This window comes from Aulonocara stuartgranti, assembly GCF_965226115.1.
Source record: "Aulonocara stuartgranti genome assembly, chromosome: 7".
Lineage (NCBI taxonomy): Eukaryota > Metazoa > Chordata > Actinopteri > Cichliformes > Cichlidae > Aulonocara > Aulonocara stuartgranti.
Genome location: NC_138945.1, coordinates 4,126,382 through 4,198,470, shown reverse-complemented (window position 1 = coordinate 4,198,470; position 72,089 = coordinate 4,126,382). Strand labels below are relative to the sequence as shown.

At 41.1% G+C, this 72,089-nt stretch overlaps 2 protein-coding genes and 3 long non-coding RNA genes across 7 annotated transcripts in view; 3 read left to right on the top strand and 2 right to left on the bottom strand.

The window, feature by feature from the left end:
• Window positions 1-15,197: 15,197 nt before the first annotated feature.
• Window positions 15,198-31,649, top strand: LOC309711575. Of its 2 annotated transcripts, XR_014278011.1 has the most exons (6): window positions 15,198-15,212; window positions 17,740-17,851; window positions 18,437-18,562; window positions 18,871-18,893; window positions 29,093-31,241; window positions 31,348-31,649. It is a non-coding gene; the product is annotated as an uncharacterized lncRNA (long non-coding RNA). The 2 variants fall into 2 exon arrangements; XR_014278012.1 differs by lacking the exons at window positions 15,198-15,212; window positions 17,740-17,851; window positions 18,437-18,562; window positions 18,871-18,893 and adding exons at window positions 25,255-25,347; window positions 26,775-26,923; window positions 27,982-28,049.
• On the top strand, window positions 21,641-23,000 carry LOC309711574. The gene is made up of 2 exons (XR_014278010.1): window positions 21,641-22,592; window positions 22,699-23,000. It is a non-coding gene; the product is annotated as an uncharacterized lncRNA (long non-coding RNA).
• Window positions 31,650-47,886: 16,237 nt separating the features above from the next.
• On the bottom strand, window positions 47,887-60,074 carry LOC309711553 (mixed lineage kinase domain-like protein). The gene is made up of 12 exons (XM_082541950.1): window positions 59,976-60,074; window positions 58,726-58,906; window positions 57,515-57,953; window positions 55,600-55,698; window positions 54,327-54,504; window positions 53,912-54,012; window positions 52,706-52,841; window positions 52,444-52,528; window positions 52,210-52,361; window positions 49,688-49,737; window positions 49,032-49,172; window positions 47,887-48,930 (listed from the first exon to the last, which is right to left on the bottom strand). The coding sequence occupies exons 3-12, from the start codon at window positions 57,945-57,947 to the stop codon at window positions 48,881-48,883; spliced, it is 1,425 nt and encodes a 474-aa protein (XP_082398076.1). The 5' UTR covers window positions 57,948-57,953; window positions 58,726-58,906; window positions 59,976-60,074; the 3' UTR covers window positions 47,887-48,880.
• A 5,726-nt stretch (window positions 60,075-65,800) lies between these two features.
• On the top strand, window positions 65,801-67,528 carry LOC309709745. The gene is made up of 2 exons (XR_014277590.1): window positions 65,801-65,988; window positions 66,624-67,528. It is a non-coding gene; the product is annotated as an uncharacterized lncRNA (long non-coding RNA).
• Window positions 67,529-70,143: 2,615 nt separating this feature from the next.
• The window catches only part of LOC309710159 (uncharacterized protein), a 6,361-nt gene continuing 4,415 nt past the window's right edge, over window positions 70,144-72,089 (bottom strand). For both annotated transcript variants that reach the window (XM_082539407.1, XM_082539408.1), the window contains exon 3: window positions 70,144-72,089. This exon is cut by the window's right edge and continues 793 nt beyond it. In XM_082539407.1, coding sequence (XP_082395533.1) covers window positions 71,716-72,089 — 374 coding nt within the window. In that variant the 3' untranslated portion in view covers window positions 70,144-71,715.

The following is a 72,089-nucleotide window of genomic DNA, read 5'->3' as shown; positions in this document are numbered from 1 at the left end:
CTGATTATCAAACAGCAGAACAAAAAATCCTTCGTCAGGCACAACTGGACAGTTTCGGTGAAGACTTAGCCCGTTTACAGTCAGACAAACCCCTCTCATCCGACAGCCGTCTATTGTGTTTGTCACCAGTGTTGTGCAGGAATTCTGGACTTATCCATGTAGGAGGCCGATTACGGCAAAGCCCAGACTTGGAATTGAATGTCATTCACCCAATAGTACTTGATCCTGCTCATCCAGTGACCAAACTGATCATACAAAATTATGATGACAAACTGCATCATGCTGGTTCAGAAAGACTTTTTGCTGAACTACGTCGGAAATTCTGGATTCTCAGAGGAAGGGAAGCCGTACGCAGGCATCGGTATAGCTGCGTCGCATGTCAGAAATGGAGAGCACAGCCCATCATTCCAAAAATGTCAGACTTGCCTGCTGCTCGTCTTAGGTTATTCAAACCACCTTTCTACTCCACAGGAATAGACTGCTTTGGACCATACAAGGTCAAGACAGGCCGCAGATCGGAGAAAAGGTGGGGAATAATATTCAAATGTCTCACCACTCGGTGTATACATCTTGACCTCCTAAACAGTATGGATACAGACTCCTTCCTCATGGCCCTCCAACGATTCATTTCTCGACGAGGAACACCCCTGGAAATTATATGTGATCAAGGAACTAACTTCAAAGGAGGAGATAAGGAACTACGGGCAGCTTTTAACAACCTTGCTCCGACTCTGCAGCCGGTCCTAATGACTAAAAGAATCCATTTCAAATTCAATCCCCCACATGCACCCCATTTCGGCGGAGCCTGGGAGAGGGAGATACGTTCTGTGAAGAATGCTCTGAAGAGAACCATTGGTGCCCAACTGGTCACTGAAGAGGTCTTAAGAACAGTCCTAATTGAGGTTGAAGGCATTCTTAACTCAAAACCCCTAGGCTATGTATCCTCAGACATTGCGGACATTGACCCCGTAACCCCAAACCTTCTCCTTATGGGCCGACATGATTCATCACTCCCCCTGGTATCCTATTCTGATTCTGACCTCCTAGGCCGACGACGATGGCGACATGCACAAATATTGGCAGATCACTTCTGGCGACACTTCATAAGAGACTATCTACCATCCCTCCAAAGAAGACCCAAATGGCAGAAGGAAAAACCAGATCTCACATTGAACTCTGTCGTCATGATTATGGATTCACACCTTCCACGAGCCCTTTGGCCTGTAGGAAGAGTGACGCGCTTGCTGAAAAGCCCAGATGACCACATCAGAACTGTGGAGGTCTTAGTACAGGATAAAACCTATATCCGCCCTGTCTCCTGTCTGATCCCCCTGCCCTCGCTTCCTGACGAAGACTGATCCTGATCATATCAACATATTTCTCACTAGAAATATGGGGGCGGCTGTTGTAGAGACCCACCTTTTAGCACATCCCAGCACACCCACTCACTTCACCAGATGCACCTTGTTTAGTTCTCTCACCTTTGATTGGGTGTGGTGCTTGTCCTTGATTGCACTCACCTGTCACACATTATATGTCACACAGTATATAAGGACTGCATTCACTTTTGGCTCACTCTTTCCGCACTTCCACACGGGGCGGCAGCTGAGGTGAGGTTCTGTTTGGGTTTTTATTTTATGTATTGTTTAAGGTACTGAGTAACTTAAATCTCTGTTTTCTTTCAGCATTGGCAGTCCATGTGTGTCTTTGTTTCCTTCCTTTTTTGCCTTATTTATTTGAGAATAAAAGGAGTACCCTGAAAATAATTCTGCATTAGATGGCTGCTTTTCTTATTCTAACCGGATGAGCCCATGAAGCTGATTGCTTCATCCCTGAACCTTCCTTCCTCCAAAACATTCCAAGTCCAATTCTTGCAAGTTTTCCCATCTTCCAAGTTGACATCAAAGCGAGTCAAAATGATTTTTTTGACTTAAATGTCGCGGCCTTTTACTTTCCAAACAAAAAAATCCGAGGAAAGGCCGTGGGTGGCAACGGGAGGTTTGTTTTGCTACGCACTTCTGACTCCATTGTTTAAAAATCATATGCCGTTTATTTCGGAAAAAAAATACAAACAGAAATCAGCCAAATAACTTCTTAAAACTTAAACTTAAACGAAAGTTAACTTAATTTGTTTTAACAATTTCAAAAGTGTTCAAAAAAATCATTTTTTAACCCTCCCGTCTTCCCATCTGACATTTGGCAAACAAAACAAAAAACCTCTTTACCACACCCCTCCCGGGTGCTCTTAATCTCTTAATTAATGGGAGGGTCCATAAACTAATAAACCAATCACTTTTCGAATGCTTATCCAATAAAATTAATTACAAATTAAGGTCAGTATATTCTTACACCTTCAAGGAAAAAAACAAAAAATGAATACAAATTGCATTCTATAAACATTCAACAAAAATGGCCACAACACCGACCAAAGACCACATGGCGTCGAACATTCATGGACGATCTGAGAACTGTCGACATTGCCCGGGACGAAGCTGAAGCAGTCGCTGCTGACCGACATCGACGGAGATCACTAGCTGCCCGATGCGCCGCCCGGCGTAGGAGGAACTAAGTCTAAGTCATCTTTTGCCCACGGCAGAGGCAGTCGGTCACACTTAGAATCTTTTTTTTTTTTTTTTTTTTCGCGTTCAATAATTTTTTTTTATTTTATGAACTTTATTTAGAACAATAACAATGGCAATCTCAAAGAGACAAGTGACATATTATATCAATCAGAACAGAATCACATCTCCTATACACCACAATGAAATCGACAATAACTGAAAGTAAACATACATACACACACATATATACATATATATGCATATACACATGCATACATACACATCCATATTCACACATCTACATAATAATAATATAAAAAGATGAATAACCAATACAAAAATAAATAAGAATAAAAAAAGAATGAAAAACAAGGAACAGAAATAAAGAAGACAAGGGGGATCATAAAATCTCTAAAAGTGAGGTTCCATAAACAAGACACGTAACTTAAATAAGGGGCTAAGAAAAATCAAACTCTTCTAAAAATCTATGCAATTTGATTGCTTGGGGCTTATTTATTAGCTTAAGAGATTTACGGAACAGGGAGAGGTCGTTTTTAAGAGCAGGCCATGAAGGGGGGGATTTAGCATATCGGCATTTATGTATGTAATACTTTGTTATAATAATGAGATTGTTAACTAAAAACTCACTATTTTTGTCCTTAAGGATTACTCCAATTTGAATATTTTGAAAAGACCAAAAATCAATATATCCATACTGGGACAATATTAGGACATGGAGAGATTTCCATAAATTCTGGATTGTCACACATCCATAGAACATGTGCTCTGTTGTTTCCGAAGTTGTTTTACAAATATAACAGTTGTCTAACACAAATTTAAATCTGTCTCTCATAAATTCATTGGAGGGGTAAATATTTTTTGTAGTTCTAAAATGGACTTCTTTAAATTTGGGGGGAATTGGAAATGTTAAATATTTGGTTCTGATCAACGAGATCTCAGATTTGTTATAATCTTTAAAGACGAGTGAATGTTTTGTCCTACCTGGATATAAGGTGTTAACCAAATACCTCCTCAAAAACTGATTATTGCATTTTCCATTAACCAAGTCAAGACCATCTAGTTTAACTTTATGCAAATTTGGAGTCTGTATATTTGAAAAATTGATCTTTACCGTATTTACAAGGACTGTTGGGATATTCTGTGAAACCTTTTTATAGAGCTCGAACGAGCAACTCATGTCATATTTCTCATTAAGCCTGTTTAATTCAAGTATATCTCCATTTTCATCCATTATATGTGTCACAGACCAAATTTGTTTAGTCATCCATTCTTCCACAAACATAGATTTCCCCCGATTCAATATCACCCTATTATTCCACAGTGGAACATTGTGGGGACTGAAGTTATGTTTAAACATTAATTTCCAATTTAACAAAACTTGTTGATGAAATTTGGAAAGTTTTATGGGTACGGTAGTTTAGAAATTTCAAAATCACATACTAAAAGGAATTGGATCCCCCCAACTTTGTTGAAAATAAGAGATGGTATCAAGAACCAGATCTCATTATCATTTTTCAAGAAAGATCGTAGCCAATTAATCTTTAAAATGCCATTCATTATTTCAAAATCGATTGCTTTTAAACCCCCCTCTTCATAATCTTTTATCAAGTCCCTGTTACTAACATAATGATGTTTATTTTTCCATATGAAATTAAAATTCACCTTATTGATGTCTTTTATAATTCTTGGTGGGATGGCTAGGGAATAAGCTGGATAGATTAATCTGGACAAAGATTCAACCTTGGTCACCATTATCCTGCCGAACAACGTTAAATCTCTCTGTAGCCAATGGTTTAGAGTTTTTTTGCATTTGTCAATTGTATTCTGAATATTCTTTTCTTCACTATCAGCCATGCATTTAGTTATCCAGATTCCAAGATATATTTGATTTCATTTTTGACAGGTATATCATACAAAGAGAGTGAGAACAATTGTGGATACTCATGAGTTCACATTTGTCCAGGTTCAGGCGTAGTCCAGAAGCATCAGAAAAGATCTTTATTGTATCTAAGGCCAGTGGAATTTGTTCTTTATTTTTTAGAAAGACTGTTGTATCATCGGCAAGCTGACTTATTATTAATTTGTGATTATTTATGTCTAATCCTTTGATGTTTGAGTTTATGACAGTAATACAGTGGGGCAAAAAAGTACTTAGTCAGCCACCGATTGTGCAAGTTCCCCCACTTAAAATGATGACAGAGGTCAGTAATTTGCACCAGAGGTACACTTCAACTATGAGAGACAGAATGTGAAAAAAAAATCCATGAATTCACATGGTAGGATTTGTAAAGAATTTATTCGTAAATCAGGGTGGAAAATAAGTATTTGGTCACCTCAAACATGGAAAATCTCTGGCTCTCACAGACCTGTAACGTCTTCTGTAAGACGCTTTTCTGTCCCCCACTCGTTACCTGTATGAATGGCACCTGTTTGAACTCATCATCTGTATAAAAGACACCTGTCCACAGCCTCAAACAGTCAGACTCCAAACTCCGCCATGGCCAAGACCAAAGAGCTCTCGAAGGACACCAGGAAAAGTATTGTAGACCTGCACCAGACTGGGAAGAGTGAATCTACAATAGGCAAGCAGCTTGGTGTGAAAAAATCAACTGTGGGAGCAATCATCAGAAAATGGAAGACATACAAGACCACTGATAATCTCCCACGATCTGGGGCTCCACGCAAGATCTCATCCCGTGGGGTCAAAATGATCATGAGAACGGTGAGCAAAGATCCCAGAACCACACGGGGGGACCTGGTGAATGACCTGCAGAGAGCTGGGACCAAAGTAACAAAGGTCACCATCAGTAACACACTACAACGGCAGGGAATCAAATCCCGCAGTGCCAGACATGTTCCGCTGCTGAAGCCAGTGCATGTCCAGGCCCGTCTGAAGTTTGCCAGAGAGCACATGGATGATACAGCAGAGGATTGGGAGAATGTCATGTGGTCAGATGAAACCAAACTAGAACTTTTTGGTATAAACTCAACTCGTCGTGTTTGGAGGAAGAAGAATACTGAGTTGCATCCCAAGAACACCATACCTACTGTGAAGCATGGGGGTGGAAACATCATGCTATGGGGCTGTTTTTCTGCCAAGGGGACAGGACGACTGATCCGTGTTAAGGACAGAATGAATGGGGCCATGTATCGTGAGATTTTGAGCCAAAACCTCCTTCCATCAGTGAGAACTTTGAAGATGAAACGAGGCTGGGTCTTCCAACATGACAATGATCCAAAACACACCGCCCGGGCAACAAAGGAGTGGCTCCGTAAGAAGCATTTGAAAGTCCTGGAGTGGCCTAGCCAGTCTCCAGACCTCAACCCCATAGGAAATCTGTGGCGGGAGTTGAAAGTCCGTGTTGCTCGGCGACAGCCCCAAAACATCACTGCTCTCGAGAAGATCTGCATGGAGGAATGGGCCAAAATACCAGCTACTGTGTGTGCAAACCTGGTAAAGACCTATAGTAAACGTTTGACCTCTGTTATTGCCAACAAAGGTTATGTTACAAAGTATTGAGTTGTATTTTTGTTATTGACCAAATATTTATTTTCCACCCTGATTTACGAATAAATTCTTTACAAATCCTACCATGTGGATTCATGGATTTTTTTTCACATTCTGTCTCTCACAGTTGAAGTGTACCTCTGGTGCAAATTACGGACCTCTGTCATCATTTTAGGTTGGGGAACTTGCACAATCGGTGGCTGACTAAATACTTTTTTGCCCCACTGTAGCAAGTAATTCAGTGGCTACAATGAATAAAAGAGGTGAGATGCTGCAGCCCTGCCTGATACCTCTCTCCACCCTGAACCTGGGACATGTGCCTTCTAAAAGAGAAACACAACTATTAATATCAGTATACAACATAGTGACCATATCCAGAAATGCATCACCAAACCCAAAATGTTTAAATGTCTTAATAATAAAAGTGTGTTCAATAGAATCAAATGCTTTATGGAAGTCCAAGAACAACATAAAACCATTATCCTTAATTAGGTAATTGTAATCAATGAGGTCCAAAACCAAGCGGATATTATTTTGGATCAACCGTCCTTTGAGAAATCCTGATTGTGTTGGGCTAATTATTTCAGAAATACCTGTTTTTAGTCTTGTTGCTAAAACTTTTGTAAAAACTTTGTAGTCTGTATTTAAAAGTGTTATAGGTCTTAGATTACTTAGTTTTTTCTTATCTTTCCCCGGTTTTGGAATTCATTTTATAACTCCCTGTTTCATTGTTGTCATAAGCTCCTTTTGATTTATACATTCATTTATCGCACTGAATAATAGTAATTTTCGGTCTTCCAAACGTGCTTATAGAAATTAGTTGTTATACCATCTGGTCTCGGTGAACGGTCAGATGCCATGCTCTTAATAGCAAAATCAAATTCTTCTATAGTCAGGTCTTCATCACAAATTTCTCTAAAATTATCATCAATTACTGGAATCCAATTACTGATTTACTGATTACTGTACCTGCTGCGGAGACTCAGGTCGTTTGGGGTGGAGGGCCCACTCCTGAAGACCTTCTATGACTCTGTTGTGGCTTCTGCTATCTTTTATGGTGTGGTCTGCTGGGGCGGCAGCATCTCTGCTGGGGACAGGAAGAGACTGAACAGGGTGATCCGAAGGGCCAGCTCTGTTCTAGGATGCCCTCTGGACCCAGTGGAGGTGGTGAGTGACAGGAGAATGGCGGCTAAGCTGTCATCCCTGTTGGACAACGTCTCCCACCCCATGCAGCAGACTGTGACAGCACTGAGCAGCTCCTTCAGTGGGAGACTGCGGCACCCACGGTGTGGGACGGAGAGATTTCGCAGGTCTTTCCTCCCCACTGCTGTCAGACTCCACAACAAAGACTTTAACTGAACAAACACACACATCCACACATGTGCAATAACACTAAGTGCAATAATCCTTTCTGGCATCGTTGTATTTTTACTCAGTTGTATATAGCATTCGTATTCTATTTTTATCTTATTGTATATTTTTATTCTATTTTATTCTACTGTATATAGTATATTATTTTATTCTATTCTGTACAGCTGTGTACTGTATTTATTCTTATTGTATTCTAATTTTTGCGTCATAACTTTTGCACTGTCCACTTCCTGCTGTGACAAAACAAATTTCCCACGTGTGGGACTAATAAAGGTTATCTTATCTTATCTTATTTTGTCAAAGAAGGAGGTGACATTTTGTTCTGAGTATGAAGACTTATAAAGGTTACTGTAAAAAGTAAATACTTCATTTGAAATGCGTTTAGGGTCTGTACATTCCTCTCCGTCGATTATTAGGTTACATATTGAGTTATATTCTTGTCTATGTTTTTCTAGATTGCAAAAATAGGCAGTGTTCTTTTCACCCTCTTCTATCCACTTTGCTTTGGATTGCAAATAAGCAGCCTTGGCTCTATAAAGGTACATTTCGTCCAATTTAGATTGTAAATTATTAATTTTTCCTTTTTCTTCCTCAGTCCAATTCAATTTGCCATACAGATTCACAAGTTCTTTTACTACATTTGATTCCTCTTCTTTTCTTTGTCTGTTTAACTTTTTACCGAATGCAATTGAGGTTTTTCTGATTCTAAATTTAAGATATTCCCATTTGAGTATCGGTGTATTGATGGCTTCATCATTCTGGATATCTAAAATTAATTTTTTAATAGAATTACAATACTCCCCATTTCTCAGCATCTGACAATTAAATTTCCAATAATCCTTAAATGTGTTGTTTTGGTCTTTGCTTTGTAGTCTCAGAATAATGGCGCAATGGTCACTTAAGGGACTGTTAGAGATGACTGTTTCCTTAACATATTGTAAAATTGAGTTGGATACCAACCAATAATCAATACGTGACCTGCTTTGAACATTAGGTTTGTGCCAGGTGAATTGTTTTACATCTTCGTTTAACACTCTCCATACATCTATTAATTTTTCAAATATTGGGTTTTTATGTTCTCTTGAAAACTTTGAAGGCCATCTATCCAACCATTCATCAGGAGTCACATTGAAATCACCTCCAACTACTATATAATCAGTAGGGAATTTGGTATAAAGTTCCTTTATAACTGTAGAAATTTGATGCAGCAGGTTCTTATTCTCTTGATCATTGTTGTATCCATAAACATTAACCAAAAATAATCAGAGTATTATCAGTATTTAACACACAGGCAACCCAATGTCCATTTTTGTCTGCCATGTTGCACAAAAACCTTCCAGGACATCTGTTGAAACAAATAGCAACCCCAGCCGACCTGTTTGTACCATGACTAAAAAATTTTTTATCTCCCCATTGTTGTGACCAAAATTTCACATCAGATTCCTCAGAATGAGTTTCCTGGAGAAAAAAACAATTTGCCTGTTGCCCCTTGCAGAACAGAAAAACAGCTTTGCGCTTAATTGAGTCTTTAAGTCCCCTTGTGTTAAAGGAAAAAAAAAGAAATATTAGTTTTTAGTTGGAACACGGAACACATGAACAGCTTTAAAGAGGAAGTTTAGGAGATGGAGTAGGAAAATCTTGAGGTAAAAGTCCCATCATCCGAAATGTTCCACTGTACATTCCTTTCGTAGTCAGATGTCAGCCCGTACCTGGAGTCTCTACCCTGATACGTTTGCCTTCTATGAAACCAAAAGGGCCCCTGAAGCCTGCAGCCTTGCCTTCCTACCGAGCCTGGTCGATTTTTGGCCACAACGCTTGTCTGGATCTCCCGTCCTCTGGGGTCAGGTCTTCAGCAAAGCGGATGCCTTCTTCTTTGCACACGGGAGAAGTCTTTGTTCGCCTCCAGATGTCATCACTCACGGCACGTCTCACAAACAGAATAATGATTTGTCGATGCTTATTCTCCACCGCTCTTCCCACTCTGTGGACAACATCAACTGCTTCTTCCATCTTCATCTTTAGGTCCGGAGCAATCCTTCCTAGAAGTTCCACCACTTCTTCTCTGATATTTTCATTTGTTTTCTCCTTTTTCCCTTTGATACGAAGACACCATCTTCTTTTGTATCTTTCCTGGCTCAATACACGATCCTTAATATCGTCATTATCTTTTTTGATTGATTCCATCTCTTTTTCCAGGTGTTTTATTTTCTTTTTGCATTCTTGCAGCTCCTCTGAATTAAACTGCACCGATTTAGCGATGGAAGCCAGCATGGCGCTATGTTGTTGAATTTGTTTGCCAACTTCGTCCATGCGGTCATCAACACGTTTTCCAAGACTCTCAATAGCTTTCAGTATAGTGTCAGTGGATGTGTTGGAGTCATTATCACTAGCCGTACTTTTTGCTTTTTTCTCCATATGTGGTTTCTCAGGAGTATTATCAGGGGTTGTTAACAGTCTGTCCCTCTTGTTGCTGCTGGAATTAGCCGTTTCCATCGGAGCTGGGTAGTCATGCTCGGTGTTTCTCTGGGTTGTAAAAGGGAGGTTTTTCACTGCCGGAGGTTTCGTGTTGTTGGTTTTCTTCATGTTCGAGCTGAAACGTCGTCAATATAGCTCAAAGGAGTGGATTTTATAACTTCAAGATTAAAACATCGGGACTTTAGTGAGGAGTTCAGACGGATGTGACTGCTCAGTCCGCCATCTTGCCCGCCCCCGGTCCACACTTAGAATCTGGATGTGTGACATTAGCATTTTAATGGTTTTTACATTTACATTTTACATTTGTTGCCATCCACCAAAGGGCAGCCAGTCATGTGATTGTAATTAACTCCTTCACCACAAGAAGTCACTGCTAGGCTTCCAACAATCGTCTGGGAATTTGATGCTTTAGGATCTGAACGACTTGCTGCAGTTAATGGAAACACAGATTCTACTTTGTACCAGAAAATCCTAACAGAAAGAGGGTCACCTCAATGTCAACCATATATTTTAATTTGTGTAATATACTGGGATATTTATAATTGAACCATTTGTATAGATTGTAATATTTAATTTAGTCACTGTTTGTACTTTCTTGGATCAAATGTGACAGAAATTCTACAGGGATTAATAAAATATTTTGAGTCTGATTCTGAAAAATGTCTGGTTATCAGTTCATGCCATATATAAGTTCAAGCACATTCAAGTTATGCAGCAGGGCAATGATTCAAGTTTACCTCCGAATTACCTCAAAACAGAAATAAATACATTAATTGAAAAAGCAGACAAACAAAGGCTTTGGAGTGGCCTAGTCAAAGTATATACTAAAATCAGATTGGTGTTGAAATGAGGATCTATTGGGAAGAATTTAAAGTAAGAGTTTAGCAAAGACAAAGTGGGTGTACAGTCTGTTGTTGGTGTAACAACAGAGGAATAAATCAGCTGAGCCTGTTGATCATCAGCACCAGCACCACTACACATCTGTTTGGCTCTCTGTTAAAAAATGTCTGATCCTATGAGCAGTACCCAGCAGGCAATGCAGAGTTCAGATGGAGCCGATGTGGGTGAAGGGAATAGCCCAGCTCTGATTAACTTGGTGTTCAGAGAGAGTGTTCGCCCAGGGCGCCAAACAGGACTGCCACTGGTCTGGATCATGTACACACACAAAATTCAGACATCAGAAAAAACATTTTCACTATTCAAACTACATTTCTCATTTATATAAATTGATGGAACTAATTTAAATTGATCTCTGATAGAAAATAAAAAAGGTAAATGACCTGTATTTGTATAGCACTTTGCTTAGTCCCTAAGGACCCCAAAGTGCTTTACACTACATTCAGTCATCCACACATTTACACACTGGTGATGGCAGTTACATTGTAGCCACAGCCACCCTGGGGCGCACTGACCACCACCAGTAGGCAACGGGTGAAGTGTCTTGCCCAAGAACACAACGACCGACACTGTCCAAGCCGGGGCTTGAACCAGCAAACTTCCGATTACAAGATGAACTGTCAACTCTTGAGCCACGATCGCCCCAAAAAGGATGATTTTAGATCAGATTTAAATTTAAGTTTTCAGTTTTATTTGTCATATGCAAGTTAGCACAGGGTCAACATCACCATGAAATGTATTTGACGAGCAGAAGACAGTCACTCAGCAGAATGGTACAGTAGAAGAAAAAAAATGGACTCTAAGAACAGAAACTAAACACATATAATTTATTTTTTTTGGCTCAAACAGTCACCTTAGGCATTTTATTTTCTAAAGATAAAGAACGTCCAAAATCCTTTGTTTTGTGCATCAGATTCATAACAGCAGGAAGAAAATGTGAGAACTGTCGTAAGATTAGGGTGGACAACCAGTTTCACCTGCATGCATACCAGAGCAAATGACGTAAAAACAGTGGTGTGGCAGTGATCTGTAGCTGGAGAGCTTTCAGTGTGTGTCATTGAACTTGTGATAATACTTGCAACATATTTTCTGTTCAGCTTGAAAAACCAGCTCAACATGTTGTGAGAATTCACTGCACACACATCCTCGAAGAGTTTGAAACATTCCACTTTGAATATTACTGTGACTGTCTCTAAATAATTCTGTTTTCAAGTATAGTATATGTAGTTAGGTCCATAAATATTTGGACAATGATAGTTTGTACTATGACTACTGCAGTTTTGCCTCTGTACACCACCACGGTGAATTTTATGGTTTAAACCTAAATATAGTCATGTTGAGTAAACCTGATTCTAGTCTAATCAGTATTCTGTGTAATTAGCAATCAGCAAATGCAATTATTCAATTAATTCAATTATTAATTATGATTCAACCAATCAACCAACCAATCAATAATTCAACCATTAATGCCCCCTTTCTTCAAGATCACGTACAATAATGGATTGGTAACAGAATTTTTATCTTCTTGCATGCAGTCAAACCATGAGCACCAAGGTCAAAGCTGGATCATGTACACACACAAAATCAGAACATTGATATTCACTACTCAAACTACATTTCTCTTTTATATATTGATCAAATTAATATTTTTGATTTATCTTTGATTAAAAATAAAGAGGATTTACTACAAGCAGACTCTGTTTTAGCACTCTGATCATTTTTTTTTATCACATAAGGCTAGGAAGGCAAGGGAAAGCCAGGGGGCTTCAGTCTCTCTCTGCCCCACCTCTCTCCATAAGCCGAGATAAGGGAAAGGGTAATGATCAGTGAGCAGTGGTAGGGTTTCATGCAGAGAAAAGACGTGACGCTTGTTTTGAGTGTTGATGAAGAGGTATAGTGAATGTCAGAAGGAGCTCTGCTGACTTTGTGGATCTAAAAAACATATAATGGGCGTGCCAAGAGTGGAACTGTGGTACTCTATGAGAAAGTCAGGAGTGGCAGAGAAGTGTATGAAACTCCAACAGCTGGGTGGCAACCCAGGTTCATCTGGTTGAGCTAGTTTGGCTGCTAAATCACATCAACAAAAGATATAAAAGTCTTTTCTAAAAGGAGGAATGTTGAAGGCCTAAGGCACAGGTAAGGCAGGAGGAGGCACTGAACAAGATATCTTTACACTTCTCAGATAATTAACCCTCATGTGTTTATTTCTTGTTAAACAGTTTTGTGTTCCCACCCAAAAATGACCTCCCCCTCAAGACTCATCACAACAACTGTAGTAACAGATATAGTATCACTGCTTGCTGTGTTAGATCTTTTTATCAACTTCAATTCTTTTGAACATTACAGGTTTTTTTTTTTTACTTCCGTTTATTATATATAGAAAGTCTCATTAATCTGAGTTTATATAGCTTGAATTCAAATTCCAAAAAAACATAATTTCTGTGTTATTTTGAAAATAAGAAATAATCATCAAACATACATAGTATACTGTTAATCACAGACTACTTTGGGTCAAAGTTTCCATTAACATTGCTTTGAAACCATTTAAAATTTATATACATCAAATAAAGCAGAGGTGTCAAGCTCCAGGCCTCGAGGGCCAGTGTCCTGCATGTTTTAGATCTCACCCTGGGTCAACACACCTGAGTCAAATCATTAGTTCATTACCAGGCCGTTCCAGGCCATGATTTAGCCGTTGAAATCAGCTGTGTTGGCTCAAGGATACATCTAAAACCTGCAGGACACCGACCCCCGAGGCCTGGAGTTTGACACCTGTGAAATAAAGTAACATCTGTTGTGCTCCTGGTCAAAAGTGATTGCAGAAAATTATCTGAAAGTTACACTTGATTCTGGCACGGCTCCAGACCAGGAGGACAATTAATGAAAAACAATTATGTCTTATGTCTCTTGAGACCTCCAATCAATCTCCAGAACCACAAACTTCAATTGGTTCTTTACAGGAGAACCGTCTACACGTTTCATGTTCCACACATAATTTGTCCTGGCATCACACGTTGCCAACATCTTCATGGTATATTTAACTGCTTTCTTGGCATTTTCGTTTGAAAGGTCAGCGTCACCTAAAGCGACCAGATGCTCATCCACTGTGATGTTTGGATTGGGGACATAGATGATTGTCTTGTTGGCTTGTTTTTTGTCACGGTTGTCAAAGTGAATCACCGGTAAAAACATGTAACATTTCTGGAGTGACATGGTGGTCGAAAAAATCATCTGGGCAGACTCTGTATCACATAAACTGCAGGTAAAATCATTAACAGAACAAAAACCTTTATTTGTCACATACACAATTACACAGAGTACAACATGTAGCGAAATTCCTGTGTCCGAGCTGCAGATATTGCTGCACCATTCCAGGGCTTGGTTTTAGTATGGCAGGTCTAGCCAGGACGCTTACTGGATACCGGGTGGAAATCGAACTTGTGACTCTCGCTCCGAAGGTGTGTAGTCTTATCACTAGACTACACATTACTAGATGTATGCACACCACTCAAAATCAAGACGCATGTATACTTTAATGTCTTTCTGGGTTACCTCCTTCCAACTGTCTTTGTTGTACCTGAAGTTATTTACACTCATTGTTACACAAAATGGAAGTGTAATGGAAGAAAAGAGAGAAGGCCACTAACCACAGATCATCACACACTGAGTGTACGGGTCACATACAAACACATTCATTTATACAATTAATCATTTCATTTCCAAAGGACCATCTTCTTCACATTTTTTATAAACAACCCTTTTTTAAGTTTATAAACTATTGCAGTAGTGATACTGTTACGTCTACACTCTTAACCCTGGACTCTAAACTAGACTTTATAGAGTCTGTGTGGAAACTTTCAATTAAGTAACAACTTGAAGTCGTGACAGCACGCAAACTCGTTTTAAGAGGCTGATGGCAGGAATTTCAGACAAACAAAACTGAAACGTGCAAAGGTGTAATCATGTTGTCAGGATTGTTTTGTTTTTATTTTCACAGAAATGAAACTCCTGGCTGACTGGATACATTTTCAATGATGAGAAGAAGTAACCAGATAACATGTTTTACTATACTTGTCCAATTTGAATGTAATTTGTGTTCACTGTAGTTGGTACTTTACATTTTTATAGATTCCTTTTTGTGGTAAAAGTTGTTAGAGTGTTCGCACAATGATTACAAATTTAAATCACATTTTAAGGCGACAACTTAATAAACTTGCCTTTTTAAAAGCAGAACTTTCAGATTAAACAGAAACCAAACACATATAATGTATTTTTTTGTCTCACACAGTCACCACAGGCATTTTATTTTCTAAGGGTAAAGAACGTTCAGAGACAACCCTTTGTTATGTACATCAGATTCATGACAGCAGGGAGAAAATGTGAGAAATGTCACAAGACACCTGCTACAACCAGTTTCACATGCATACCAGAGAAAATGACGTAAAAACAGTGAGGTGCCACCGTGAGGATCTGGGGCTGGAGAGCTTTCAGTGTGTGTCATTAAATGTGTTTTGCTTATTGGTTGGTAGATCAGGTCACCAACTAACCGGAAGCTTGGGGGTTCAATCCCAGTCTGTTCCAGTCTATATGCCAAGATAGTACCCCCATGTTGCTCTCCGATGCATCCATCAGAGTATGAATGTGTGTGAATGTTAGATAGGAATTAGAAACAGTGTAGAAGAAAGTGCTTGGGTGAATGCACAAGTTGTGTAAAACGTTTTGAGTGCTCAGATAAAGTAGAAAATCGATGTATAAGAACCCGTCCATTTGCCATAATGCATGCGACTTTTTTTTTCTGTTCAGCTTGAAAAACCAACACAGCATGTTGTGAGAATTCACTGCATCCTACCACCTGTGTAAATCATGATATACGCTATAAAAAAAAGCCACATGTCATTTGGATCTTTGGTGTTGCCTGACCACAAAGCCACAGCAAATCCAAAGAGGTCTTCTGTAATCCATAAAAAACAAATATGTCATGTCTCTGTGTTTCGTCTTGGTTTATCCCCAATCCTGTGTCAGGTTTGGGGGTTCGTGTACTTCCTGTTTTACTTTAAAGCCTTATTATTTTTATTTGTAACTTATAGCCTCGCATCCTGTGTTCAGCGGGTTTAGTTTTACTTCCTCCTGTCTCCTCATGCTTAATTCGTACCCCTAGTGTTTCCACTTCCCCCATCACCCTTCTCCATATATATTGTGTGAGTTTCGTTTTTTTCCTTGTTAGGTCATCTGCTTATCACGCATCATGTTCTCTCAGGAAAGCTACGTTGAATTTAGTGAAAGTAGTGTTCAGGAGTAGTTCTCCAGGTTTTTTGAAGTGCATTCAAAGCTCTTCTTTTGATGTTTCTTCCTTTTCTTCTCTTCTATGTCAAGATGATCCCACGCTGCTACAATAATATAAAAATGTTGAGGTCCACAGTCTTCGGAGGCCAGTCCATGGCTGACGTGTGGTTTTCTTTTATCGTTTTGATACATGCTCAATCATCCAAATAAGGAAACCCCCAAAAGTTGATTCTGTCTATCTGGATGTAACATTTTCATTGGGAGAAAACAAAAGAATATTATATCAAGAAGGCCCTGAGTAAAAGTGATCATCCCAGCAGGATATTTGTCCAAGCTGGGAAGGCTGCTAAAGAAACCTCGAGGTGATCCAGGAGAGAAGAAGGACAACTGCTGTCTAACCAAAAACTGTTAGTCATCCCATATGTGTCAGGAGTATCAGAACAGCTAAGACACATTTTTTCTAAACACAGAGTCTCTGTGGCTTTAAACCCCAAAACATGCCGTGCCAAACATTGGTCCACTCCAAGGATCAGGTCCCCTAATGAAGCCATTGCCAGTCAGACAATTTCCAGATAGTTTTGCATGTTGGATCAAAATGTGATGGCAGTTTTCTGAGTTTGTAATTGAGGAGGTGTTTAAGATCTCTTATTGGAGTTGAGAACTGACAGAGGAACTTTCAGAGAGATGATTACAAAATGTTTGTCAGTCCAGGAGAATGCAAACATTTCCTTTAGTGTTTAGTGTGAGTACACAACATTGTCTGTACACATAATGCAGCTGAACCTGGTTTTGGAAATGGACAGATGAAAGCAGTTTCATTTTTCTAACTAAAAGGTTTTTTAACTCTTGTTTCAGACATCAGGGCTCGAGGGGGTTCACCTAAAACATCAGGCTTTTGCAAGAATATGAGTATAAATAGTCTTACATTGTCTATTGTAACGTGAGGGTTCACTAGATGGTTTGGAATCTCTCTGAATAATTAGGAACAGCAAGATGGAGACTGATAACTTTCTTAGCAGCCTCCTTACTCTCAGCACACAGAAACAACAACCAACACTTCCTGTGTACCGCTCTCATGAATACTTCACTGGCCTCTCAGAAGCTAGGAAATCTTATACTCAGATCAATGCACGGAAAACAAGTACCGGTAGGTAGCTATAATACATACTTATTACTGCTTTGAACATGCATGTGTAAACATTCAAATGTGTAAACATGTAAATATCAAAACACGTAACCACCAAATAGCTACGTAACCAGCTCTATAACCCTTGTAAACACCTCTTTGTATATCAATTTATATTTAAATTTACAGTATATATAAGAATTTTCAATTAATCAATAAAGCCCTTAGGCTTTATCTACAGTGATATTACTGTTCTGATCACAGTAATTTCATAGAAGCTAAACTGAAAGTAAACCTGTTCTACATTGTTGTTTCCTGGTTCAGGTGATTGTGCTTACTGAGGGCAAGTCATGCTACAATCTCTGATTTTTAATGGAAATAAACTTGTGTGACTGGATACACTTTTAGTGATTAGAAGATGTGATCACAAAACACACTCTACTATTCTCGTTGAAATTTAAGATAATTTGTGTTCAATATACTTGTGAAATGATCAGGTAGAAAAGGGGAGGAGTTAGTGTGGTCACATGGTCAGAAATTGTTATAAAATCCTGTCAGATCTTCCAAAACGTCCCTTTTGATCAGCGACCCACCTCTGCTGCCTCGTAGGTAAGTTTCTTTGTATCCTGTTTTTATACTTATACTTTGTCACAAGGGTTAAAACGCAAATCAGAGTTTCTGTGGCAGCTTAGGCAGTGAAGTGAACAATGTAACAAACTCTATGGATCAAAAAAGCATGTTTGTTTCAGCTTTACTACTATCAAAACACAAAAAGAAAAGCAATGATTTGGTATCAGCTTATTTGGCTCATAGCTTGATGAAGTAAACCTGTTCAGTACCGTAGAGCAGTTATCTTATCTGTCTACACAGATATAGATCTCTCTGTTCCTTACTTTACAGATAGCTATATGTATACATGCATGTGCACACAGATTAATCACCTCGGGCAATTTTAAAAGAAAGCTTGATAAGACAACACTTTCCTTGCACAAGAAACTGAAACAGCTGGGAGGACAAAAACAAGAAACATCTATAAAAGTAGGTCAGATACCTGCTGCATGTAGTTTCACAGGGACACAAGAGTGAATGATGCAATAAAAATTAGATTTGACTGTGATAATATGCGACTAGAGAGGGTTCAGTGTATGGTATCTAACATGCTGTGGTAATATGTGTAATATATTTTCTATTTAGGTTGAAAAATCGTAACAACTTTTTGTGAGAATCCAGTGACGTAAATCAGCTCAAACCAACTACAACCACAACCACGATTCATCAGTCCGTTACCATGGAAAAGTATCTGTTTTTAAGCCATAGAAAGCAAGTATTTTACATCATCTCAGTTTGGATATTAACTGTAACTGTCTCTAAAATCTTTTCTTCTTTGTTTTTATTCCAAGTGTAGCATATACAATTAGGTCCCTAAGTACTTGGACAGAAACACAGTTTTTGTGAATCTCCCCTTTGTTTGATTAAAGATGTGGTTGAAGTTCAGACCTTTAGCTGTAATTAAAGTGTTTTATTAAAATTTTGCATTCAGTCATTGTTCAAATAATTGCAAACCTGACTGTATATTCTGTTTCCCCATATTAAGTTAAAATGTTAATGATCTCAATTATCTGTTACAGGTACATGGCTATACATACCAACGGTAGGTTAATAACGCTTGTTTTTATGGGCTCAAATTGTGGTCATAAATATTTTGTACTTGTAAATCAGGATTTGTATGTGTAAAAAGAATTTGTGTGTGTAAAAAAGGTTTGTGTGTGGACTTAGCCAAAAAATACGTGTGTCAATCACAAATTTAACTATCCAATCAGAGAACAGGTGGGTTTGGCTATTGGAGGGGTGCTTTATGGAGCTTCAGGTCCTTCACACATACTTTTTGGCTAAGTCCACACACAAATCTTTTCTTTACGCACACAAATTGTTTTTACACATACAAATCCTGATTTACAAGTACAAAATATTTATGACCACAATTTGAGCCCATATGTTTTCCTTTACATTTTCTTGAAACTTGGAAGTTAAAAAAAGAAAGTAGTAGTTACTTTTATCTTATTTTTTGTCTTATTTTTACTTGTCTTTTTTAATTTAAAAAAACACTTTTAAGTTAAAGTTAAGGCACAAATCATACAATGTTTAATTAGACTTTTTTTTCTTCAATTATACCAGCTTATTTTGAATTTGATGCCAGCAAAACATTTTGCCTATAACCTCCTGTGGTTTGTCTTCTGTCCTGGTTAAGGCTATGTAAGAAACATTCCTCTGTTCTAGTCAATTAAAAACAGTTATGATGATGAAATGGAAATCACATTGTCAGGAGATAAAGCTCATCAGCGCATCTGTTTAGACTAAGTCCAAGCTAAGAGCAAAAATGCTGTCAGGAATGCTGTCAGGTTTTTGGTCATACACCAATGAGAATCATGATTTTTTTTTTTTTTTTTTTTTTTTTATGTATTTACTGGTGCTTCATTTTTGGAGAACATTTGTTGCTGGCAACAAATTCAAAGAGAGTAAATTCAGGTTTTCTTCTTTTCTTTTCTTTTTTAAAGGAAGGAAAATGCAAAATATCACTGGTAAAAAAGTTGATGTATCATATTATTAGTTTAATGTTTGTTCAAACAGTTTGCAAATTCATGGATTGTGTTTTGACTCATTTATTTACTTTCTGAGGAAAGTTGCTTATTGTGGTTTTAACTGGGATACCATATAGAAAATCTTTTTGTAATTTGGATCATCCAACCCTTTAAATAATGCAGTTACAGCAGTTGTGAATTCCTTAATCATACATCTTTTTTACTCTTTTTACAGCTAAGAAATCAGCACCCTTGTTCCATAACAAAGAAAATCACATTTTTAAAATAATACCACAAATATCATTCAGTTTTAATTATCTCCATAAAGGTGACTTCAACATTCGACATGTTGTCTTTAAAAATTGGTGTGATAAATCAACTCAGGTTCATACTGTATCTAAAACAAAATCTAATAACCTCCTCAAAAGAAATTACGCAGTTTCAAATGTTTTTACCGTTCCTAAGAAATCAAAAAGAAATCATGAATATATGAAATTCTCTGAAATTCCTTTTCCTTCAAAAATTCTCAGCATACCCGGCAATCAGATTTTTTTTTTATCCGAAGTTAAAAGTTTCAATGCACAAATTTTTTCTGAGATATTGACAGCAGCTGAAGTGAAACATTTAAATGATAAACTCAATACTTGTAGAATAGAAGAGCAGAAAGAACTGAAGCTTAAGGATGAATGTAAACCGATTCATCGACAGAATAACGAGTATGAGAAATTTTATCATTTAATAATTGAAGAAATGCAGAAAAAAATTCCAAGTGTTGATCCAAACAGATTTTTTCCATTTCTGAAAGAATACCTTCAAAGTAATGAACAAAAGCAGTATGCATTTGCTATTGTTGTCATGAAACATAGGAAAAATATCATTGTTTCTCCAGCATTTGAGCCAGATTATGAAAAAAAGGAAATTCCTGGAAAAATAAAGCACAGCGAGCCTCGTTTATGTGAAGCTTTGGAACCTTTTTTGCAACAGTTTGGAATTTTAGTGGAGGATATTCTGATTTATACATTCAATAGTCCTTGTTTAGGATGTTTGTGTCTACTTCTTGGAAAAGCTTATCTCTGGCGCTTTAAATATGGATTTTCCACAACTGTAGCATTCACACAATTTTATAAACAAAATTGTTTCCAAACTCTCACCTACTCATCTACCAACATGTTAGGTCCACGCGGTGTGTTTTATGAAGACAGTCAAAGATGTAAGCGTGATTGCTTCAAACTGAAGTCTTTCACAGTCACACGTAAAATCTTCCAATATATCACAGAACTTAGTGAAAAAGAAGAAAGATGCAGCTTCCATAAGAAAATAAAATCCTATGTGTCTGTGCTGAAAACACTGGCAAAAAATTCCTTTTGTTCACGTGAAACACATATACAACATGGTAAAGACACAATTTCTTCTTTCATATTTCCCCCAAAGATCCAAGATGCATGTAGAGACAGTCTTTTAAGGGACTGGTGTGAACTGGTGAACGAGTCTCCCAAGGAGAAAATTACTGTGCCAAAAATTAGAAATAAAATGGCCATGAATTGCACTAATTTCACACTGGAACTTATTTACCAAAATCCTATCTCCTCTTGTGAGACCAACAGTCCTTTAAATCTTTACCATCTTCAAAATAAACCATAATTACACTCAAATTAATGAAATTAATATTAATTTTGATTAATAATAGATTAATAATAGAAAAACAATTATTAGTAATTAATTAATAATATAATATAATATAATAATAATATAATATAATATAATATAATAATAATATAATAATTATATATTATATATTTATTATATATATTATATATATATAATAATTAACCCTAAAACACTATCACTATAACACCATCACTAACGCCGGGTGATTTTTACCCAATATAATATACCCAACAAGAAGTACTTGGCATCAAAATATATCAAAATATGACAACACATTATCAATTAGAGTGGGCCATCTTTTATTTCCAACTGTGCCATGTCAAACAAAATGGAAAAAGAAGTGCCATGGGGGACCCTAAAAAATGCTCCAACATTACTGAAAAATTTTGAATTTGAGAACAAAAAATTCTTTAACAAAAAAATAATTAATGGAAAATTTTAAACTTCTCTGGTGAAGGCACAGTCTCCTCGACAAGCGAACAGGTGCAGGATAGAGAAACAAAAAATTGTACTTTGTTGTATTGGTGGGTAAAAACTAAGTGAAATTCACCCAAAACCTGCTTTACCCTCTATCACTATTGCCAGGTGAAAATCATACATGGCTGTAAAAAAAAAAAAAAAGAAAAAGAAAAGAAAGGAAAAGAGAAAAAAGCAGGCTGTACCTTCAAAGACGTCAAAGACAATGCTGAAGCTACCCAAGGACCCATGACACTCAGACAAACGCAACATATTCAAAATCATTTAAATATATTTGCTCAGGTGAAAATCACCTGGTGTTGTTCTAGAGTTAATTAATAATTAATAATAAAACCCTTTTTAAAAACATATATTAAATTATATATCATAAGATATATAATTTAATAGATATTTATATACGTCCAGAGTAACAGCCGTAGACCGCAGTTTGCCGCCTGTCAGGTAGTCAGTAATCCAGGGGAGCTGAACTCTGAGAGCAAACAGCCTGGTGACTGTAGCGTGCCGAGGGGCTCACGTGGATCTGTGGATGAATCTGGAGCTGAGACTGGAGGTGTTCAACGAGGACTCCTACGAGGCAGCAGAGCTGATGCGCTGATCATTAATGGCCGAGGCTGCTCACACCAAAGGTGGGTTGATGAGTTATAAACTGTAACAATATCTTGTAGCTTGGAACAGAAAAATCTCATCTTTGTTCTCTGTCTTGCTGCCTCCTCCTGTTGGTTTGTGTGTTAGTGAGTGGCAGGATTCTCCAGTCCAGTGAGCACAGCTCCATCAGCTGGTGGAGTTCAGTCAACACACCTGCTCTCAACAACCAGCAGTGTGCTCAAACATCGGTTTCTCCTCCATCCTGCACGATGTTTTACACTCCAGAAGCAGTAAATCAGGATTATATCACCTCTCTGTAGAAGGAAACTCTCCTAGTGTCCTTATTTTGGATTCTTGTGTCCTTCTCAGTTCCTTCCTGGTGTGTGTGCTGGACTGGATCCTCTGGCTCTGTGCCATCTTTTACTTATAATAAAAATCATTGAAACTTTTGTCGCTTGTCTGAGTCTGCATTTAAATCCATGTGTTCTTGTTCCCCATGTCAAAGATGTGAGCCACAACCACAAACCAAACTAAATTTAGTCCATAAAGGCAAAAATTGCAAAGAGAATGGGTATGAAAAATCTATAGTAAAACAAAAGCCTGAATGTTTGTCAAAAAGATGGAAAATTGTATGAAGTCCTCTTTGGGTGGGTGACTATAACCTACTCAAGGTGGCTCTGGAGGAATAGATCCACCCAGAGGGAGCAGAGAGGCTTTTCCTAGATTGAACTAACTGTAAGAACCTCAAGTTCCTTCACTTGCCAAGAAGCTAAACCCAAGACAAGCCAGGTGGGCTCATCTTTAATATATTTAATTTCACATGTCATGTTGACCATGCTGTAAGAACACAAAACCTGATGGTTCTTCCAGCCTGCTGCTTTGTGGAAGTCGTTACCTGGAAGAATGAGGAGAAGGTCAGGCAGACTCTGAGGTGTCTGTCAGGAAGAATGCAAAACTTTCTTTGATGGGCTTTGATGGACTTACAGCAGACCATTAAAACTGAGGTTAAATATTCAACTTCACTGATATGTTCAAGTACTCGGCTGTGCCTGATTACAAATTTGAGGTTCTTGCACTTTTCTACACTGCAGTTCGCAGTTCAAGTTAAAATATCCTTCTTCTTCCTTTTGGAACACATTTAGCTTTATCTCTTCTAATAACTGGCAAAGCATTAAAGCACACCCACACAGGTTTTTCTCGTGATGATGTCAGGGATTTCAGAGAAACAAAACTGAAAGTGAGAGTGTTGTACATTATTGTCTCCTGGTTCAGGTGATAATTCTCACTGAGGACTAATCAAGATGTAATATCTGGTGAGTTTTTGGTTGCTTAAATGATTCAAAGTTTAATGCTGAGTGGCTTAAACAAATTAATCTGAAAATGGAAAAAGGACTGGATTGAGAATGAGTGAAAAAGCAGCCAATGACCCAAAACTTAAAAACAATTGAAAGACCTTCAGAAAGCCTGATGAACTATTATTCAAGACAACTTAAAAAAATTTACAAGAATGGCTGGTTGGCAAAATTGAAAGGAGCCAGCTGAGGTGGTTCGGGCATCTGACAAGGATGTCTGCCCGGGGCAGACCCAGGACACTCTGGAAAGGTTATATCTCTCGGCTGGCCTGGGAACGCCTTGGTGTTCCCCCGGATAAGCTGGAGGAGGTGGCTGGGGAGAGGGAGGTCTGGGCCTCTTTGCTTAGGCTGCTGCCCCCGCGACCCGGCCTCGGATAAAGCGGATGAAGATGGATGGAAATGAGGAGCAGGTCAAGACTTTTGCACAACACTGTCCTCATATCAACTGGTCGAAGGTTTCCAGCTGGTGCTACAGAACCTTTACAGAACCAGATACTTCACCACACAGAGCATCTTTACTTCCTGTCAGCTGATGAACCGGAGACCATGGAGACCAAGTACAGCAACGTGTCCCTGGCATCATTCATTAATCCTCCTCAGCAGCTGATTCTTCTTTGTAGTATATAAGGATGTCAAGAGATTTATTCTAAAGACACTTCTTCAGCTGAGAGTCAGAGAGTAGAAACACACACGCTGCAGTTTTTACTTGCAAGGGCGGTCACAGAGCTCTCACACCAGAGTGGGGGCCCTTTTGTTTTAAAATATTAATTCATGAGCTGCAGCTCGTTTGCTTAACTGACAGTCGTAGCTCTCAATTCTGCTGGTCGTTCAGTCAAACTACTTACGAGATCTATACAGAACTATAACACTACAAAGAGTGTGTGAGCATCACTGTCATGCTGCATTCTGTTTAAACCTGCTGATGGCAGCTTAAAAGTAACATTTAAACTCTTTTTTTCAGACTCATTGTGGTTCACCCAGAACATTACAATGGTGTTTTGCAGAGTGTACACTAATATTGACTCACCCCAGCTCTAAAGTAGACCTTATGAAGGCAATATAACACTTTTCAGTTTGCCCACAAAGCACTTAAGAACGTCCAGAGTGTTCCTGCAATGACGACAGTGATTTCAGAGAAACAAAACTGAAAGTCGTCGTGTTGTACATTAAGGTTTCCTGGTTTGAGTGCTGAGAGCTTGTAAACATGTAATGTCTGTTTTTTTTTTACTGAAATGAAGTCCTACATAGTAGATACGCCTTCAGTGGTTAGCAGAAGTGATCACATAACACACACAGCGCTGTTTTGAAAGCTGTGAGAGTTGTGAAAAAACCAGGAAGGAGGGGAGGAGTTAGGCTGACCACATGATCAGGAATCCTCATAAATTCTGTCCGACCTCCCAAAACTGCCCTTTTTGAAATGCGCATCAGCTCTGCTACCTCGAAGGTAAGTTTCTTTGTTTATTTGAATCTTTTCTTTGAATTATAATCCAGTCACAAGAAGGAATAATCTGACTTATTCCTTCTTGTGACTATAATTACTAGAGAAATGTCACAAGGGTTAAAGATACAAATAAGAGTTTGTGGGGCAGCTCAGACAGTCGGATGAAAAAAAAAAACCATGGCTGAATCAGCACAAAACACTCAGGGTTAAAGCTATTAGACAAAAAGAAGCCAAACTATTAATGTAAATGTGTTAGTTTTTCATACAGCTATAAATCTCTCTATATGTCTATATGAATACAGAGCTCTGTCCCTCTGTCACGATCTCTTGGTGAGTGCAGATCGTGTGAGGTTTGTACGAGGACCCAAACATAGACCACAGGAGACAAGGTAGTGGTTAACTAAGGGCGAGCTGTTTATTTAGGCAGATTTTCAAAATGTGAACTCAGACAGGAAAAATCCAAAATAACAAAAAACTAAACCGAGAAACACCTAAACTGTGAGAACTAAATAAGTAAACACAAAACTTGGAACACTAGAAAAATCTTGGAGGCAACACAGAAACACGAGGAGGGATTCACTGGAAGAAACACAGACAACTCCCGGGAGGAACACAACACACCGACGAAGACCAAGGCAAAACTGACACAATAAATACACACAAGAGGGTGATCGGGGAAGTGGAAACACATGGGGGGAAAGCTGGGACAAATTAAAGGTGACGAGACAGAGCGACGCAAAGCAGAACACATTGAACATGGGACGCAAGACTGTCAAAATAAAACAGGAAACACACAGGCTTGACACAGCGGCCGGCATGAACAGGGAGGGAAAAGATGAAACACGAGGAGAGGAGCAGGGCAAGACAGGTGAGACTAAACACGGTGACACGACTAAGACACAGAGCGGGCAAAAAGAGATGAAAACATGGAGACACAAGACACACGGAGGGGCGAGAGACAAATGCAAACACACGGGGAGGAGACAAACACACAAGAGAAACCTCAGGGAATAAATCATAATAAAGGAAAAACCAAAAATCTCAATACAAATATGATACAAAGAGCAACATGCAATAAGCTCAGGATGCTCCTGACACCCTCTCTCATATAGATGTACGGACTACTCAGTATTTGGGTAAAACTACATTACATTTTGAATATGAATGGCACAACATGACTGCGTCATTTATATTCCCAACAAGTCATCTCACGGCATTCAGTTTCTTTTGTGTAAGACCGAGGAACAGAAAGTTGAGTCAGGAAACTTCTGTAAAACTGCAGGGCGGTAACCTGCTTGGACATGCAAACAACAGTGAATGATGCAAAACAACGAGGTGTGTCTGACATGATATGAGGCTAGCAGCTTTCAGCGTCATTCAAAGTGCTGTAAGACTGTAATATTGTAACATGTAATATTGTTTTTTCTCAGGTTGAAGTCATCACATCAGCGTCCACTGAATGCACAGTCAAGCAACCGTGTATCTCAGTGTATACCATCTATACCAACACCAAGTTAATGAAACTGATGTTGCTTGACCTCAAAGTCAATTCAGCATGTACCCTTGGGATCCACAAAAGGCAAGAATCTTATAACAGTTTGGATATTAACTATAACTGTTTCTAAATAGTATGCAGTTAGGATCATAGGTATTGCAAAAATTGCAAAGAGAATGGGTATGAAAAATCTATAGTAAAACAAAAGCCTGAATGTTTGTCAAAAAGATGGAAAATTGTATGAAGTCCTCTTTGGGTGGGTGACTATAACCTACTCAAGGTGGCTCTGGAGGAATAGATCCACCCAGAGGGAGCAGAGAGGCTTTTCCTAGATTGAACTAACTGTAAGAACCTCAAGTTCCTTCACTTGCCAAGAAGCTAAACCCAAGACAAGCCAGGTGGGCTCATCTTTAATATATTTAATTTCACATGTCATGTTGACCATGCTGTAAGAACACAAAACCTGATGGTTCTTCCAGCCTGCTGCTTTGTGGAAGTCGTTACCTGGAAGAATGAGGAGAAGGTCAGGCAGACTCTGAGGTGTCTGTCAGGAAGAATGCAAAACTTTCTTTGATGGACTTTGATGGACTTACAGCAGACCATTAAAACTGAGTTTAAATATTCAGCCTCACCGATTTGTTCAAGTACTCGGCTGTGCCTCATTACAAATTTGAGGTTCTCGCACTTTTCTACACTGCAGTTCGCAGTTCAAGTTAAAATATCCTTCTTCTTCCTTTTGGAACACATTTAGCTTTATCTATTCAAATAACTGACAAAGCATTAAAGCACACCCACACAGGTTTTTCTCGTGATGATGTCAGGGATTTCAGAGAAACAAAACAGAAAGTGAGAGTGTTGTACATTATTGTTTCCTGGTTCAGGTGATAAGATCATAGGTATTGGGAGAGTTTTTCCTCTGTATACCACCACAGTGAATTAAAGCAATCAAGATGTGGTTGAAGTTCAGACGTTTAGCATTAATTTAAGGTGTTTAACAGAAGTATTGCATAACCAGAATTGCAGTCATTTTTTACACTTTGTTATAAAATTACATAGTTTTTTCTTACTTTTTGATCTGTTTTCATAGACTGCATTTCCTCAAATCAAGTTGAAAATAATCTCAAATCTTTGTCTTTTTTCAGGCCGAAAAGGCAAATGAGAAAGATGAGAAAGCTGGCACGTTACAGCTGCGAGGCTATTCGCACCAAAGGTGGGTTGGAAGTGAAAAATCTAATGTAGTGTACTATTTTAAAAAACAACCGTAAAGTCAAAGTTTGTCTGGGTGTTTGGGTGTTCTAGTGGAGCGTATTATTACATGATTTACATGTTACATGCAGCCCTAGTTTTATATATAATATATATCACAGGTTCTGGTTAACAAACTGCTTCTGAATGTCACGTAGAAAGAGACAGGCGACTCAGTCGCAGACTCGGTTTGGCAGTTCAGTGCGTTTATTTACAATGAGTGAGCAAATGTGCCAGGGAGTTAGTGGTCCAAGGGGGGTCCAACCTGTCCAATATTTACAGTGCTCTCAACCACACCACTGGTGGGGTCCAAAACCTGTGCACAGAGATACTGGGAGGTCAGGCAAAGCACAACGAGGGACAATGTCACACAAACACAGAGAAACGATAGTCAGGGTTGCAGTTCAACGATCCAGCGAAGACAGGATTCAACCTCAGCTTAATAGTGGTCTTATCAGCCAGGTGGTCAGGAACAGGTGGAGCCTCACAGGTGCGCACAATCAAAGGCGGGATGAGAGACGAGCCCAAGGACCCGGGGCAAAACACCAGACACAGAGAGCAGAGAAACCGAACCCCTGACACTGAAAATGTCTCTGTGGGACCAGAATCATTTTGTTTTTACATTTTGAAGTTGTGAGCAACATTTAATTACATAGAGAGACAAATTATTTTGAAAATTAAGCCAAATCTTATTTTGAATTTGACTCCAGCAAATTATTGTGTCTGCACTCAAGCAGCTTGTTTTTTTCTTGTCCAATGAGAAGCTTTGTTTTGTTTTGTAATAGTACAAACATAGTAAAAATAGATATTTTTTTTTTCAGTTTAATATCATTGGATTGTGTTTTTATTTATTTCCAAAGTGTTTTAACCTTTCGGGAAATGTTGCTTAACGTGGTCGTTGCTGCATTGTGACATCTCTTTTGTCATTTGGACAAATCAACCTTTGAATTCCAGTTTCTAGCAGCTGTGAATGTTCTCATCACGCCTTTTTGTCCTCTCTTTCTTTAGTGAAGAGATCTGCACCCTGGCACCAGAAAATAGAAGATAAGTTCAAATTCACTTTCAAATACAAGTTATATAAATTTAAAAAATCAACCCAGATCAGCACCTTTGCTAGCAAAAAAGCGCAACAATTATATTTTGGAAATCTTTTACAAAAATCATTTGCAAATGGCAAAAAGTTTGAATTCAAAATTAAAGAAGCTGAAAACTCTACCCATAAAAATGGCCATAATAATCTTCTTGTATCCAAAAATAGTCACTTTCTCAAAAGAAAGTTGTCATTTCCGGATGATCTTGCTGTTAAACCAAAAAGAAATCCTGCCTATCCAAACTCTATCAATCCTTTCCGTTCAAAGATTCTCCACATATCTGGTAATCAAATTTTTTTTTTATCCGAAATTTTCAATACACACAATTTTTCCGAGATGTTGACAGCAGCCGAAGCAAAACATCATAATAAAATTCTACCAAATTTACACTACAACAAATGTAATACTTGTAGTACGGAAGAGCAGCAAAAAATGAAGCTGTTTAAGGATGAAAGTGAATCGATTTGTCAACAGAATAAAAATGAAGAGAAATTTTATCATTCAATCAAAGAAATGCAGAAAACAATTCCAGAAAAAATTCCAAGTGTTGATGCAAACAGATTTTTTCCATTCCTCAAAGAGTACCTTCAGATTCATGGACATAAGCAGTATGCATTTGTTATTGTTGTCATGAAACATAGTAAAAATATCATTGTTTCTCCAGCATTTGAGCCAGATTATGAAAAAAAGGAAATTCCTGGAAAAATAAAGCACAGCGAGCCTCGTTTATGTGAAGCTTTTGAACCTTTTTTGCAACAAAATGGAAATTTAGTGGAGACTATTCTGATTTATACATTCAATAGTCCATGTTTAGGTTGTACTTCTCTACTTCACGAAAAAGCTTATCTCTGGCGCTGTAAATATGGATTTTCCACAACTGTAGCATTCACACAATTTTACGGATTAAGTGGACAAAATTGTTTCCAAACTCTCACCTGTTCATCTCCCAACATGTTAGGTCCATGCGGTGTGTTTTATGAAGACAGTCAAAGATGTAAGCGTGATTACTTCAAACTGAAGTCTTTCACAGTCACACGTAAAATCTTCCAAAATATCAGGAAACTTAGTGAAAAAGAAGAAAAAGACAGCTGCCGTAAGAAAATTGAATGTTATGTGTCTGTGCTGAAAACACTGGCAAAAAACTCCTTTTGTTCACGTGAAACACATTTACAACGTGGAGAAAACACAATTTATTCTTTCGTATTTCCCCCAATGATCCAAGATGCATGTAGAGACAGTCTTTTAAGGGACTGGTTAGTACTAGTGAACGACAGTGCCATGTCAAACATGAGACAAAAAATAACCCTGAATTTTAATGTTGGGTTAGTTGAAATTATTAACCAAAATCTTAAGTCCTCTTGTGGGAACAACAGACCTCTAAAGCTTTGCCACATCCCTCTGAATCTGCAATGATTGAGACGACTCTAAATCAATTATAATTAAAAGAATTTTATGTGTCTGTGCTGAAAATAATGCAAAAATTATCCTTTTGTCCACATGAAACACATTTACAACGTGGAGAAAACACAATTTCTCTTTCATATTTCCCCCAATGATCCAAGATGAATGTAGAGACAGTCTTTTAAGGGACTGGTGTGAACTGGTGAACGACAGTGAAACATTAGAGAAAAAACACATGAATTCCAATTTCATAATAGTTGTGGGAACAATAGTCCCTCTAATTTATGAAATTATATATCTATAAATCTAGAATTGGATGTATAATAAATAATGTATATTCATTTATTCTAAATAAATGAAAAAAATTAAAAAACATTTTTTTAAAAAAATATTAAATTATATATCATAAGATATATAATTTAATAGATATTTATATACGTCCAGAGTAACAGCCGTAGACCGCAGTTTGCCGCCTGTCAGGTAGTCAGTAATCCAGGGGAGCTGAACTCTGAGAGCAAACAGCCTGGTGACTGTAGCGTGCCGAGGGGCTCACGTGGATCTGTGGCTGAATCTGGAGCTGAGACTGGAGGTGTTCAACGAGGACTCCTACGAGGTAGCAGAGCTGATGCGCTGATCATTAATGGCCGAGGCTGCTCACACCAAAGGTGGGTTAATGAGTTATAAACTGTAATAATATCTTGTAGCTTGGAACAGAAAAATCTCATCTTTGTTCTCTGTCTTGCTGCCTCCTCCTGTTGGTTTGTGTGTTAGTGAGTGGCAGGATTCTCCAGTCCAGTGAGCACAGCTCCATCAGCTGGTGGAGTTCAGTCAACAGACCTGCTCTCAACAACCAGCAGTGTGCTCAAACATCGGTTTCCCCTCCATCCTGCACGATGTTTTACACTCCAGAAGCAGTAAATCAGGATTACATCACCTCTCTGTAGAAGGAAACTCTCCTAGTGTCCTTAATTTGGATTCTTGTCTCCTTCTCAGTTCCTTCCTGGTGTGTGTGCTGGACTGGATCCTCTGGCTCTGTGCCATCTTTTACTTATAATAAAAATCATTGAAACTTTTGTCGCTTGTCTGAGTCTGCATTTAAATCCATGTGTTCTGGTTCCCTATGTCAAAGATGTGAGCCACAACCACAAACCAAACTAAATTTAGTAAAGGTGAACATTTCAAAGGGAACAGGTTTTAAAACCAAACAAAAATCCAAATTCCAGTAAAACAACAAATCTGCTAGTAACAGATACATTAATGAATTTGTAACTTATAAAAATTAGCTTGTTAATTATGAAAAAAGTCCAGCACTCCTGCAAAGTTCAATTTTTGAGCTCACAATAATAAAAACCTTCCAAATGTTATATAGTTACATTTCACAATAAAGGTATAAGACAAACCCAGCATCAGCGCTGTCAAATCGAATTAGTTCCCAGAACTCAAAAAAATTATGCAAACTCGCTGCCTCAAAAAAACTAAGGCTTACTTAAAATGACTAAGTTAGGGCAACTTATTCATTCTAAACTACCCCATACTAGCAATTTATTACAAAGCAGCTGGTGCCTCCTGTTGGACACGAGACCACATCAATTGTTCTCAAACTTTTTACATCATTCCCCACATGTCAGAAAGAAATATTTTCACTCCCCATCTAAACAAAACAATGACAGAAAAGGCTAGCAGCAACTTTATTTAGATAATAAACTTATTCACAATAATTCCTTCACTAATTTTTGTTTTCAATAAACAACTTTCATTTCAAAAAACTATTTGTAATTTTTGTCACTAGACTACTTCATTAGTCTGCGCCACTTAAAGTTAAACAGAATGTGAACATTGCCAGACGTCTTCATGCATTCTTAATCATACAGCTAAGTAAATCTCCAGAAGATAATTCTGTTCATCTGGACGCAGTGTTTTCAGTGGGAGAAACATTTCGTCACTCATCCAGGTGACTTCTTCAGTCTCAGCTGACTGCAGGTTTCCCAAATCTTATAAACACTACATTTGCATAATGACTGAAACCAGCCCACTGAAGGAACAATGGGCTGGGAGGTCAGTTCCTTCATCTTAATTATGCAAATTCTCGTGACCATTGATCAACAATCACTGATCAATGGCCATGAGTACCATTAACAGAAAGTTCACCCCACTTTGCAGTTATTTATTTGTAAAAAATGTTTGGAATCATGTATGATTTTCATTCCACTTCTCACGTGTGCACCACTTTGTGTTGGTCTTTCACGTGGAATTCCAATAAAATTGATTGATGTTTGTGGCTGTAATGTGACAAAATGTGTTAAAGTTCAAGGGGGCCGAATACTTTTGCAAGCCACTACATATAATATATAAGTTCAAACACACTCAAGGTATGCAGCAGGGCAATGATTCGAGTCCACTTCTGAATTACCTCAACAAAACAAAACATAAATAAATACATTAATAAAAAAAAATACAATTAAAAAACAGACAAACAAAGGATTTGGAGAGGCCTAGCCAAAGTATATTCTAAAATACTGGTGGTAAAATGAAAATATCCATCCATCCATCCATTCGCTTCCGCTTATCCTTTTCAGGGGCGCGGGGGGCGCTGGAGCCTATCCCAGCTGTCATAGGGCGAGAGGCAGGGTACACCCTGGACAGGTTGCCAGTCTGTCGCAGGGCTAACACACAAGGACAGACAACCATTCACACTCACATTGACTCGCACATTCACACCTAGTGGCAATTTGGATTATCCAATTAACCTATCCCCACAAGCTGCATGTCTTTGGACGGTGGGAGGAAGCCGGAGTACCCGGAGAGAACCCACGCAAACACGGGGAGAACATGCAAACTCCACACAGAAAGACCCCGGCCTGATGGTGGAATTGAACTCAGGACCTTCTTGCTGTGCGGCAACAGTGCTAACCACCGTGCCACCGTGCTGCCAAAAAAATGAAAATATATAGGGAAGAATTTAAAGTAAGAGTTTAGCAAAGACAAAGTGGGTGTACAGTCTGTTGTTGGTGTAACAACAGAGGAATAAATCAGCTGAGCCTGTCGATCTTCAGGACCAGCAACCTATACACATCTGTTTGGCTCTCTGAGGTAATGCAGAGCTCAGATGGAGCCAGTGTGGGTGAAGGGAATAGCCCAGCTTTAACAAACTTGGTGTTTAGGTGTGTTCCTTGGATCCACTGATAACATAATCAAAAACCTGTGCATCCTTACAAGTCAAATCTTACCAGTCACACCTGTTAACGATAGCTCTTCCATATATCGGTGCATTTACTAATCAAACGGGTTAATGAGGGGTCTGGACAGTAGGCCTCAAGTGACTCTTATACTTAAAAGGCTGGTGTAATCGGTAAGAGTTATTTATATAAATAAAGATTACTACTCAGATTTCTTGTCCTATTTCACAGAAGTCCACAATGTCCATAATTTAGACTTTAATTACAGGATATTTTATTAGAGCAACTTAGTAAGGGCAAAGAAAACTCAAAATCAAATAATAATAATCAGAAAACAATAATAAAGTCAGCTGAATCGTTTTATCTCATTAACCTACTGTAGGAGCCTACATGCAGTTTAATTTGAAATGTATGCTTTTATTTCGATAGTGCAGAAAAACAGGAAATTGGGCGAGAGGAGAGTGGAGCCACATGGTTTTTTGACCTGGCGATCTCTCTTCATTTTGAATTGAGCTTTATAAGTTTTCATAATTTGGAATTCTGTTGCTGTTTACCTGTTTGGACTTTTGAAGTAAATATTGAGAAACTATCAAGGAGTGGAGCGTCAAGCTAAGGCTCCATTCGCAGGAAACCTACATTAGTCAAAAAACTGTAAGTTTTAAATTGCTTTGCCCTTTTACAATTTGCTGAGGTGCATGTGTATTGATTAGTTTGGAATTTTGCTGCCCATGGACAAACAAAACAGTGGAAAAAGGATTGTAAAAATGACTGAGAAGGCTGTGGAAGACTGCAAGACTAGACATGTCAACGCACGTAGACATAAGCTCTCCCAATTAACAGGCATGATAAAAGAAATTGAGCAATTTGTTTATTTTTTTTGCCTGTCCCGTTTGCTGTCCTGTTTGGCTCTTGTGCCATCAGAATTATTGTCTAAAGGCGAAGAAAGATGCCCAACGGATTTACTTACAAATAGACCATCCCCAGCCTTGCTGTAATGGTCTATTTGATTCACCTTTTATTGTTAGAAATATGTAACGCATATGTTTTTTTTTTATTATGTTGCTCTTTGTTGTTTGCTTTCTCTTCTGTTTTTTTTTCCTCCATACAGGTGATCCAGGTGTTTTTTTGTTTTTTTTTCTTTCTTCCCCCCCTTCTCACCGTCTCTTCTCCCCTTTGGTTTTCTTTCTCTCCCTCTCTTTCTTTCATTCTCTCTCCCTGTCCTATCCCCCAGTCATGTCTGTCCCGTTTGTAGCAACCGAAAATAAAATAAATTCATAATTATAATAAAGGTCAATCAAATGGACCAATATGGCAAGGCCATGATGATCCACTTGGTAAAATAAATCCGCTTGGCATCTTTCTTGGCCTTAAGACAACAATTCTGATGGCTAAAGATCCAAACGGGACACAAAAGAAAAAGAAAAAAAAAAGAAATATGTAACGCACCCAAAAAAAAAAAAACGATTCTAGGTCTTACCAACCGTCTTAGCCGTGGGCAAAAAGATGACAGTCAATAAAATTCTAAAAGATAATTTATTGACAAATAATCAAAAGATAAAAGATAAAACAGTCCAGTGTCCCATTTATGAATCAAGTAAAACGCACAGTCCCAAGGCCAGAGCCAGCTATGCCACACTGCCAGTTGCACTCCACGTGTTGAACCTCAACAGGGTTAGAAGTTGTCTTCTGAGACCCACCACCCTGCAAGTATATAGCCAGTGGTCACTCCAGCCTCTGTGTGGCATATAATAGGCCCTGGCCTGCACAGAGAGACAAAATGACACATTCACTACAGAAAACCTATCCAGCCCAAACATATCAGATTTCATCACATTACATACCTGCACAGAGAGACAAAGCACAGCAGTGTTTGTAGTGTGGGCTATAAGTAGACCAGTGTATCAGTGCAGTCAAGTACACCTGCCTCTAATTAGTCCGACCCCATTACAGCCATTGGCTCACCAAAAATGTGATACACACATACAACCACTCCCAACCCAATTTTGCATTTAAAAGTAGTAATAGGAAAGTTTCGGCTTCTTCACCTGCACACGTGCGTCAGCGTGTGGAATCAGCGATTCAGTGGTTATACTAATGTAGTAAGAAAAGCAAAATGAAAATATAAAACGAAGATCGTTTCTAACTTATTTATAAAAAATAATAAAGTATGGATTTGAACATTCCATGTTCAATGTTCAGAATGCTCAAAGTGGATGACTAAAGGCATTTCTCTCAGTCAGTCTCCTGCTGGTGTTCAGGAAAAAAAGCACCTAATACATAGTTTCACCTCTCATCCCAGAAGCTTCTTCAGTTCTAAGGTCAAATGGTGGAGAGAGACATGGACCCCCTGATGGTCTGTTTACCTAATCACATGAGCCAAGGTGTGAAAATGGGTGTAGGTCACAATCAGCCAAGGTTTTGGGGGAAACCTTCTGTGTGACCTAGATCCACCCGATCATGTGATTTCCTGAGGTCAAAAGGCTCAGAATGTGAGTGGCACCTGGGAAGGCATCTCAAAACTGGATTGTAGATGGCAGACAGTTGGTGTGGTAAACCACCATCTCTGTCCAAAGATTGTGTTCACAGTGGACATAGATGGCTTCTTTCACTCCTCTTTCATACCATCTGTCTTCTTTGTCCAAATAGGAGTCCCCAATCCCAGTCTACAAGGGCCAGTGTCCCTGCAGGTTTTAGATGTGTCCCACCACAGCTGATTTAAATGGATAAATTACCTTCTCAACATGTCTTGCAGTTCTCCAGAGGCCTGGTAATGAGCTAATCATGTGATTCAGGTGTATTGACCCAGGGTGAGAGCTAAAACCTGCAGGGACATCGGCCCTCGTGGACTGGGATTGGGGACCCCTGCTCTACAACGTGGTCTCTGCAGATAACCACACATCTTAAAACATCTTTATCTTATCTTATGTGTGTAATGAAACTGCATTAAAGGACTCCATTCAAAAGCTCTGCTCATCAAGGTCCTTAGTATTCATTGTTTTTGTCTGTTACATCGGTAAGACAAAGAATGTTTTCAACCCCCGTTATGTGAATCAAGCTGAACCTGTTGTTTACTACAAGCCACACCTCAGTGTGGGGGAAACCCTGGTCCCATTTTTCAGCAAGCAGCCCAGGTCTTTTATAAATATATTTATAAAAACATACTATAACTATAAACTTTAACAATACTCTTGAAAGGGTAGGGCAAAATGCAACTCCATAAAATCAGAACATAATGTCTTTGAAACACAGATGACAATAAGATAAACAATCATCTCGCTGTATTACTACAGTATCGGCAGCAGGGGAGTGTGTGAAGGAATATTTTCAAATATCTCGGTGACTCAAAAGCCCCGAGGCAACACAGGGTTTTAATTCTCATTTGTTTTTACATCAACAAGAAAAAGAATGTGAAGTTTTCACCCCTATTCTGTGAATTAGAGGAACCTCCCTGGATCCTTACAGTTTAAACAGATCTTTCAGGATGTAAGTCATGACTCAGAAGTCAAAAAACAAGGAGTGTGTATTTTTCATGTATCTTCCTTAATTTTCATGTCTTTCTGTAAAGGAAATCATGTCACACACCGAAAAACTTTTGGTCTTTGCAAACAATAGCCCATGTTAGAGAGTGTTCAAAGAGCCAGGAAAGTCATTTTTAAGTTGATGGTATGTGAAACAGAGTCAAATTGTCAAAAAACGGATTAAAAGCATACCACTACTCAGATTTTGAATAAATCCGTGACTTGTTTTGTTTTTGTCTTTTTGGTAGTTATGTTTGGTGCCCGGTACAGCTTTAATAAAAGTATCCATAAGAACATTTTATTCTGCATATGCATACAAATCATTTTTACCAGCCATGAGTAAAATTCATATTTATGTACAATTCAAAGAATCCATTATTAAATGAAACTACATATTCCTCATACACTCAAGTGATATAAAACCTGATGATGACTAGATAGATCTACATTTCTGAAAAGAAAAGAAAAACATCAGGTTGAGTGCAAGATTCTCTGGAGGAAAAAAAAAAGAAGTAATGTCTTCTGTACCAATGTCTGAGAGCCAGCGGATCTCGACTGGGTTGCCAAAACTCTGGACAAATAGCACTTAAAAAAGTCTGCGGTCCCTTGAATCTCCAGCCCCAGGAACCAACTTTTCAGCACCACGACGAGACAGACAGCCTGTTGCACACAGCAATTTTGGAGCTTATCAAACTCACCTCCGTTCTAAATGCAATTATCCAATGCACCACCAAGATATTTGCGTAAGGTGTAAAATGAAACATTCATGCCGTTCTCCACTTGAAAAATATTACTTTTTCATAGCTGACAAAAAGACTGGAATGGGTGTTTTTATACCTGCAGCACAGAAGATTCTGCATTTGGAGGGCTTCGCCCCAGAGGAGTGGCAGAAGTCTACCTGTTTGAGTTAAAAGACACTGTCAATGTTGAACAAAGTCTTAGAAATTTGCAAGATAGTGTGACCACTGTGAAAGCGCATAAAGTACATAAAGTTGTAGATGACACATACAGACTGTGGTAGGAAAAGTAGAGTTCTCTAATGCAAGTTCATGCACTAACGGGTACGAGAACGCCTGAGGGGTGACTGGGGTGATACGCTTAAGTATCCTTCTTATTTCAAAGATTGAAACTGGTATCGAGCTAAAAATCTAAAAAGATCTTTATTAAATGCAAAACACTCAGGAGTGAACTAAATAAAAGTTTTAAACACGGCTTAAAATATCATTGCTGCTAAATATTTAGAAAGAGTGAGCATTAATAGACATGCTTACTGTTTGAAGGGACTGCAGGTGTCTTGGGTCAGAAAAACACATTACAAATCTTGTGTGCCTAAAGGCCCGGCTTTGACAAACTGCAGGACTGAGCAGCTCCGAGTACATCAACATCCGCGTGACATGAAAAAAAAACAAATAACTATTGCTTTTTGTCACTAAAAGTAATACTAAGTTACTTTTTTTTAGTAATTCGTCTGCGAGTCCCGTTATATAACTTATCAAAGGTCAAAATATTTTCTGTATTTAAAAAGGTGCATTTTTTTAAAACTGTCTGTAAATGATGATGAGAACTTTCACCACTAGGTGGGAGCATTTTACCAAAACTTTTAGTGTAGAAGTGCAGCTGAATCAGAATCAGAAAGGCTTTATTTCCAGATGTTTAACAGACTTACAACATTACGAAATTGCTGCGGTACCTTGTGTGAAACATACTATAAGACAAACACTTAAATAAAAAAAAATGCTAAGCAGATTGATACGTACATGAATGCAGGTGGTGATCAGTGCAAAAATGGAACAGATGCAGAGAACACAGTATAGGGTCATGTGTTTGTGGTGGGAACAGTCTTATGGTTATTGTTCATCAGTCCAACAGCAGAGGGGAAGAAATTGTTCTTATGACGAGAGGTTCTGGTCCGAATGGACTGGACCCTCCTGCCTGAGGGGAGCAGGTCAGACTGTGTCTACGGTGAGAAGGGTCAGCTGTGAAGCTGCACGCCCCAGTGTCCTAGAGGTATACAGGTCCTGCACAGATGGGAGTCTGGAGCCAATCACCTTCTCAGCAGAGCGCACAACATGCTGCAGTCTCTCCATTGTCGTCTGGGCGTTCAACACCAAGTTGTTGTAGCTGCACCAGGACAACAGACGTTATGTCAAATGACGGCATCTACTGCACTCAGCCCGACTGCCATGGTCCTTAAATCTGGGGATTGGGCGATGCGGTCGAGCAGGCTCACCATCCGCTTCATCTCAGCGTTGTACTCCGAGGTGAAAATGTCTGCGGGGGTCCATGTTCTGGTCGCGATCTTCTGTCAACCAAGGCTGGACTGGGACAAAAAATCGGCCCGGGCATTTTGACTAGAGACCGGCCCACCAGGATAAAGATTGAAAATGTGACGTCATTCAGGGATAAAACCGAAGGATTCTGGGAACTTGTGGCAAGAGGTACTAGCGCACGCAGGCTTTCAATTGAACTCAGTTACACAGCGATAAAAAGAAACCCAAAAAATGGCAAGAAGTTGTTGTATTATTAACTGCAATAGCCGGTCGCATGACAGCCACAGGAAGCCGACGGGTAAAGAGATCGTTTTTTTTTTATCGGATTACGTCGTTGAAGTGAAATTTTTTAAGCCATGTTTCCGAAGTAAGAGCCGATGGATGGTCTGGATATACCAAATATAACGTCCCAGAACACTCCAGCTCACATGTTAGTCTGCTCCAAGCATTCCCACAAAGGTCAGAGTTTTGTAGTAGTTAATACGTCATTTTTCTTAACATAATTGGTGATATAGGTTACAAGCAAGTCTGGCGCTGAACAGAAATTGTCACGCTATGCTCCTTTGTTTATTGTGCATAAATAGTGAATTGTCCTGACACAATATTGCGTTTCACTCCTGTTATTACCATGGTACACTGACAAAAACATATACTTTTATTCACAGGATAAAACAGTTGTTTTGTATCACTTATTGTCCATTGCGATTACAATATACAATATTATTGTCACTGCTACATTTCTGTAATGCTACTGTAACCGGTTTCTGCTTCATCCCGCTGCAACAGTTCGGCCCAAACAGACTCCTCGACTCTGCGTTGTGTAGTGTTTTTAAAAAGACAAGGAGTCTCTGATTGATCGTTGCCACTTTATTTCCTAAATGGAAACAACTGTGTATTATCAGTGCACAGGCTCGCCATACACCACTCCGCACAGCACACTCTCGTATGGCTACGGCAGACTGGCAGCGATTACTGCAGCAATATTACAATTTCTAATATACAATAAAATAACAGCAACAACAAATGATGTACCTGAATGGAAACAACGGTGTATTATCAGTGCACAGGCTCGCCACACACCACTCCGCACAGCACACTATGGCAGAACATCTCATTAGCATTCCGCTTTAGCATACAGTTTCACACATTAATAAACAAATGAAAAGTACATAAAACTGGTGTTGGACATGTGTCCACTAAGCACTTATTACACTCGGTGCTCGTCAGCTAATCAAACATGTTTTATGTGTCTGTACTACTTAGCTATATTGTGTGCGGAACAATACAACTCACCTCTTGTATAGCTACGGCAGACTGGCAGCGATTACTGCAGCCAGCCACACCGAGAGGGGGGGGCGCTGTTTCCCCATTACACTGATATTTGTGGCAAGTGGAATAATACCACATAAACACTGTTACACTACCAGAAATTATTTCCACTACTAATTAATTACCGTTGAGCTCAAAGGTCCTATTAATAAACGGTTAACGAATGTGTATTTATGAAGACGATTTGTGAGACTGGTAACGTTCACAAGAACCAGACGGTTGGGGTCTCAGTTTGTCCGTTTATTCGGCACATAAGCCAGCGGGTTGTTAACTCAAGGGGAGCGCTCTCGAACTACCCCTCTCTTCAGCCTGGCACACACACAGAACTACCAGGTCCCCCCACCCCTTCCTGTACACCACCCTCACTACTTCCTGCAGCCCAACCAAACATGAATCTTAAAGGAACAACAACAGTGTGCAGAGAAAACCAACATGTCACTGTCCAGTAACACTTAACCATCGTTACACTGCCCCCCCAGCAATAAGTTCCTCGTCCCCGAGGGAACGACACAGTCTCTGAGGCGGGGCGGTAGCCTACGTTCCCTCCTTGACCTCCTGAGCCCCTGAGGAGGACGCGGAGCTTCGGGGCTTTGGGGTGAAGAGTCCGAGGGGGGGAACGCAGCCCCGGTCGGGGGCCCCTCTGAGCAGGGTCATGGACGCTCTGTACACGTCCCTCTGGAAAGGAGGGGAGGGACTGTCCTCTGTAGGGGGCCATCCGGTCTCTGTGCAGCGCTACTATCCTCCCCCTAGGAGGCAACTGCACCCTGTAAACAACCTCCCCCACTCGCTCTAGGACGCTGCAAGGCCCCACCCAGCTGCTATCCAGTTTAGGACACCGTCCCTTCTTCCTCTTTGGGCTGTAGACCCACACCAGCTCCCCAGCACGGAAGTGCCTCCCTTTAGTGGTGATGTCGTAATTCCTCTTTTGGCGCAGGCCTGCCTTCGCCAGCTGCTCTCGGGCGTAGGAATGTGCAGAATCCAGCCGGTCCTGCAGCTTCCTTGCGTAGTCCCGGCCCGGTGGTGCCTCTGGCGCGTCCGGGGGTTTCCCAAAAGCCAACTCTGCAGGAGTTCTCAGCTCTCTCCCTAACATGAGCAGGGCAGGCGTACATTGGGTGGAGTCCTGCACTGCCGACCTGTAGGCCATGAGGGTAAGGGGAAGATGGTAATCCCAGTCCCGTTGGTGTTCTGAGGTAAGGATGGCTAGCTGCTGGGCCAGCGTCCTGTTAAACCTTTCCACCAGCCCATCGCTTTGGGGGTGAAGTGGGGTGGTGCGGGTCTTCTTAATCCCAAGGCGTTCACACATGGCAGCAAATACCTTGGACTCAAAGTTACGCCCCTGGTCACTGTGGAGGGTCTCTGCTGTCCCAAAGCGGCTGAACATCCCCTCCACTAATACATCAGCGACAGTCTCAGCCTCCTGATCTGGGATGGCGTATGCTTCCGGCCACTTGGTAAAATAGTCCATGGCCACAAGAACATAGCGGTTTCCTCTGTCTGTGCGAGGAAATGGGCCCATGACGTCCACAGCTACTCGCTCCATTGGGGCTCCTGCTGGTTGCTGCTGAAGCTGAGCCCGGGACTGGTCTTGTGGCCCTTTGTGTGAGGAACATGCATCACAGCTGCGGCAAAAGTCCTCCACATCCCTCCGCTGTTGACCCCAGTAATAGCCCTGGCGGAGGCGGCGAAGAGTCTTGGAGACCCCAAAGTGGCCAGAGCCAGTGCTCCCATGGCAGGCTCCCAGCACAGCTGACCTCAGCGACCTTGGCACCACAACCTGCCACCTCTCCTCCCCCGTGGCAGGATCCTTCCAGGCACGCTCCAACACCCCCTCCTTCAGCCTGAGAGCTGCAAACTTGGCCCACAGCCCCCTGGTACAGATGGAAAACCCAGTGACCTCATCCCAAAGGGGTTGCTCCCCCTTCTCCAGCCACTGCAGGACCGGCAGCAGGTCTGTGTCTTGTTCCTGCCGTGCCCTCCACTCCGCTGCATCCACCACCAGAAGAACCCTGCAGGCGAGCTGTGCTGCTCCGTCTATTGTCGTGAGTTCCCGCTCTATTTCCTCTCGCTTCTCACAGTAACGGCAGCCAGCTGCAGCACATGGGCGGCGAGAGAGGGCATCTGCGTTAGAATGGTGCGTCCCTGCTCTGTGCTCCACAGTGAAATTGAAGGCTTGGAGCTCCTCCAGCCAGCGAGCCACCTGTCCCTCTGGCTCCCTGAAAGACATCAGCCACTGAAGGGCAGCATGATCAGTTCTGACAACAAATGCTGTGCCGCACAGGTAGTATTTAAAGTGTCTCACCCCCGCCACCACAGCCAACAGCTCTCGTCGTGTGACACAGTAGCGCCGCTCGCTCCTGTTCAGGACCCGGCTGAAGTACGCCACCACCTTCTCCCCTTCCAGTCCAACCTGCGACAACACCGCTCCCAGCCCCACATTACTTGCGTCAGTGTCCAGGACAAAAGGCAGGGCAGGGTCAGGGGGGGCAAGGACTGGGGACTCTGTCAGCGATCTGCGGAGGGTGTCGAACGCCTGCTGACAGTCCTGGGTCCAGATGAAGTCACGGTCCTTCTGCAGCAGGTGGAAGAGTGGTGCGGCTATGGAGGAAAAGCCCTTCACAAACCTCCTGTAATAAGACGCCAGTCCTAGGAAGCTTTTGAGCTGTTTCTGGTCTGCTGGTGTGGGCCACTCGGTAATGGTGTGAATTTTTTCCTCCAAAGTGCTGATGCCCTCACGACCCAGCTTGTGGCCCAGAAACTCCACCTCCCTCCTCATGAAGTGGCACTTGTCGGGATGCAGCTTCAGGCCTGCAGCCGCCACCCTCTCCAACACTTGTCTCAGGGCATCCAGGGCAGCATCAAAGGAGCTCCCGTGCACTAGAAGATCATCCAGGTAAACCAGACACCGTTGCCGTGGGACGCCAGCCAGCACACTGTCCATGAGCCTCTCGAAGGTCGCAGGAGCGTTGCAAAGGCCAAAACTCAGGACTTTGAACTGCCATAGTCCCCTGTTAGTGCAGAAGGCTGTCTTCGGTCTGGATTCCGGGGACAGTGGCACCTGCCAGTAGCCACTCCGCAGGTCCAGGGTGGAAAACCAGGAGGACCCGGCTACTAAGTCGAGGGACTCATCAATCCTGGGAAGGGGGTAAGAGTCTTTCTTCGTCACTTTGTTGAGTGGTCTGTAGTCCACACAGAAACGCATCCTAGGACTTTTTTTCTTAGGCACCATCACCACCGCGGAGGCCCACGGGCTATCAGATGGTTCTATGATGCCCGCCTTCATCATTTCACACAGCTCCCTGTCTGCAGCCTCCTGAAGAGCCAGGGGCAGGCGGCGGGGGCGCACTTTAATAGGCTGGGCATCCCCGGTCTCAATGACGTGCTCTACCAAGTGTGTCAAGCCAACATCACTTTCTTTCAGGGCAAAAATGTCACTAAACTCTTTTAGTACCTGCCATAGACTCTCTTGCTGCTGTGGAGTCAGCCCCTCACAGTTCTTTGACCAGATACTCCTCACTGCTGAGAGCCTCTCCTCCTCCTCCTCCTCCGCTCGCTGTTCTGCTGGCGGGTCTGCAGGGGTCTCTGCGGTGGAGGTGGACGCCGCGGCAGATGCTGTGCAGACCGGGGGAGGAATAAGCGGCACCTTCTTCCCATCAGGGAGTACGAGGAGGCCTTTGCCTAAGTCCAGTACACCACCAATGGCTCGTAAAAAATCCAGCCCAAGGATGCAGGCGTCCTGCACGTCAGCCACCCAGGCAGCATAAGACACACCGAGGTCCCCCACCTTGAACTGGAACACTCCCTTCCCTCTCATTGGGGCCAGATCACCGGTCACAGTCTTAAGTTGCACGTTAGTCGGTTGTACAGCAGCTCCGGTTGGGACAATATCGGGTCGGACCAGCGTTGCATTGGATCCCGTGTCCAGCAGGGCCGTACAGGACACCCCCGCAATCGTCACTGGAACATGGCAAAAGCCGCCAACCTGGGTCCAGCCCACAGTGATGGCCGCACCGGGTGGAGGTGGCGGTGGTGTGGGGATGTCGTTCTCCCAGGCCCGTGTACTCCCGCCTACACGGGCCCGTGGGCGTTTCCCTGAACCGCTGCAAGCTTGGGGCACTGCCTGATGAGGTGTCCGACTTGTCCACATCCCCAGCAGCTCTGAGGTCGGCGGTGTGGGCCAGCCCGAGGGGAAGGCGACTGCAGCGAAGCTGTCTGCACCAAACTGCACAGGCCCGCTGGTGTCTCCATCTGTTCCACAGGTGCTGACACAGCCCTCACCACGTGTGCGTCGTCAGCGCCCCCAGAGGATCCTGCAAGCATCTCCCTCTCCAACGCTAGCTCCAGGGCTGCACTGAGTGTGGCCGGCCGAGCAAGCTGAGTTTGCATGCGGAGCTCTTTAGGGCTCAGGGCCTGCAGGAACTGGTCCCGAGCTAACTCCGCCTGCACTGATGGTGGCATGCTGTCATACGCCCTCCGGCAAAGGCACTCGACTTCATGGGCCAAAATGCGGAGGGGCTCACCTGGCAATCTGCGTCTGTTGTGGAACTCCGACCTCAGCAGCACTGGTTGGTTATATTGCCCGAAGCGCCTCTGAAGTGCTCCGACCAGAGCATTATAATCTCCCCTCTGCTCCTCGGTCAGCAGCAGCAGGCATGCAGCTGCATCCTCACACAGGCACAAAGCCAATTGGAGAGCTTTATGTTCCTCAGACCAGCCAGCTGCAACAGCTAACAGCTCGAACTGTGCGATAAACACCTCCCATGGCGTCTTGCCGCTGAACTTAGGCGTTTTTATATTCGCTGCAGCTTGCTGGGCGCCGCCATGTTTGTTTACATCACGTGACGGCGCGCCGAGCGAGGTCGACTTCTTCCCGCCGGAATCGCGGCCGCTGTGCGAACAGTTCCCGAGCCTAGTCAAACCTGGAGAAAATCCAGCCTCGGCAGACAGCCGCAGCGCCGTTTCCCTCACTCCATGGGCGGGCGAGCGCGGACGAACCTCCCTCTCCTCCGTCTCCTTCTTAATCCTGCCCGGCAACATCCTCGTCTCGTAACGGCAAGCGTCGCCGGCAACAGGGTCTCGGGCGTTCTGGGGTTCTTTTTTCTTTCTTCACTTCTGACACCAATGTAACGTTCACAAGAACCAGACGGTTGGGGTCTCAGTTTGTCCGTTTATTCGGCACATAAGCCAGCGGGTTGTTAACTCAGGGGGAGCGCTCTCGAACTACCCCTCTCTTCAGCCTGGCACACACACAGAACTACCAGGTCCCCCCACCCCTTCCTGTACACCACCCTCACTACTTCCTGCAGCCCAACCAAACATGAATCTTAAAGGAACAACAACAGTGTGCAGAGAAAACCAACATGTCACTGTCCAGTAACACTTAACCATCGTTACATTATGTTACGTACAATAGTCTTTCGTTCTACACGGTGCATTTCAAGGTCCTGTACCCATCCGTCGGTAAACTGTACCTGGGCTTGTTGCAGTGACCTGAAGTTACTAAAGTTCATGAGTGTATGCACTCACTCCAAGAAGCGTATAATTATAAATCTGAGCGTGGTGAAAGTTGGGCAGCACGCTGACGTCTTTTGTCCACTCTTTCACTCCTTTGATTTTTTCCTCGTATCTTTTCTTTGTCTTTTCGTCGAGTCTGTCTTTGTACGGACCGGCATTGTTCTCCTTTTGTTTTGTACATTCCTTTTTTGTGTGGCAAAGAAAAAAAAAAGAAGGTATTGGAACCGGAGAATGAATGTTTTGCGGTGCTGCAAATGTTTGCATTTGATGCGGTACTTGGATTGTTTTGCCACGAGTTCCCGGCATGCAATGCGCGAAAATCACGTGATTGCTAAAGAAGGGGGAGGGTGCAGCCAGCCTCCTCGGCTGTAATTGGTCCAGCCCAGAGTCGATCATGACCAATTGGCCAAATGCCCGGTATGCCCGATGGCCAGTCCAGCTATGCTGTCAACTGAAGGCTGTGTGCAGGCAGGAGTGGTGGTAAGGAGGACCCAGTGCACAGACACTCAGAGGCAGAAAGTAAACTCAAACTCAGATTTATTGCTACATGGCAAACAGAGAACTAGCAAAACTGAGAATACAAATACTAAACTGAAAATAACAATAACCTAGTGATGGGTCTAGCAACACTGACACACCGACGCTTGTATCAAGCTCACAGAGCAAACCTGTATCGGTGCGCGCGTCACTTTAAGAAAAAGTCACGTGATCGATACAGCTGCTGTATCGCTCATTGCCAACTCGCCAAAATGTGTTTAAAAGGTACCGCATCCGCATCTGCCAACGGAATGAGTCGCCAACAAAAACCCCCACAAAATTACTCTCACAAGGGTAAAAAACAACAACAACAACAACAACATATCTCTCCATAAAAAAACGGAGCCCGAAAGAAAAAGAAATGTTTCTGCTGTGTGGGGTCATTTTGATCTTTTAACTGCAAATAAGGTAACTGTTTGTCTGTCTTTGTTTCAGTGTAATCTATCAGAACAGGAAAAACAGCAATGTGACCTGCAGTGTAAAATATTTACTTCATTTTATGCAGGTTAAATGTCGCATCTGTTCTGCGGAGCTTCTTACACAAACAAAAGCACCTCCTCAGTGTTTAGGCATTACAGAGCCAAACATGAAAATGAGGAGACAAACACACCGAGAATGAACACAGGTTGTCCTATATAGACATTGAGCAGCATTATCATCATATATATATTTTTTTTAAATATGTGTTTTATTATTTTGAAATCAAGCATCTAGGAAGACTGTTTTTGACCAGGCAGTCCTGAATTTTATTATAAAGGACAGCCAACCCCTTAGTATTGTGGAGAATGTTGGAGAGGAACATTCCAAGATCAGAGGATCCTTTAACGTACTGGGGGACTAGGAGGACATCTTATCTGAACCTTTTCCACCTGGCTTTACAGTTTTTGTGTACCCCAGCTTTATCTGTGCCCTGTGAGCGTGTTTTTCCAAAGCTAGGGAGATGGTGTCCAAAAAACGCAATAGACTGAATGCAAAAACATTGGATAAACTTATTTTTCTGAATAGTCAATTTTCTGAAGAGTCAATTACATTTAAATGGGTAACATTACATTCATAATACTTTCGTTTTAATTTTCGCTTAATGTGATTCACAATATATTTAAAGATGTCTACAATATTTGCAATGTAAAAGATATAAAATGATTCCATGGACAGTGTATACAAATATGACTAGGTCATTGAATCAGTGTCTGTTGTGAGTCTCAAGTAAGTTGCCTGCAATGATATTTAAGGTCCAGCAGGTGTCAGTATGGAGCAAAATAGCAACACTGTGTCGACACAGTATCGATACGGTTTGGGGAATGTGCTGAAACACTTCACAAGGCCTCATCTACCCATCACTACGCTAGCTCGAGCGAGCGGACGGACGGACGGACGGAACACACAGCATGAAACGAGGGTAGATCGCAACCTGGACAAAGAGAAACACAGGGCTTAAATACACAGAGGGAGCAATCAGGGAATGGGAAACAGAAAGGAAACACAGCTGGGGCAAATCAGGCCTAACGAGACAAAGGAAGCAAAACCAGACACATTAACATGAGACACAGACTTTCAAAGTAAAACAGGAAACACAGACTGAACTTACAGACACAGACTCACAAGCAGGCACTGCAACAGAGGGAACAGAGACGTGGGATCAGGGCAGACACAGAGCCTGACTGGACACAGAATAGAGGGAATAAGGAAGCCAAAACTTGAGAACCACATAAACACACACCAAGAAGAACTGGGGAAAAAATAGAAATGCAAAACAAAAACCAAAATTTTCACAAAAATAAACTAAGATGAGAACACTAATAAAAAGGTACAAAACTGAAATCACTGTGTCAACGACCCAGGTACCCTAAAGGTAGAATATAAATACAATTTAGTGGCCCACAAGTTAAAGTCCAGTTTTATTCAAAGCTGCATTTCCTCCCCTGAGGATGAGCCTGGCCAGCAGAAAGGCAGATGAAGAGTTTCATTGGTTCTCTAACTGTGCCACCACACTGCGCAGTCTATCCACCAGTACTACAGAAGACAAAATATTGTTAGAAATTTAGTAAACTGAACCCCGACAGTCACAGAAAGATAACTGAACATACTGATGGAGTCATTATTATTATTATCACCTCCAGCTGAAGGCCTCTGGAAGCTATCGAAGTCTCGGCACTCGTTTATTAGCTGGCCCAGTTCTGGAGGACAGTCATCGGGAAGCGGCTCTTTGCACTTCTCTTCTAACACCTTCCTATAAATTTCTTCATCTGAAAAACCTGGAAAACATGTACAGACAACTTGGTACGGATGCCTGACTGCACAAGTTCTCAGTGATTCAGGTTCATGGTAGTGTTAGGCACTCAAAATGAAGTCGATGGGATTTCATTTTGGTTTGCGAAGACATTTCACTTCTGTATGCATGTGAGTCATTAAACTTCACATGAACCAAGGTATGAATCAAGGCCTGGGCCACTGCTGTCACATGTGCCAAGGTGTGACAGCTCTGTGAGACATTACCATGCCGTGCCATTATTTATTCAATTCGATTCAATTAAATTTTATTTATATAGCTCCAAATTACCACAGCAATCACCTTCACCTTGTATATTTTTAAGTAAAGCACTTACAGTAATACAGAGACATTAAGATAGTAGCTCAATCAGCTTTTAGAGCAGAATAAGCGTCTTGGAATACAGTTCAAATGTCTTCCCAAAAGAAAATGAAGTCCACCTGCCTTATTTGAAGTGTTTAATACCAGGATAATACAAGTTGATTTTCAGCAGATACAAACCTTCAAAGGGTTTCTTACGGGTTGCGACTTCCCACAGGACGATTCCAAAGCTGAAAGACAACAATGAAAATAGGAACGTTTTAGAAGGAACGTTTTCTAAAGCATTTGGGCATGATCAGTTCATGCCCTAAAACTCACCCAGGTTATGCAGCAGGATGATGTTGTGGAAACACACCAGCAGGTCCACCTTGTAAATCAGGGATATTATAGTTTTTCTATTTGGTTTCTATTTAGTTCAGTTTAATTTCATTTAGTTTCCAGAGTGAGTTTGCTTGTTTCAGTTTAGTTTCAAATTTTTATGTTTAGTTTCAGTTTAGTTTCTATCATCCATCCATCCCCTTTCGCTTATCTGAGGCTGGGTTGCAGGGGCAGCAGCCTAAGCAGAGAAGCCCAGGCCTCCTTCTCCCCAACCGCTTCCACCAGCTCTTCCAGGGGAACACCAAGCTGTTCCCAGGCCAGCCGAGAGATATAAGCTCTCCAGCTTTTCCTGGGTCTGCCATGGGGCCTCCTCCCCATGAGACATGCCCGGAACACCTCACCGACAAGCAGTGATGGGAATAACGGCGTTACAAGTAACGGCGTTACTTTTTTCAATAACGAGTAATCTAACTAATTACTATTCCTATCGTTACAACGCCGTTACAGTTACTAACAAGAAAATGCGGTCTGTTACTATTTTTCAACAAACAGACGGTTGAAGCTGTGTTCAGCTCACCACATCTTATATCAGTTGCACGGAAGTAGCTGTAAGTAATCTGGGCGCTACAGCTTTAAGCAGCTGCGCGCTCCCGCGGACGGTAATCACGATCACTGTCTAGCACAACAGCTGGACATAAGGGGGCAAAACATTCGCATGAATGCTGCTGTTTGACTGAGGAAGAATAAAGGAGTCGTGGTGAGCCAATCACATGACCACTTAAAGACAAAGCAACAAGGTGATTTATACCAGTTTATAAATTGATCGGCCACGTAAAACCAGAGTCATGATAAACAAGATATACGCGGCGCTTTTTCCTCAATAGTTTCGTCACGTTTACTGTCTAAAGACAGCGCGGCGAGCACTCTCTGCTTATGAGCAAAAATTAAAAAACAAAAAAACGGGAAGTTTTAGGAGTGACGGAGAGAGAGAGAGCAGAAAAAGAGAGAGAGCGAGTTTTGAGATGTGAGAAATCTGTGACGTTTAGCGTGTTTGGGGTGTGTAGTTAATGTGTTGTCTTGTGTAGTTAGTGTGTAGTGTTGTGGATAGTTTTGTGTTGTGTGTCAGAACAATGAGGCGACTGCTGTCTCCAGGTAGAAACAGGAGTGATACACCTGCTGCTGTCAGACCTGCAGGTATCAGGCTGTGATGTTCTCCTTTATAGTGGACACAAATTTTTGGAGTGGCACAAATAATTTGTGGCATCTTATTGAAGAACAGCTGATTGTTCTGTAAATAGTTTGAAATGGTTATTAAAAAAATCAAGGTAAAAGGTAAATGGATGCAAATAACTTTGTTGTTTGCAAAACTTGTGCATAGGATTTTAAAATTGACATTTATATTTGCATTTAAAGTTATGAAATATGATCATTAAACATGTTTGTGGTTGTTACAGTAAAAATATAACTTTTTCTACTCTGAGTTTATGTTTTTTGTCTGATTTTAGATCAATTGTGTTAATACAGTATGTCAAAATGAAAACATAACTGTAAATTCAGACACGTGAGGTTGTGCTGAAAACAATGATACCAAACAAGGTAAAACGTGGAGGGAAAAGTAGTTAAAAATGGCCAATTATACCCTGGACCCCAGAGGGTTAAACGTTTTTTAAAGTAACGCAATAGTTACTTTTCAAGTAATTAATTACTTTTAGAATATTGCAACTCAGTTACTTTTTTTGAAGAAGTAACTTGTAACTATAATTAATTACTTTTTATGAGTAACTTGCCCAACACTGCCGACGAGCCACACGGGAGGCATCTGTGTCAGATGCCTGAACCACCTCAACTGGCTCTATTTAATGTGGAGGAGCAGCAGCTCCACTCTGAGCCCCTCCCAGATGGCTGAACTTCTCACCCAATCTCTCAGGGAGAGGCCAGACACCCTTCAGAGGAAGCCCATTTCTGCTGCTTGTATCCAGTTACTACAGTTCTTTCGGTCACTACCCACAGCTTGTGACCATAGGTGAGGGAAGGGACGTAGATCAACCGGTAAATTGAGAGCTTCGCTTTTATACTCAGCTCTTTCTTCACCACGACAGACCGGTACAGTGTCTGCCTCACTGCAGCCGTAACACCAAACCGTCTGTCGATCTCCCGCTCCCTTCTTCCGTCATTCGTAACCAAGACCGTGACATACTTAAACACCATTTTGGATTTGCTCAACTTATCTTTGTCTAATATAAAATTTTAAACATGCCATTGTGACAAATATTCCAAAAATAATAAATCAGTAAGTGTGCTAAAACTTTTTCACATCATTTCAGCTGAACAAAAACTCATTTAATGCTGGTGTGAGTGGAAGTATATCCCAGGCTGGTGCTCACCTGTACATCTCACACTCTTTGCTGTAAGGATGGTTGATGTTGTTGAGCCTCTCGGGAGAGTAGTAGCACAGGGACCTGATTGCGTCGTCATTGGTAGATTTCTTCACCTTTTTCAGAGACGTCTCTGTTTTTGCCAGCTCAAAACCTCCGAGCTAAAAAGAACAACAACATCATCAGTGCTGCTGCTGTTCAATTTGGACTGCAAGGAATCCCAGCATGCACTGCCCTCAGTACCTTGACGGTGTAGCCTTCAGCCACCAAGAACTTGCTGCTGTTGATGCACCCGTGCACCTTAGATTTTTCTTCTGTATTGTGTAGTCTAAAATATGACAGTTAAAAACATTAGTGCATAAACTACACATTCTCATCTCAGGCTCAGCGACTCACCTGCTGTTTGGTTTGGACTTTTTTAAATGTGCTTTCTAAGATTTAAAAAAAAGCAATTATAATAATTATTTATAATATAATAATTTGTCAATAAAGCAGAAACACTGACCGATAGAGTCCTTGTGCTGCATCGAAACACATACGAGCTTTCCTGATCCAGGACAGCCTGCAGTCAGAGTCCAGAACCTGACGAAGACTTCCTTTCTCGCAGTACTCCATGATGATGAAGAACTGAGGGTTGGGTCCTACAGGTAGCCACAAGGACAAGTTATTACAAGTTCATAGCAAACTTTTCCCCATCTTTTGTTGTAATCTCTAATTTTCACTTCCTTCATAATTTTGAAAAATTGCTTCATTTTACTTCCTGTTTTACTTCCTGTTTTATTTTTACAGAAAGTCTTTATAGGACTGCACAGAGTTCTGTGAAAACTTGTTTTTTAAGGGGACTGTAGCTTCTCATGTGACTTTCTTTGTTTTTACTTCTCTTTTTTGTTCTCCCCCAAAAGGGAGGGGGTATGTAATCAGTCCCATTGGCTTATTTCCTTATTTGTTTGCCTGTCTGTCTATTTGTTTAGATGAAAATCGAGTCAAGGCCACACCAAATGCAAAAATCAGTAAAAACTTTACCTTACCCAGATATCACAACAATATACAGGGACATGAAAACTGACATCAGCATGCTATAATAAAAACATTATAACATAAGATAACTTTAGTATAGCCACTGACCGTCCAATGTCTTAACATGCTACAAGGAACTGTGGCATATTAGGAAATTGGACGGTCCAATTGTTCCTTGTCTCTTGTTGTTGTTTTTTTAAACAGACACAGGACCACAAGAACGATTCAGTCTTTATCATATGCTCTGCCAAACAAGCACAATGTCTTGATTGAGTTTACGAATGCCTTGTTATCCCTGTTCCTGTATATAGTCTGCGTCTTCTCCCTGAGTCCTTGTCAGATAGTTGTCTCTTCACCTCAGGTTCCTGCAAACAGCGACCGACTGTGTAAATAAAGTTAATGCTAAAAAGCACGCAAACATCATCAGGTCTGCTGTGGTTTTGTTACAAAGTGCTTGTGCAAGCTCCATGGCACTGTTCCCTGCAGGAGACTCATCAGCTCTGACAGATAGCAATGACATGGGTACCTACTGGCACCAAATGACCTAGAGGATGCCACCAGAATCCTTCAATAAAAACATTTGTATGAGACCATATATTCCCAAACATCAGCTGGGACAAAGTAAAGACTTAGACTCTAAGTTTTACCACCTCTGTCTGTCTGCAACGTTACTGACAGGCTACATTCAACTCACCATTCTCACCCAGGATACTGATACCAAACATTCGCAGGATGTTGGGCGACTCAAATCTCTTCATGGTGTCGACTTCTTTGTTGAAAATGGACTGCACCTTTCTGCAAATGGTAAAAAAAAACCCTTTATGGTGTCAATGAATACATACCGATGTAAATACACGTAAACAGTATTCTAATGTTTGAGCTCAAATTTAAGTTTAGTTTAAACTCCTTCATATCAAATTATTCTTTAATCCTTGTTTCTAGGAGACAGATTTCTCTTCTAGCCAATGTTTTAATGTATTTCTGAATAAACAGAGTCTGCAAATGAATTTAAGTTCATTGGTGGCTTCTGACTATATAGAACTGCTTATTTTATGTAAAAAAAAAAAATCATTTTTTTTCTCAGTATGCAGCTGAACTGTGGCACAGACCCTAGGTTGGTGTTCACAGGGTCGATATATCTCTTGATGGCAACTGTGAATCCACGATATTCTCCTTTGTAGACCTCTGAGGTTGCTGTTTCCATGAAGGGCTTTTTGGGATGTTTGTACTTTAGCTCCTGTGGTTTAATCATTCGGATGTCCACACTAGTGATGCTGGGCTTATTCACTGTAAAAAGAAGAAAAAAAACTTGTCAGTAAATTATATAAATAATACATTTTTTAAAATTTATGTAGCACCTTTCTAGACAGATTCACAAAGTGCTACACATAACAAATAATAAAAAGGTAAAACAGACAATATAAAACAGGCAAAAAAACCAAAACATAAACCATTCACAGTTCAGCAGTTTGTTTATTTTGTTTGTTTTGTTTGCCCAAATTCATGGTGGTATGAGCCTTTTGGGAGTTTCCTCCAGTGATTAAAAATCCAGATTCCCAGTCGTTGTTTTTGTTTCTCTGCATCACAGACATTAAACTGCTGCAGTTTAGTCAGACACTGATAGAGCCCAATGGCCAAAGTTAGTTATGGAAAAATTGTCCTGAATACAGGACAAGTTGTTAATTTGTGACATGGATGTGAAGTTTTTAATCACTCTTTTTAAAAGAGCTTAAATGGCTTTTTCATCTGAATATTTAATTTACTTATGAAGTAAATTAAATACTTCATAAGTATTCGTATTACTAGGAGTAAGGTGAACGGCAACTGCAAGATATTATATCGCAGATCTACATTCGGTCAGTCAGCTTTTTCTATAAAGGCTCGCCATCTGTGGAGCACACTTCCAACCGATATCAAATTGATTACAGACATTAGATCTTTTACATTGAAGGTTAAAGTGTGGTTAAAGGGAAATCAAAGATGTAGTCATTTTAACTAATGATTTTAATTTCATTTAAAATTATTGTCGAGTAGCTGTAATTGTATTTATGATGTAATTTGGTTTTATGAAAATGTATGTTTTATTGTAAAATGTATCTATTTAGATTGTAAGCCCAACAAGGGACAATTGTTGAAAATTAGCAGTAGCTATAAACCTGTGCGGCACATCAGTTTCATGGCTTGCACTTGAACTATGTTAAACTGCGCTGTCCCTTTTAAATAAATAAATTCACGTTACCCTATGAGGCTGACCCATCCCTATATACTCTAAGGGTCTGTAGATGTGAAATTCATCTGATTTTGACGGGGTCAGGTGGGCCTTTGTTTTTTCAGATTTAGTTGTTTCTATCCGTAATGAAACTCTATATGTGCTGCACTCACACATCTCCACGACTTTTTCCACGTTGACTTTAAGATGCTCAAACTGTTTCAGCATGGTGTTGGTTTTCTCTTGCTGATCCTTCATGTAGTCCAGGAGCACTGAAGAGCAAACAGAGAAAGCCATACTCTGATTCCCCATCCAAACTCTAGGATCTAATTTGACAACATTACTGATATCGTTACTCCTGCTTTACCTCAAATATTGTGAAAATGTTTTTTCTTGAAAGAAAAAAACAACTTCCTGTTCTCAACATTTTATCTGTGTCTTTGTTGAAAAATGTCTTTCAGGCTAGTGGTCCCTGAGTGCTCACTATAATCAGCACCTTACTGCTCTCTGGCCAAATCCCTCCTTATTTTAAGAATGCTGTCATCCACAGATAAAAAAAAACAACCCCAAAACAAACAAGCTTGGTCCTTCACTTCTTGGCAGATAAAGACCAATCTCAAAATTACAGTTTATTGCTAAGATTTTATAAAAAGGCTGTAGCTAAGCAGCTTACAGCCGTTTTGGACAAATGCAGTATAACTGACACATGCCAATTTGAATTATAACCATCTAAAAGGCTCAACTTTGTTCATATAAGTTCTTCTTCACACACTAAGGTTAATTATAGATGACCTCTAATTTGTTGCCTCTGATTCCAGATAAAACTGAGGTTATTTTACTCGGCCCAGAAAGTCTTAGAAATATGGTATCTAAGCAGATTCTTGCTCTGGATGGCATTACCTTGGCCTCCAGTAACGCTGTGAGGAACCTTGAAGTCATTTTTGACCAGGACATGTCCTTCAATGCACATATTAAACAAATATGTAAGACTGCTTTCTTCCATTTGCGCAACATCTCTAAAATGAGAAATATCCTGTCTCAGAGTGACGCTGAAAAACTAGTTCATGCATTTATTACTTCCAGGCTGGACTTTTTAGTCCTGACAGGGACTAGAAAGAGAGAGCAGATTTCCCCTTCATTGGCTCCCTGTTAAATCCAGAATTCAAAATCCTGCTCCTCACTTACAAGGTCTTAAATAATCAGGCCCCATCATATCTTAATGACCTTGTAGTACCATATCACCCTATTAGAGCACTTCGCTCTCACACTGCAGGCCTACTTGTTGTTCCTAGAGTATTTAGAAGTAGAATGGGAGGCAGAGCCTTCAGTTTTCAGGCCCCTCTTCTGTGGAACCAGCTTCCAGTTTGGATTCGGGAGACAGACACTATCTCTACTTTTAAGATTAGGCTTAAAACTTTCCTTTTTGCTAAAGCATATAGTTAGGGCTGGACCAGGTGACCCTGAATCCTCCCTTAGTTATTCTGCAATAGGTGTGGACTGCTGGGAGATTCCCATGATGCATTGAGTGTTTCTTCTTCAGTCACTTTTTTTCACTCACTAAATGTTTATACACCTCTCTGCATTTAATTATTAGTAATTATAAATCCCCAGCTCTCTTTATAAATCTTTGGTTCACTCTTGTTTATATCATGTAAGAAATATTGCAATGTTAAGTCCCATTATATCACTCTAGAATGGGGAAATGTTAGTAATGCACTTATTTCATCACGTTTGGATTATTGTAATTCACTGTTTACTTGTCTAAGCAAAAGCTCCCTGGATTGTCTGCAGGTTGTTCAGATCTCTGCTGAAAGGCTTCTGACCAAATCTGTTGCTGCTCCAGCTGCACTGGCTCCCAATTCACTCAAGAACTCATTTTAAGATTGTGGGTCTGACTTTCAGTCCTCTTCATAGACACACACTTGTTAGCTGTAAACAAAATTGGGAAACTTTCTGGTAAAGATCCTGCTCTCTTGGTCCACTTATCCCTGCATAACAATGGACAAGTATCACATTTGAGACCAAGTAGTTAATTGTTTCTGCTCAAATCTCTCTACAAAAGCAAATCCATAATCAGTTTCCCCTCACATGTCTTCAGTTCTGCGTCGTCCTCCCTCCCATCCAACTGATCTTCTTTCTCTCTGGTCGTCTGTTTAAATACCTCATACAGCATGTTCCCCTGCTCCACCTGCAAAGCTCCAGACAGCACCTGGAAGGCATCGTTGAGCCGTTCGTTCACACTGTTGAACTCGTCTCCATGGTTGCTGGAGTTTAGGATGCGCTCCACCAAATTGGCTGAGGCATATTTTCTGATAAGTTCCTGTGCTGATTGAAGAGTGACGGACAGTTCTCTCAGAGGTTTCTCTACCCCTGGAGGCGTCCGTTTGATGGACTTCACCAGCTTCTCCAAGGCTTTGACTCGGTTACAAACACGTCGGCAGCGCTTTTTATTGGCCTTCACATTCTCAACCAGGTCATAGATCTGTGAGGCGATGGACAGGATGGGATCTACAAAGTCCATGACAAGCTAAAGAGACAGAGAGGATGGACAGTTTATACAGAATAAACTGAAACTGAAAAAAAAATCTGAGTACAATATTATTTATTTTGAATGAGTTGAAGTAACAAGAAAAAATCAAACAAGTCTAACTTCGATCTAGAATCATAGCTCTTTTCCTTAAGCATTAGTATCGTTTTTGTAGAGAAATGTGATGCATCGATTTCCAGAGTCTGGAATGAATTAAAACTAAATTGAAATGAAGAAATCAACCATCATTTTAAAAATGGCTAATGAAAACTATTGAAGAGCTGAAATAATTTAGACTTTTTCAGACTTAACCACAGACGCGCCTGTAAATATAGTCCCTCTGGATTTCTCTAACTTCTCTGTTTTGACCGCTCTTACACAATACCCAATGATTTTTGTTTACCTGAACCGTGATGTTTATTCTTAAACTGATCCAGTCTCAAACAGAAATCTGAAAGTAACAGGTGTCCAACACTTTGATGTACTCCCCCCTCATTCTTCCTCTGTGAAAGAGTTAAAACTGTGCTGCAGCAGACACTCAGAGAAGATTTCCCTCAAATTCTCACTGAGGGTTCAGTTTAAACAAAATCAAAGAACAAGAAAAAACGACCCTGGAGTACGCACACATCCTGACGTACACACAACAGAATCACTACACAGCAGGAAGTGCAGCTTTTCTGTAAATGTTTAAACTTGTTTCTTCACAGAGTCATCAAATGGGAAAAGACCTGCTGTGAGAGCAAGATAAGAAGAAAGCAGAAAGCTAGTTTACCTGTCTTCCTGTCTTTGTGCAGGTGTGTGCCGAGTTTAAATGCTATAAGAAAATGAAACCGCCTCTATCGCCTTGAACTGTGGCACTGCTCCTCGTTGCTTCCTGTTTCTGTCTGACAGATAAACACGCCTTTCCTGGTCCCCTGTGCTCCTCTGACAGGCCTGGATTACTCTGCTTTATCCTGGAAGCAGAAGTAGAAATCACTGTGGGGGATGGAGGCTTCCTGATTAATAACGATTTCAGTCTCTCAGCAAGTGTAGCAAAAGTGGTCAGCTGTGTTTTAGCCACACACTAAAACAATAAAAGGTCTGTGTCTGTACAAGTATTTCCTTTAAGCTAAATACCGAGGCTTCAGACTGCTCTAAGCACTCAATTTAATATTTAATTTCACATAAAATTAATATGGATTCTAACTGTCTCTTTGTCTCATACACACGCAGACACACCAAGAAAAGGATTTCCATTGAAAGTTTGGCAGTTATTTAGAAAGTCCCTATTGTTTCTGGACACCATCTATGATAGCGAGCAGCTGATACATGTTATGTTTGGTCACACAGGAGGAGGAGACCCCAGAAATGTCCTCAGAAGAGCTACTTTTTAATTTTCTGTACTTACATTACAGAACCTGTACTAAAATTAAAGGATCTGTTTAACACAAGTGTCTGCTAGAGTGAAAAATATCTGTACGTAAGTGCTGGATCGTTTTCATTTAATATCTCAGTGAATTTAAATACAGTCTAAGATATTAGGATACTTAAACACAGACGAATGGTGGTATATTTTAAATGTGTAACACTGACATTTATCATGTTGTGAATGTGTGTGTGAATGGGTGAATGACTGAATGTAGTGTAAAGCGCTTTGGGGTCCTATGGACTAGAAAAGCGCTATACAAATGCAGGCCATTTACCATTTACCATGTTCCGTTTCCGCACTGTGTCTTTATTTGATTATCAGTCTGTTTTACTTCACTTTAGCAACGTTTTTCTCCTTTAAACATAAACCCAAATCTTTGCCTCCTCACTAAATAAAGCATAATAAACTGTTTTTGTTTTACTGTATGAAACAAAGCACATCCTTAATAAACAAACTAGCCTGACTCAGATTTGGCCCATGTAGAGATTTCATCTTTTCCTTTTTCTTCTGAACAACACTGTCATGGCTACCGGACGGACTCGACAGAGTTCTTGGCAAACAAAAGAAGACAGTTTATTTACAACGGGGAACATCTCAGTGCTATAGATATGTACAGTTAGTTGGGTGGGGGTCCAGGGCTCCAGGGAGAGGGGGGAATCAACATACACGCTTTCTCTTCAGCACAATGACCGCCGCAGCTCCTCCGCACAAACGCCACAACACACCGGAAACTCAGGAAAGGACCGTAACCTGGTCAGGAAGGGGGGGTTCAGGGTAATTAAATCAATGCTATTTAATCATTAACTGAGAGAACTGAGAGAATCAGCCAGATCCAGCAACAGGTGGTGACAATCACACAGGTGCGTGGGCCAAGAGCAAGAGCCTGTAACGAGCTCCGCCCAGGCAGACAGGAGCGAGGGAGAGAGAGAGAGAAAAACCTGTCGCCAGCTTGAGCCAGCCAGAGAGACACGGGGACCATGACAAGCATACTTTGGGGAATTTTCAAAGAGCACTGAAGTTTGTTGAAAATATCAGACTACATTGAATTACACTGACACACACACATGAACATAAATTTACTTTGTCACTATTTACTAATCTATTTGTATATTTAACCCCCGCTTAAAAGTGCTTTACTCCAAACATTGTGTTGCTCATGGATTTTTGTATAAGTAGATGGGTTCTTTGGCCAGCTGAATGACCATGAACCTAAAAGTATTTCATGTATTTAATTGTAAACATTGTTTTGTCTTTGTTGCTGTTGTGTCATTTTTCCTTTCACATATTTTCCTATAAAAGCAACGCGGTGGTGATGTCAGGAGGATTGGTTATCCACAGGAACACCACACACTTGACCATCAGTTGATCAAAAGGAAGAAGACGTTCAATGAACGCAAAGGTGTGCCAAAGACTCACAGGATTTATCTGTACAGTGAACTTGAGATGACCACCAACACTGGCATACACATTCACAGTGTGTATCAGTGTTGTTGAAGTGTGAAGATGTGGTTCAAGGGTCAATATTTACCAATAATGTTAGGATGCCTGGGTCGTCGACCCAGGGTTTTTGAGTTAATGTTATTATTTATAAATTCTAGTTTTTGGTTTCTTTGAGTTCTGTCTTATGGTTTATGTCTCTGTCTTCTTTAGTTGCTCTGTCTCCCCTATCACCTGTATCCCCTTGTCTAGTTTGCGTCTCTGTGTATCCTTAGTTCCTATATCCCCGTGTTCAGTCAGTGTTTGTGTCTGCCCTGGTCCCACGTCTCTGTTCCCTCTGTAGTGCCTGCATGTGAGTCTATGTTATGTGTTTCCTGTTTTACTTTGAAGGTCTCTGTCTTAGTGTGTTCAGTTTACGCTTCCTTTTGTCTCGTCAGTTCTGATTTGCCCCAGCTGTATTTCCCTCCTGTTATTCATTCCCTGATTACTCCCTCTGTGTATTTAAGCCCTGTGTTTCTCTGTGTCCGTGTCGCGATCTACCGTTTTCCTAGCTGTGTGTTCTGTCATTCCGCCGGTGTAAGTTTATTTTGATTTTTCCAGTTATGTTATATTTGAGTTTAACATTAAAGTTGTTTTGAGTTCACATCTGTCTCCGGAGTCTGCACCTTGGGTCCTATTCCTGCCTGCACACAGCCACACCTAACAGAAGATCGCGACCATACTATGGACCCAGCAGACTCCGTGTGGTATCAGCGACCCGCAGTTTCTGCCTTCCTCAAGGAGATCGTGAGGGAGGAAGCTGAGCATGCCCAGGAGCTCCAGTCACCCTTCTATGGGTCACGTTTGGCTTTGGGAGGGCCCCGCAGCCTCCAAACTGCCGTGGCTACGGCCGAGCCAGCGTCTATGCCTCGGGCGATCAGGTTGAGCACGTGCTCCTTCTCTCCAGTTGCTACACCTCCGCCTTCACCCCTGGATTACCAGTCCGACAAGAGAGTTAAGCGGCGGAGGAAGAGAGGTTATGTGACACCGGACATTAGACTCACTCCGCTGCAGTCCTTCGCTCTGTTTTTGGGTCTGCCACGTTCTGAGCTTCACAAACTCTCTGCTTCCTCATCGCAGCCCGGTCCTTTGGAGGATTCGCAGCCCAGTTCGCCACCTCCCACTTCCCGGAGGAGGCGACGCTCACACCGTCACCACTCTTTTTCTGCGGAGCAACTCCCGGTGGTGAGTTGTGATTGCTGTCGTTCCTCGGAGCTGGAAAAAAACAATCATATGAACACTGCTAAGACTGAGACTATTAAGACTGTTAGACGTGGTGGTGGTGGTGGTGGTAGGAAGTTAAAAAACGTTTTAGAAGAGTCTGTGTTTGCTGAGCCTGCTCCTTCGCACCATTGTGTTCCTGCTCCCAGGGCAGCTCAGGCCCAGCATTCCCCTGAACCTGTTTCAGTGCTTCAGGTGAGGGAGGCTGAGGTCCGGCTGGTCCCTGCTCAGGTGTCTAGGCTGGCTGAGCCTCTGCCTGTTGCTGCACCCGTACCTTCTCCTCGGGTGGGAGTGGCTGGTGTCCGGCAGGTACTTGCACCTGTTTCTGACCTCGCTGGAGGCTCAGGTGAGCCCGTCCAGCAGTTTTCTGTAGGATCCGTAGGCTCAGACAACCTAGTCCAACCATCTGCTAATCCACCACCTCACCCGCCATTACTGCCTTCGTTACAACAGTCAATACAACTTAAACTTCTCTCCATAGCTCAGACATTAGCTCACCTATCAGCTCAGTCACCTGCTCAGTTTCTGCCTCAGTTGTTTGCTCAGCCTCCTGTCTCCGCTGGAGGGTCCGAGGAATCGCTTCAGCCGTCTCTTCCTGCTGGAGGGTCCGAGGGGCCGCTTCAGCCGTCTGTCTCCGCTGGAGGGTCCGAGGGGCCGCTTCAGCCGTCTGTCTCCGCTGGAGGGTCCGAGGGGGCCGTTCAGCCACCACCGGCTCCACCGCCTGGTCCGGGCTCCGAGTCTGCAGCTCCGCCTGGTCCGGCCTCTGCAGCTCCGCCTGGTCCGAAATCAGCCTCAGCCTCTGTTCCTGCTTCGCCTGGTCCGAAATCAGCCTCGGCCTCAGCCTGTGCTACGCCTGGTCCGGCCTCAGCCTCTGCAGCTCCGCCTGGTCCAGTCTCCGAGTGTTCAGCTTCGTCTGCTCCTGAGGTCTCCATGCTGTCTGTTCCTGCGCGGCCTGCCCGGCCTGCCCGGCCTGCGCGTCCTGTCCGGCCTGCACGTTCTGTCCGGCCGATGACTGGACGTCGTTGCCGTCATGGACAGCCCCCTGGACTACGCCGCCGTCGGTGCCTCCCGCCCGGCCGGCCTCCTGATCTGCTCCGTCGCCACCGGTGCCTTCTGCCCGGCCGGCCTCCTGAACTGTTTTCTGGGCTCTTGGACCATCAGCCTCCGGGCCGCCCCCCTGTCCTACCCGGGTTTGGACTGTTGTGCCGTCAGCCTCCGGGCCGGCCCCCTGAACTTTTTTGAGACTATTTCCTGGGCCTCTGCGCCTTTCGTGAGCTCTTTTGTTTGTTTGCTTTTGGACTTTGACTGGGCCTTGGTGCTGTTGTTTTGGACTTTGTTTCTGTGTTTTGTTCTGTTGCTTTCCGGGCTCCAGTGTTTTGCACTTTTTTTTTTTTTTTTTTTTTTTTTTTGTTTTTTTTTTTTTGTTTTGTTGTTTCTGGCTCCTTGTTTTGTTTCTAGCCCTCCATCCTGTTTCCCCCGCCGCCCACCCTGGTTGGGTTGTTTTTGGTTTTTTTGATTTTGATATTTTGGTTTGGGCTGGCTTCCAGACAGCCCTTAAGGGGGGGGGGGGTACTGTTAGGATGCCTGGGTCATCGACCCAGGGTTTTTGAGTTAATGTTATTATTTATAAATTCTAGTTTTTGGTTTCTTTGAGTTCTGTCTTATGGTTTATGTCTCTGTCTTCTTTAGTTGCTCTGTCTCCCCTATCACCTGTATCCCCTTGTCTAGTTTGCGTCTCTGTGTATCCTTAGTTCCTATATCCCCGTGTTCAGTCAGTGTTTGTGTCTGCCCTGGTCCCACGTCTCTGTTCCCTCTGTAGTGCCTGCATGTGAGTCTGTTATGTGTTTCCTGTTTTACTTTGAAGGTCTCTATCTTGGTGTGTTCAGTTTACGCTTCCTTTTGTCTCGTCAGTTCTGATTTGCCCCAGCTGTATTTCCCTCCTGTTATTCATTCCCTGATTACTCCCTGTGTATTTAAGCCCTGTGTTTCTGTGTCCGTGTCGCGATCTACCGTTTTCCTAGCTGTGTGTTCTGTCATTCCTCCGGTGTAAGTTTATTTTGATTTTTCCAGTTATGTTATATTTGAGTTTAACATTAAAGTTGTTTTGAGTTCACATCTGTCTCCGGAGTCTGCACCTTGGGTCCTATTCCTGCCTGCACACAGCCACACCTAACAAATAACCGTAAACAATGAATTTTAATCAAAGAATCAGATTGTCATAAAACCTTGAGATATTTGTAAGGAGAGAGGATTTCTTCATGTTTTGAGGAAGTGCTGAAGACTGAAGTGACACAACTTCAACTTTATGAATGACACTGATTTTATTATTTTGATATGATGTTGCATTTATTAATGATGGCTGCTGCTCCTGTCTCTTCCATCAGGTGAAGAATGCTGCTCATGCTCGTCCGGCAGGTCCTGCTTCTCCGGTCGCTTCTCCAGCCGCTCCTGCTCCTCCTTTAGTTCCTGTTGCTCCCGCAGGGACAGGAAAAACGCGTGGGAGCAGCGCCCTCTCGCTAATGTGCGAAAGGGCGCTGCTCCCACATAAAATCCAGGTGCACAAGATTACCCAATCTGAGCCTCTCCTGCGCGTGCGAGAGGGTTCCACACCCAGCCACCACTCAATCCGGACCACCTCTCGCATGCACACAAGATTACGCCACCCCGAGCCCCTTTACACGCGCGCGAGAAGGCACCACAACCAGCCACCACTCAATCCAGGACACCTCTCGCACGCGCACTCAGGAACGTATGCGCGAAAAGGGCGCTGCTCCCACGCCATGATATACAATTCAAGCTCATCCTCGCAGGCATACGAGATTACCCACTCGGAGCCCCTCCTGCGCGTGCGAGAGGGTGCCACACCCAGCCACCACTCAATCCGGACCACCTCTCGCACGCGCAACAGATTACCCACTCCGAGCCCCTCTTGCACGCGTGCGAGAGGGTGCCACACCCAGCCACCACTCAATCCGGACCACCTCTCGCATGCACACAAGATTACGCCACCCAGAGCCCCTTTACACGCGCGCGAGAAGGCACCACAACCAGTCACCACTCAATCCGGACCACCTCTCGCACGCGCACCAGATTACCCACTCCGAGCCCCTCCACACTGTGTTTAGAAAAGTTTAACATTAACGTGAACACTGCATGTTCCCTTAATAATTCCACCTTAGCAAATGTCACTTGTCGAGCGGTCCTTACCTTAAAAAAATAATCTTTTTTCTTTCCTCTCCTCTCTTTTTCTCCTCTGTAATCCAAAGTACATGTACCAGCTCTGCCAGCATTCTTCAAAATGTGTTTGTTTCCATAAATGCTAACATTCATTTGAACAAAACGCATTCTAAATGCGTCTGACGCATTTGCTAAGCTCCACCCCCGGCTACTGTTGAGCAGCAATAATAATAATAATAATAATAATATCCTGGTTTCTATATTTCTCGATGTAGCACAGTGTCTTGTTAATTTATTAGGTTGAGTCATTTAAAAGAACATGTCACAAACTTGTATTGATTCACAAATACATCACCTAATCATATGTGATAAGTTGGGACTAAATTTAAGTTGCGTAATGGTCAAGCAACTTGATAGCACAGTGTAACTGCGCGAAATTTAGGGCTACAAAATCCCGTTTTGTCATCTAAAGCTATAGCCTACTATTGTCACAAGGGGGCGCTTTAATGCAGTCTTGCGTCTCGTGCGCAGGAAGCAGTGTCTGTCTCTTCCTGTGAGAGTTTCCCTCAAATGACGGTCAAGTGTGTGTGTGAGCACGGGCAGAAAATATCTCGGTATGCGGTGCTGCAAACCAGTTAATGAGACCAAATTATTTTTACATATCAATGCTATTAAACTACTGTTTTATTAGGCCCCGAACTCTGACCAATAAGGGAATAACATCAGTCGAGTTATTTGTGTTGGAAATTCCCGGTGAGTCAAATCCTTCCGTTAGCTTCCTGTTAAGCTTATTTTACTAACCGATTAAGCTCAGAAACCTTTGGAAAACAAACAATCGGGAGCTTTGTGTCGTTTTATTTGTCTCGTTGTTTATACAGTGTGGTGTAAGTGTTGAACGTTTTAAGCTACTGATGTTACTGCCGATGCTAGGTGTGATGCTAGCTGCTATTTGCCCCCCAAGCCATATCACAATCAGGGAGGTATTCAACTATAAGTACTTGCTCTGTCTGTATTAAAATGGTTCAGTTTTAATAGAAACAGCACATTTCAAGTGTTTGTACTGTAAATTAAGTTGCATTTGCTTGTTAAGATGTAAGATTGATAAATGTCACTTTCATTGTAAACAGTGGTTATTACTGTTTAAGCTGCTTATGTTCTTTACTGTGACATAATTGTGATAAAATAATTTGTGACTGTAACTGTGGTTACTTGTTAAAGCTAAAAGAAATACCATTTGTTATTAATACATTTGGAATCCAAGTAGATTCTTAAGTATGTGGATAATATTTGATAATATCCTTTTGGAGGAAAAGAGGTTAATGAGCACAAAATGCAATGGAAATTCATTGGTGTGCACTATTTGTGTTGATTGTATTTTGAACTGCTAGAGAGGATTCTGGAGAACCACTGAGCCCAGTCCAAAAGAGATCCTGGATGATGGTGAAATGGTGTGACCAGCCATGTGATCGGATTATGGGGATTGCCTGAAGAACTGATTCAAGCCCTACCTTGAATTTCAGATAAGCCGATGCACTGTTAGTCCTTCCTGGGCAGTAGGTAATAGGTTCTGCACAGGGACATTTCCCTTACACTACACCTGTTTGGGTTTCAACAAACTTTAAAGGACAATTCAGTCAGTCTTTTTGTTTCAGTGTCTTATTTTATTTTGTTTTGATTTCCATCTATTCACCCTTAAAAAGCACTATTAGTGTGCAATTTGGTTGACTGTGATTGTATGTGTTTATGAGTTGTACTGAGGCAATGAAGGTGCCAGTTGTTCATTTTCAAGCCAGCTCCTTTTGTGAGTCCCAAATCAAAACCTCTTTCTGAACCTAGTTAGATGTCGAGGGTCTCTATTTGAATTGATATTAAACTGGTCCTGAGTAGAGGTGCCACAATAGCAGGTCCCTGAGGAGAGGACTGCCTTCATGATTGGCTAGTTGTAGGTAACAGCAGCAGATTCCCCAGATGCTCTTTAGAGTCTGCTGACAATTCAGTGCAAATCTGTGAGCGAGTATCTCAGGCATGACACTTAACTCTGAACATCTAAAAGTGTTTTACACAGAAAAATGCAGACATATTTTAGAAAACAGTGGAAGGATATGGCTTCCTCAATCAATATGCAGTAAAATAAAAGTTTCTAATTTTGTCAGTCGCATTGTTTAATGTCCAAATCAGACTGCAGGTGAAGTGTTTGTGCCTTCATAGATCGACCTTGATCTGTAAATTGATTGTGATGTAAAAGTCAGTAGATGTAATAAATGTGGAAAACCTTTCCTGTTATTTTCCTTAAGACATCTTGGGCTGCTCATCTTTTTGTGAATGTGTTGCTCATTAAATGTGGTTGGTTTAACAGATAATTAAATATTATGTTAATATTTACAATAAAAAGGCTCATATTTTTACTTCATATTCAGTTCTACTCACTGTCACAATTCTGCTAGGTTGCTAAAGTACTCAAAGTTTTCCCAAGTATTATGCTGATGATATTTATAAAGTATAAAATAATAAAGATAAATATAATAATCATGAAAAACTTTTACTTAATTAGAATTTTAAATGTCAGCTTCTTACTTGTAATGTATTATCTTAATGTCATATTAATAATTTTACTGAAGTAACTATATTCTCCTGTCATCTTATTAAGAATGTGCAGTCATGCAGGAATAAACAACAAGGTTGTTGTGTGCTGGGAAAGTACAGCTGGAGTGGTGACGGAAACTGCCAAGAAGGTGTTTGTTGTATTCTCTGGACAGAGGAGAGAAGGCAAGGAAACTTGGTGGTGGAAGTAAAGTATTTAAAGGAAGAGGCTGAAAAAGAAGGAAGTAGACAGCACTACTGGGAGACTTGGCAATGAGAGTGATGGCAAAGGAAAATCCTTATAGTGAATGTGATGTGCATGTGAGGTTGGACAGTAAGGAAGGACATGCATCAACCGGCTATGCAGAAAGCCTGAGTCTGAATGGATGTGCAACAGATTAGAGTCATTAAATACAGAGATATGCTAACTGTTCACTTAGTATATTTGTTCAGTTAGTATATAGTGTTGGAAAGAGTACTTTGTCTTTTTACAAAAAAACAGCTAAACATGAGAGGTTTTTGGACAAAGTTTGTGTTCTCTATTCTTTAAGCACCGGCACCGTTTCAAAAGTACCGGTTTGGTACTGGTATCGGATAAAACCTAAACGATACCCATCCCTAGTGACACCGTCTTGTTTGTTTGATTTGATTTTATTGATTAGCATTCAAATATCTCAGTGAAGACAGAACAAAGATCTACCGCAAAGCAAGAAAGCATGAGACAAGGCTAATCAAAAGGTATCGGCTGAAGCATTTGCTTATTACGCCAACCCTTTTAACAAAAGATCTTTTTGCATGGAGCTCCTGTACACAGGGCTCGAAGCAAATAATAAATCAAAGCAAAAACAAACAAGAAAAACAAAAAACTTTCCACCTTAGTTAAGTAACTACATCAAAGCAAAAGAATCAAGAGTTGTTGTTTTTTTGGGGGGGTTTTTTTGGTTTTTTTGCTCTTTTCATTCTTGATTTATATATTTTTCTAATACTCTATTTTTAAACATATTTTTAAACAAGGAAAATGAACTACACCTTTTTAAATCGCTGTCATAACTATTCCACAGGTTAACTCCTCTAACAGAAACACATCTCTGCTTTATATTTGTCCTTATCTTGTTTTTTTAAAAGAAATCTGTTCCCCTTAAGTCATATTGACTCTCTCTGACTTTGAACAGCTTCTGAGTACTCGGGCAAAGCAAGTTATTTTGTGCTTTATACATTATCTGTGCCATTTTATATTCAACTAAATCATAAAATTTCAGGGTATTCAGATTAATAAACAAAATGTTAGTTGGTTCTATATAGTTTGATTGGTTTATAATTCTTATAGCTCTTTTTTGTAACTTGAAAATAGGAAGAGTGTTCGTTTTATATGCATTAGCCCATTACCTTCTGTGTTATACATTTCATTATGTTCTTTGTGCTAACTGTTCTGACCTGTTTCCCCATTGTGATGTTTGTGTATTATATGTATAAAGAGATCTAATTTTGCTGGCAGGCAACTGCAATAAATTCTTCAATCCATCAATCAATTAAAGAAAAAGAAAACTATATTTTATTACTTAATTTGCTTAAGTGATATCAGCAAAATCTGCTTTTCTGATATGGAAAGTGAAACTAGTTTTCTTCACCTGCGTTTGTGATGGACACTAAGAGCTCCCTTGAAGACATGATCTGCAGGCCTCGCAGGCCCATTTCATGCAGGGACATGAAGAGTTATTTGTTGGTCATAGGGCAGTTTTTGGGAGATACCCTCTTGGTGTCTGATGTGAGACTGTCTGTGTCTGATTGTTAGAGCTATATGTGCATTAGGAGAGGGTAATCAGGAGGGGCTGTTTAAATATAGATTACATCGATAAACTTGGAACATTTAAATGTTGAACTAGTATAAAACTAAGCAGGATACGTCACAGTGCTGCATGCACATTTGTACCTTTAAACTCTTTACAGTGAGTTTGTTTTCCGAAAAGAATGCCTTCACGGAAATGATATTTACCTTCGAGCCTAGAAATACCACCCATTTCTCCTAAATGCAAGCATACAGGAAGCATTCATGTTGGGAAATGTCAAAGAGTTTTAAATGACAAGATTGATTTATGAAAATGACAAGTATATGCATGATTATGCCGTCTGTCTTGTCAGAGTCAAATGTGGTGTAAAGACAAAAACATCCATAGTTTTCTTCATTATTCAGGATATATTACACCAGACACATCAGGCATTTCACTGACAGTTTGGTTCACGTAAAGTTCTCAACAGATAATCAAAAAGAGTATTAACTTTAATAACAAATGTTGAAGCAAAAATAATGTATTCTAGCATCCAGTTCACAACAACCTGTAACTCGCTACTGCAGGTGAGGCAATTCAACAAAACAGGTCGACTTACTGTGCAGGAAGTTTCATTTTAAAAAAACTGGTTTGGTCATGTCGTTACCTCTGTCATTAATTTCATTCTTCATGAAACCATGAAACTGGCTGCACATAAAGAAACAGCCTTTTGAGCTGTAGCTGTTTTCTGTAGCCTCCATTCTCTGCTTCTTACTCTGTATTTCTGCTGCTGTCTTTCTGCCACCCTGTTAGCATTTTAACCACTTATGTTGCTGTTATTTTCAGAAGTGACCTTAATTGGATGAGAGGTGAGAGGATGTTCAGCTGAAGTGTTCAGATAAAACAGACAGCTTGAAGCTTTTGAGAACGATATGGAGATTTCTTGATTTATTATAGACTCACCAGCAAAACAAGTTGTAAACTACATAAAAATAATAAAGCAAAATATATCTAATGGCAAAACAAATGCATCAGAAAAGAAGAGAAGCTACTTCCATCCACTCACTTATTTACAGCGGGTAGCTCCACATATTTGGTTTGGCAGATTTTTGGCAGCAGATGCCATATGTGACAACGGGGTTTATAATCCTCCCAGGCTTTAATAACGAGTCCTTTGCTTGTCTGGCAAACCTGCAAACTATCCTATGGAGCCACCAGAATAAATGCAACAGAAAAACAAACACTGCAAATGTAACAAACATTATTATCAAAAAGAAACTATTGTTAATAGTGAAAAATTTAAAACAAAGAGGCTAGGATGTCACCAGTTGGTGAAACCCAGTCACCAAGCATAACTATGCTACACGCTGAAGACCTTCCAGGAGAGACTACAGAAGTGATTTTTTTTTTTTTTTCCAAAATCCAAGAAGATATTTTCCCCAAAAAGTCAGTAATCTTTGTTTATTATGAAGTTGCTACTAGTCTTCCTGAATATCTCAAAATACATCATAAAAATACACAAGGTCATATAAAATAATCTTATTAAGCTGTAACCATAGACTGTATATAAATGATGGATGTGGACACCATGATGTCAGTTAGAGCCAGTTAGTATTTGGGCTGCTTCTATATTTGTTTTTTGCAGTCAGATGTGATCACTGGATGATCCAGTGAATGAGAGGGTGGAGGGCACAATAATCACCTCATGCTAGCTAGCTTAATTAGCAAGCTGTGTCCAAAGAGCGTGCAGGTTTTCTGTCATATATCCTGTTCCAATGGTGGATGTTCATTTCAAACATGTCCAAACTTTCAAATGTTGATCTGGGTATGTACAAGTAATCCCTGTAAGTCCAAAGCTCAATTAAACACTCAGTTTCACACAGTTTTTTTTCTATTCTTTGCTGCATAGGATACCAGTGAGAGAGAATAACCATAATATTTTCATGTCAGGCACAGAAGCCCCGGCTGCCAGCTACACAAACTTTGTGTTCACAAGGGCAGCCAACCAGGAAACATGTGGTTGATGTGAAGATGAGCAAGATGGTCCTAAGTTGAGCCTGACTGCACTCTTGAAAGCAGTATCTTAACTGTATTCAATGTAAGAAAATTCCATTAGCAAAACTTTTGTCTTGTTTTAACGTAAAAAAGCATTCTTGACCACATAAGCTGACACAATGGGCGTGTTTTGGGCTGGAAGAGTGATTGGAGCAACAGTTCTGATGCCAGTGACTGACCCCTGAGAAATGGCTTGCATGACAGGTCTGGAGGCTATGTTGTTGGTGACGATAAAGCGGGATGTTGTAGTATTGTAGACAGGCTGTCTCACATAAGGTGTAGGCACCGACATAGGGGACATAACGTAGGTGACAGGCATGGCAGCTGTAGGGTTAGACATTGGTATGGATGTAAATATAGGACCTGTAGGGCTAGAAATAGGTGTAGGAGGAAGCTGAGGATGTTGGGGGTGTGACACTGGAGCAGGCTGAAACATAGGAACTGAAGGACTTG

Excerpts from the sequence above, each read along its gene's own strand:
- LOC309711553 (XM_082541950.1), bottom strand. The coding sequence starts at position 57,947 with ATGGACTTTGTAGATCCCATCCTGTCCATCGCCTCACAGATCTATGAC. Across the intron at positions 54,505-55,599 it reads GGAAAAAGTCGTGGAGATGT|TGAATAAGCCCAGCATCACT; the intron begins GTGAGTGCAGCA and ends TTCTTTTTACAG. Across the intron at positions 49,173-49,687 it reads CCGTAAGAAACCCTTTGAAG|GTTTTTCAGATGAAGAAATT; the intron begins GTTTGTATCTGC and ends CATGTTTTCCAG.